The sequence below is a fragment of the Uranotaenia lowii genome, chromosome 2, assembly GCF_029784155.1.
Source record: "Uranotaenia lowii strain MFRU-FL chromosome 2, ASM2978415v1, whole genome shotgun sequence".
NCBI classification, from domain to species: Eukaryota; Metazoa; Arthropoda; class Insecta; order Diptera; family Culicidae; genus Uranotaenia; species Uranotaenia lowii.
The window spans coordinates 270,114,952-270,177,535 of NC_073692.1; the positions used below are offsets into that span (position 1 = coordinate 270,114,952).

A 62,584-nucleotide genomic window follows, 5' to 3' on the forward strand; every position below is an offset into this window, starting at 1 on the left:
TTTTGGTTATAATTTTGTACTTGCGCATTTATTTTTCAACTCGATGAACTCGTTGCGGCCGTTTCTCGGTGGTCGACTCGTTGGGGGACTAATGCAGGAACGACGTAACGGGATCCGGATAAAAACAGGAACAGGGCAGTTTCAGGAACAGGTCGGATTGCACTTCGGGCAATCCGAGCAACTACTCGGCCTGTTGGGCGTAGGCCTGTCGTTCACTACACGGTCCGGGGAGCTAGATAGTTCGTGCACTTCGAAACCACGCGAGTGTCTAACGGCTATCGAGGGGCTTGTAACTGTTCGGTCGGCACTCGAACTCCCAGGGGGAATTCCCACCAGGTCTCACCACAGCACAAAGTGCCCCTTGGGGGTTGTAACGTAGTCGGGGCACTGACAATTGCACGACCTGATGCACTCACGGGTCACCGGTGTTCTTTCCAAAAGGCTGATGGTGATTAGCGACACTGGGGGAAAACTATTGTCCTGGGGTTCCCTTCACTAAACCACCTCGACCGACCAGCTGGGGAAAAACGGCGTGAAGACTTCCAACTGGCCGTTGGAATTCTACAGAGATCACTCCCGGATCTTTAATAACGAGAGAGAGGGGGTCAGGGCCACCCAATTACGGATTTGAACGAATGTCACTTTGGGTGTGTGACCGCGCAGTTGCTGCTCAACCCTGGACCGGAACTTCATCAAAAAGCCTCGCGTCTTGCGAGCTCCTTCTATTTATACATTTTCTGCCTCTCATTTTAGCCCTGTTCCCATTTCCCGTCGGTGATGTTCTCGTCCCCTTCGATGACAGCAACATGACAGGAACAATACAGGAACTGACATATAGAGGGCTGGTGTCTTTTCGAACAAAACATTTTATGGCGTGCATTCCATAACAAAATATATTAATCTAACAAAACTAAACCTAACAAATAACTAACTAAATGAATAATAAATAAATAACGCGAAAATAAATAAATAAATAAATAACGAAGAATTTAATAAATTAATAAATAAATAAATAAACAAAACTAAATCCCTAAATGACACCAGCCGATTGCTATTAAAATTAGAACAAGACACCACACAAACATGAGATATCTTATCCTAATTTTAGACATTTACGAACAATAATTTTTATTTACAATATTTACAAAGTTTTCATCCAAACTGGCCCAAAAATCACAATTTTTATTGTAACCATTAAATGAATGGTTACACATTTAGGGCATTGTTCAAAACGGTGCATGCGGACAGGGAGTCCGTGTAAAGAACAAATTCGGTGTCAGAAGTTCTCAAATTTTCAAGGGCAATTTCGATAGCTGTGATTTCGGCTTCGGTTATGCTGGTTTCATGGGCAAGTTTGAGTGAATATCTTTGCTTGTAGGTATCGGTATCGGTATCTATAATGAGTATATAGATACCGATACCACAAGTTCCATCTATTTTAGATGCATCAGTAAAAACTTTTGGTTTGCCAGCGTGTTTACTGTTCATAGCGTATAAGGTCAGTTGTTTAAGTCTTTGTGTGTTGGTATTCTTTTTTGCGATTGATAACCCTTCTAGTTTATCATAAATTTTTACGTTTAAAGGTTCGTGTTCTGTAAAGGGCATAATGAGGTCGAAAACGGATTTGTATTCAAAAAATGTTGTTTCCATGAAGGAAAGATTTTCATTGTTCTCATCATTGTTGAGAGCCATGAGCTGTACGCCTACTGCAGTCCTATGGGCTAAATTTCTGATAATAACTTTTGAACAGATGTATTCGTGTCTGAAGTCGAGAGGTACTTGTGCTGCGATAGCCATTAGAGTATTCAGTGGCCTTCGGAGACACTGATTGTTAGCAACTTCCAGTAGTTTTTTATTAGTTTTTCGGGCATTGCAAAAAACTGTTGCGTTGTAGTCGATAAGGCTTCTGATCAAGGCTATGTAGATGTTCGTCAAAGTTTGCGGATGTGATCCAACCTTGATGTTGCAAATTATTTTTAGCATATTCATTCTGTCGTTGATCTTTCCTCTTAGCGCTCTAGCTTCAGCTCCGAATCCTAACGTTGCGTCTAGCGTTACTCCTAAGTATTTTTGGGTCCTCACGGTTTCGACTGTTTCCCCTTTAATTTTTAATTGTAGTTGGGTTTGCCCTTTACGAAACACCATGACTTTGGTTTTCGTGGAGTTCACTTTGAACCCAAGATTTTCGGCTCTGTTTACAAAAATGTCAGTGATCTCCTGGCACTTGTTTTTCAAAGTTTCGAAATTTCTAGCTCGAACGATAAGATTGAAGTCATCTACATATTGCGTTATTGAAACGTCATCTGGAAATGAAGCGTGCAAATCAGCAGTATATATGTTAAACAATGTGGGTGACATTACGTCCCCTTGGGGTAGGCCGTTGCTAATAATCCTCGTTACTGGTTTCCCATCTGCAAGTAGCGTGATTTTACGGTTTGTTAGAAATTGCGTAACCCAATTGATTAATTCCTGTGGGAAGTTTTTGTTGATCATTATTTCTTCGAGCTTTTTTGTCCTTATGCAATTGAAAGCATTGGAAAGATCAATAAAGACTACTGCTGTCAATAATCTATCCCTTTTGTTACGTTTTACGGCATTAACTACGTAAGACACTGCTGTGGTTGTGGATAAAGTTTTTCGACATCCAAAAGATGTGTTAGGAATGATGTTGTTGGTGTTGGAAAAGCTGTTTATTTTCTCGAGAACCGCAGTATTAATCAATTTAGTTGCGCATGGCACCAGGGAAATGGGTCTTTTGCCTTCTATAGTAGATTGATTTTTACCTATTTTTGGGATTCTTGAATAGGTTTTTGAGACGAACGGTTCGGCGAGACGTATTATTTTTGGATAAAGGAGAGTTAGACGTTAGAAAAAATCTGGAAATAGCGGGTGAAAAGTGCAATGAATAGCTGTATTGTGAAAAGTGGAAGTGATAAAGTGAAAGTTCAGTAGTGAAAGGAAATTTACCGATTTATATCGGCGAAAGGACGCCTAAGGCGGTTCGAATTTCGACCGCCATTTTAGTGATAAAATTGATAACAAAATGGCGACTAGCCAACCTACACCGTCTACACCGTCTTCACCGATGGTTATAACCAGGGATGCCAGGTGTTAAGGATAAAAAATCTGGGCAATTTTGAAAAAAAGTCTGGGTGTGTCTGTGCATAAGAAAGATCACAAATTTGATACAAATAAAACAAAAAAAAAGGGTGATTCGTGTGAGCTGGAGGGGGGGGGGGGTGCGGGGTGTTGGCTCTGATTTTGTGAGAACTATATAACCAACACTGTTACCTATCACGTACCATGCCGATCTTACTTTTAAAAAATATGTTTAATGAATAATTGGTCAAATACCAATGAATACAACCCAGATTTCAGTCTAATCTGGTACTTACGGATCAAATCCACTACATGAATATTGATTTCATCACTCAAATTTGAAAGTCTGCAAAATCTGGGCACTCTCAGCAAAAATCGGGGCAAAATCTGTGTCTGACCAATATCTGGACGAAGGGTCAAAAGTCTTGGTTTGACAGACAAATCTGGGCACCTGGCAACCCAGGTTATAACCGGATCCAGCATTCACTCACACGATGAAAAGAACCCGAAGGATAAAAGAAAGGATTTCATCAGCTACGAGTACAAAAACACCGACAATGGGCCGTATCGAATTTTTGTTGAATTAAAACAAAACGGAGCAACAAATGTTAGCCTCAACAAATTCTCACTTGGGGCCTATTTGAAGAGTTTTGATGATATAAAAGGACACGTTCAAGAGCTGCAATACACAGGTAAAGACAAAATTATTATTAAAATTAATAATTACGACAAAGCCAATAAATTGGTAAAATTATTAAACGCGGGTAATGGCATTTATCGAGCATATGTACCTAAACATGCAATAAGCATCTCCGGAGTGATTTCAGGCATACCTTTAGACATATCGGATAAAGAAATCCTTGACGATATCGAATGTGAGGTACCGGTTATGAGCGTCAAACGACTGTCACGTAAAGAAAACGAGGGGACGGTTCTTAGTACCAGGGTAAGTGTAACGTTCAGAGCTAGCGTACTTCCTCAATATGTCAGACTTTTTTGTTGTGTCACACGAGTACAACCCTTTTTGCAACAAACAAATTTTTGCCAAAAATGTTTAAGGTTTGGGCACAAAATTGAGAATTGTAGAGGTCGAAAACGTTGTACCAAATGCGGTAACATCCACGATTCCGCCGAAGAATACGATGAATGCAAATCACAAATCAAATGTGTTTTCTGCAAGACTACTGATCACGCGTCTGGGGCTATTAATTGTAAGGAGACTATACGTCAAAAGAACATCAAAATTGCCATGGCTTTGAATAATTTAACGTTTGCTGAAGCAAGAAAAATTATACCAATAACAACAACGAACAGGTTTGAACCATTAAATCAAATTTCCTCTTTTCCCGCTCTTGACGACACTTTCGCCAAAGTGGTGTCAAAAAGCAACCAACTACAACAGCAATGGGCCAAAACCAATGAATTACGACCAAAAATTACACCGACTGTTTCCCCAAAATTTAATAAAAATATCAACGAACCAACCAAAAGCGCTCCAAAGCGTATCCGAAATGAGGATCCATCCGATTTTAATTGTAGTAACCTCAATCTCTCGCTAACCAGAGGCACTGGTTTAAACAATACCCATAGAACAGGTGAAACATATACGAATATAAACATTATGCGACAAGCAGCAGAAACTAAAAAAGAATTTCAAGCAATGCTTATGAATTTTTATTCAGATTTTGTTAGTCAAGAAAATTGTGATTCCGGCTCGATTCAACGATTTAAAGAACTATCTAAAAACATCTAAAGTTAGATACTACGTTCATGCAATAATGTACCATACTTCAAATCAAAACTTTCCCTAAAATTCAAAACATTTTAACTCCATAGTATCACCAACTCACCCTAATCAGACAGCATATCCAACTATTCAACCGTATAATGGATAATACAACCAAAATACTACAGTGCAATATTCAAAGCATATGGAAAAATAAAGACGAGCTACAGAGGGTCCTGGTCGGTGACAATTACCTCGCCGCTCTAATTTCAGAGACATGGACTGAGCCAAATTTGGAAAACACTAAAAAATACAAGTTAAGTAAATACAATGCCATATTTTCTTCTCGATCAGACGGCTACGGAGGTGTAGGAGTCTATCTACGCAATGATTTTGGCTATGAGCAAATAGTACTTCCGTCAACATCCAACTTCATTCAAGCAGTAGGTCTGAGAATTCTCAAACTAAATATTGTACTTATCTCTATTTATGCTAGTCCCTCAGCAAGCAATAAAGAAATGGAAGAAGATCTAATCAAAATATTTACAATATGCAGAAATTACAACAAAGTCATCATTGGGGGCGACTTTAATTCGCACCACCAACAATGGGGTAATCACAAATCTGATTCAAAAGGACACTTACTTCTCGACTGCAGTAACGATTTCAACCTAATACTACTCAACGATGGTTCACCAACTTTCATTCCGATAGAGCTCAATAAAAGACCATCAGCAAGAGACCTAACATTTAGCAATTCAAATTTACACCCTGACTTAAAGTGGAACATTAACAATTTCGGCATTGGTAGTCACCACATGACTATCGATATCATCATAGAATCCTGCTCAACTAGCAATACAAGATACATCTACAAATCCAAAGAAATATTGACAGAAATAGAAAAATTAACCGGAGAAGATATTGATAACCTAGAATCATTGAATCTCAAAATCAAACAAATTTCTAAAAAACACCGCAAGAAGAACAAACATGAACCAAAATTCTGGTGGTCAGACAAAGTCGAAGAAGCTTGGAATTCCAAAAGAGAAGCCAGAATATTGTTCAATGCAGTCTCCTCACTTGAAAATTTGATAAATTTCAAACGAAAGGCGGCAGCCTTTTTAAGACAGAAACGACTAGAAATCAAGCGTAAATTAGAAGAACTTCCAACCATTTTAGATCCTTCCTTGAGCTCTAAGGAGTTGTGGAGCATAGTTAATCGAATCAACGGAAAAAACAAAAAATCTAACCAAAACAACATCGTCCATGATGACATGACAATGGCATCCAACTTCTTAGATTTGCATTTTGGTCCAACTGATGTATGCATGGACCATCACAGTACTTTTAATCCAAATTATAACATCTTAAATCTACAAAATTGGCATCAACTCCTCAGCAAAAAACGGAAAAAAACTGCCCCCAGCATCGATGGCATAACATACGAAATGCTTAAAGCGCTTAGCCCAGAAGCAACCTACAACATAATTCATGATCTGAACAAACAGTGGAGGAATGGATCCCTTGCTGATCACCTTAAGGAAATAAAGGTAGTCACGTCCTGTTTACAAAATTTTTCGAACGAGAAATGGGATCACCATGTTATTTCTTAACAACTAATACCGTATTTGTTTATGCCGAGTGTTGCACTAGTGTTGCACTGGTGCACCACTAGGTGCTGTCAAACTGTTTGTTTATTCGGACGGTGTTGCACTGGTTTTGACCTGTCGGAGTTGAGGCTGGGTCATTCGGCCGAAAGTCATGAGGCCGAAAGCCATTCGGCCGAAGGTCATTCAGCCGATGGACGTTAGGCCGAATGGGCTATCTGGCCGAACAGGCCACTAGGCCGAATGGGTTATTCGGCCGACGGTTATCCAGCCGAATGCTGTTAGGCCGAAAGGACGCAAGGCCGAAAGGATGTTCGGCCGAATGATCACTAGGCCGAAAGGTCATAAAGCCGAATGGTTATTAGGCCGAATGGTCGTAAGGCCGAATGGTTACTAGGCCGAATGGTCAATAGGCCGAATGGTCATTAGGCCGAATGGTCATAAGGCCGAATGGTCGTAAGGCCGAATGGTCGCAAGGCCGAATGGTCGCAAGGCCGAATGGTCGCAAGGCCGAATGGTCGCAAGGCCGAATGGTCGCAAGGCCGAATGGTCGCAAGGCCGAATGGTCGCAAGGCCGAATGGTCGCAAGGCCGAATGGTCGCAAGGCCGAATGGATGCTAGGCCGAAAGGTCGTAAGGCCGAATGGCCATAAGGCTGAATGATCGTCATGAATGGTTGCTAGGTCAATAAGAAACCTTTTACACATGTCGGCATGCTAGGCCGAAAGGTCGCAAGGCCGAATGGCTGTTAGGCCGAATGGTCGTTTGGCCGAATGGCTGTTAGGCCGAATGGTCATAAGGCCATTAGGTCGAATGATCACAAGGCAATCCAATAGGCCTGATGGCCATTCGGCTTGATGACTATTCGGCCTAACGACCATTCGGCCTAACTACTGATCGGCCAAACTACTGAGCGGCGCCACATGCAAGAAAGCGATAATATGTCTTAGAGGCCTAGCATAAATTCGGTCCAACGACCATTCAACCTAACAACCATTCAGCCTAGTGACTATTCGGCCTAACGACCTTCTAGCATCCATTCGGCCCGATGATCGTTCGGCCTAATGACCATTCGGCCTAACGATCTTTCGGCCTAGCATCCATTCGGCCTAACGATCTTTCGGCCTAGTATGCATTCGGCCTAACGACCATTCGGCCTTGTGACCATTCGGCCTTACGACCATTCGGCCTAGTGACCATTCGGCCTAATGACCATTCGGCCTAGTGACCATTCGGCCGAATGACCATTCGGCCGAATGACCATTCGGCCTAATGACCATTCGGCCTAATGACCATTCGGCCAAATGACCATTCGGCTTAGTGACCTTTCGGCCGAATGACCATTCGGCCTAACGACCATTCGGCCTAGTGACTATTCGGCCTAATGACCATTCGGCCTATCGCCCATTCGGCCTGATGACCATTCGGCCAAATAATATTCGGCCAAATAACCTTCGGCCTAATGTCGCATTCGGCCTATTGTCCTATTCGGCCGATCATCCGTCGGCCTTTCAACCCATTCGGCCTAGCGACCTTCGGCCTAACATCTTTCGGCCTATCGGCCTTCGGCCGAATGTCCGGCCCCCGTTGTTGCTTACGGACGGTGGCCCACCGATCATTTTGCCAGTGTTGCGAGAGAGCGTGTGAGTGAGCGAGGTAGCAATACAGCAATTTTCTTTTTTAAATTTCTTTCATCCCAAAACTGAGCTGAGAACTATTGCTAAAAACGTGTGAATGAAAATAAAATGAGGACCCAAATGTTTGCTTTGCTTCCTCAGCGTGTAGAATTGGAAAATAAGGAATCAAAACAGGAATCGCGAAATGTCAAAAACAGTGAGGCCAGGCCGTGCGTGAATCGACCTGAAAGTGTTGTGCTGAAAACACGTGAAACGTTCCACTTTTGGGTCATTCCGGTTTGTGTTTGCCTGAAGGGTTATTTTTCGTTTATCCAGATCGTTGAATTTCAAAACTCTTGAACGATGGTTAAGAAAAAGATAGACAACCGTATCCGGGTTATGATTGAAAACGGTGTAAAACTCGGCCATCGGTCTATGTTCGTGATTGTAGGAGACAAAGGTCGAGATCAGGTGCCGATTTTGTATGACATGCTATCAAAAGCATCCGTAAAAGCACGTCCTACAGTTTTATGGTGTTACAAAAATAAAGACGAAGCTATCAGCAAGTAAGATGAGTTACAATGAGCTTACATATTAGAGATTCAATACCATTTTGTTTATTTTAGCCATGGTAAAAAACGAGCTAAGAAAATTCAAGCCGGTAAAATCGATATTAACGAATCGGACTTGTTCGATACGTTCCGTGTGTCTACAACCATTCATGGAAGATACTACAAGGATACACATACTATTCTCGGCAAGACGTATGGTGTATGTGTGCTTCAGGATTTTGAGGCCCTTACGCCGAATCTCTTGGCCCGAACTATTGAAACAGTAGAAGGTGGTGGATTGATCATACTTCTTTTAAAAACAATTAACTCTTTGAAGCAGTTGTACACTATGACCATGGATGTCCACAAACGTTACAGAACAGAAGCTCACCAGTATGTAACATGCCGGTTCAACGAAAGACTTATCCTTTCTTTGGCCGATTGTTCACGTTGTCTGCTTGTGAATGATGATCTTACCGTTTTGCCTTTGTCATCGAAAACGGCTGATTTAAAACCTGTGGAGGCAGGATCAACTCGCAAAAGTGCTAATGATGAGCTTCTTGAAGAGCTGAAAGAAAATTTAGCTAATACTCCGCCAGCTGGGCCACTGGTAGCACTATGCAAAACACACGATCAGGCCAAAGCGGTGGCCCAATTCATAGATGCTTTAGCAGAAAAACAACTGAAACCACCAACATCGCTAACAGCCGCTCGAGGACGAGGCAAATCGGCTGCCATGGGTCTTGCTATTTCCGCTGCTATCGCATTTGGCTATGTCAATGTTTATGTAACATCTCCCTCACCAGAGAACTTAATTACATTATTTGAGTTTATTATGAAAGGTTTTGATGTTCTGGAATATCAAGAACATACGGATTACTCGATTATTCGGTCGACAAATCCAGACTTCAACAAAGCTATTATTCGCATCAATGTTACACGCAACAATCGACAAACGATCCAATATATTTCACCTACGGATGCACATCTGTTGAATGCTGCCGACTTACTAATAATCGATGAGGCAGCTGCTATTCCATTGCCATTGGTGAAAGCCATGCTTGGACCTTATCTTGTGTTCATGGCATCCACTATCAATGGTTACGAGGGAACGGGACGTTCTTTGAGTTTGAAATTGCTGTCCCAAATACAAAAATCTAGCAATGCTCCGCCACCGGTAAAAAGCGAAATCATTAGGTATATTCAGCAGCCTAAAATCAATCATTTTTTAAATTTTACTTCAGATCAAACTAGAGGAATCCATCCGTTACAGTCCGCATGATTCGATTGAATCTTGGCTAACCTCCCTTCTATGTCTCGATGCAGCTGTGGTGCCAAACCTTCACTCGGGTTGTCCTCCACCGGACGCTTGTGAATTGTACTACATCGATCGCGATGCGCTTTTCTCTTATCATCGTGCTGCAGAAGCCTTCTTACAGAGAGTGGTTTCAATTTGTGTCTCGTCACACTACAAAAACAGTCCAAATGATCTGCAAATGATGAGCGACGCGCCCGCTCATCATTTGTTTTGTCTTTTGGGACCCATCACGAAGAAAGATCAACTTCCCGAGATATTGGTTGTCGTTCAAGTCAGTTTGGAAGGTCAGATATCGTCACAATCAATTCAGAATTCACTGGCTCGAGGCATGAAAAATGCTGGTGACTTGATACCTTGGAATATTGCCGAGCAATTTGGCGACCAGGAATTCCCTAAATTAAGCGGTGCAAGAATTGTGCGAATAGCGACTCACCCAAATTATCAAAGGGTAGGAACGAATATTTATTTATTAAAATTATCTTGAGCTTTATTTATGTTGTGGTTACTTTTTAGATGGGCTACGGGAAAAGAGCTTTGAAGTTACTAAGAAATTATTACGAAGGTAATTTTACTTCTCTGGCCGACGAAGAATTAGATGAAGAGGACAACAATGGTATCCAAGCGATCGATGACGAAGAAGTGGGCCTTTTGAAGGAAGTAATAGAGCCGAGAAAAAAAATTCCAACCCTATTAAAGCGACTTTCAGAGCGTCGCCCAGAGCCTCTGGATTATCTGGGGGCATCTTTTGGTTTAACAAATGATCTTTTAAGATTTTGGAAAAGCCAGAAATTTGTTCCGGTATACTTGAGCCAAAAGGAAAACGAACTAACTGGAGAACATTCTTGTATCATGATTTCCCCCATTTCCCATAACATGGAAAAAGTAGAGACTACAGATTGGTTGAATAACTACTTCATAGATTTCCGAAGACGCATTCTAAAATTGCTAGGGAAAGCGTTTCAAAAATTTAACACGGGAATGGCTTTATCTTTGATCGATAATAAAGCCATAAAAATAAAAGAAGATGGTAAATGTGTTAACTAATCGATTTTTTAGATTTTTTTTTTGTCACGTTCAAACTTTCAATTTCAGAGCTATGTCAGAAAACAATCGACGAGTACTTTTTGCCACACGACATCCAGCGGTTGGAAATGTACACCCGAAATCAGGTGGAATACAAGTTGGTGATGGATCTCACTACGGATCTGGCGACTTTGTTTTTCCAGTCCAGAATGGGTGGTGCACAGATTGATTCTCTGCAAAAAGCTATTTTGATTGGCATAGGATTGCAGCACAAGAGCATTGATAAGTTGACCGAGGAATTCAACATGCCCAGTGGCCAGGTGTTGGCCAAATTTTACGATTGTATCAAAAAGTTAACCAAGTACATCAATTCGGTGGAAGAGCGAACAATAGAAAGCACCATGCAAGATGAGAGGACGCTTAAAACTGGAGATAATTTGGTTGCCTTAGATAAGTCTATCAATGAAGATTTAGCTGAAGACGTAAAGAAGCTAGAGAAGAAGCAGAAAAAAGAGCTGGCATGGCTAAAGAAGGACAATTTGGACCAATTCAAAATAAAAGGAACGGACGAAGAATGGAACAGTGTGCTCACGAAAAACAAATCGACGATTGTTTCTATTAAAAGGTAGGTAGTAATGATACGTTTCGAAAATGATTGCAACTCTGTCCGCGGTTTTCACATCAGCGGTATAAATAGTGTTCGGGGGTAGGCTATTTTAACTGTTTACCATTTGGCAAATGGACCTAAAAGGCGGCATAACTATTGGCGGTTTACCATTTGGCAAATGGCCTTGTTTGGCGATGTTATTTTTTTGCGGTATGAGTGTGCAGCATTTCGCGGTAAGATATTTGCCCAGAAATATAATGAGCAAATGTTGTACCGAAATGTTTTTTTTCGTTCAGAAACGTAAAGCGTAGGACCATACATCATTCTAGTTCGAACTCGCAGCGTGATAAGGCGGCCTCTTAGCTCTGATCTCTGTTTCTAAGACGGTCCCGGTTTTTTTAGGTTTACTGGAAGATCTAGGAAGGCCCCGTGTTTCTAGGTTTACCCAAAGCTAGGGACAATCCCCTAGCCCGGTCCGCAACGCGAAGCGTTAGTACCATACATCATTCTAGTTCGAACGCGCAGCGTGAAGAGGCGTCCTCTTAGCTTTGATCTATGTTTCTGAGACCATTTTTCTAGGTTTACTCAAAGTTAGGGACAATCCTTGTAAGGACATCCTCGTAATTCTGATCCATGTTTCTAGGACAGACTTTTTAACATTTGAAACCGACCGCGAAGTGACTCAGTTGCCAATTATACATACCGCCAAATAGACTCATTCACAAATTGGGAAACCGCGTAGTGTTACAAACCGCTGAAAGGCAAACCGCCAAAAGGGCCAAATGCCAAACTGCCAAATGGTAAACCGCCAAACAGGTTCATACGCGAAAAGTCATACTGCCAAAATGAATACCGCGAAATGGTTTACCGGGAGCTGTGATACAATCTCGAAAATAGTGTTTTTAAGTTTTGTATTTTCTTTCTAATTTCAGTGGCGAAAAACGTTTGGCGCAAGAAACTATACATTCTAGCGAAGAAAATACGCATTCGTCAAAGAAAAAGAAGTTCAAACACAAATTTTCGAAAAAGCAGAAATTCGGCTAGATAAAATATTAATGTTTTGAACTTACTTTACATCAGTAAGTAGATACAAAATTTTAATCTCATTTATAATCTTTTTCAATTGGAAAGAAATGTCCCATGTGTTGATAACAGCACTGATAACAGTGTTGCTAGATTTCGCCCGTCACGCTTGACCTGACTAGTTTTGTTTCATCAATCGACCGGCACTGTACTCAATTGACGAAGCCTCACACTCGCATGACGGATAAAGCACGACAATAGTCAACATTTCTCCGTCATATGCGACTGGCGAAGCTCTACACATGGTAAAATTCATCATGCGAGTGAATGGCAAACAGTGATTGAATTCCTCAACCATGTTCTCATCAGAGGCATTCAAAATACACGCTCTGAGGCCTCGTATAGTAATAGGAGACGATACATATACATTCATTCAAACCTCCCCCCATGAGGAGGATCTGCTCCGAGAGACACTATTTGTTCGCTGCTACACGCTCTTTTTTTTTAACTCAATATTAAGTATGACCGAGGTTCAAAACATAGTTCGATTCTATGAACTTAAAGTTAAGTACCCCTTTTCCTCCTTGCGATGGATCAAAACGGAGTTCGAACTGCGAACTCAAAATTGATCCCTTTTTTTTCCTTCGGCGAGGGATCAAAGCTGAGTTCGACCTTATGAACTAAAAATTGAACTCTCTTTGTTGGACTGAAAACACTCAGCGAGTTCAGTCCGAACCGGAACAGCAACCAACGAACACGTCGCAAAATTTTGTCGCTCCGGAACAATTACCGGAAGACTATGCAGGAACTTCATAATGGAATGCATGTTCACCGTGTCAGCATAAAATTCTTTCCGTCATTGTCATCATATGGTGAGCGGCTTGGAATGTCCGGAAACTTCCGGATGTTGTTTACTTCCCGTGGGAAGTAACATCCGGAAGTTTTCTTTGACCGGAAGTGTCAAAACTTTCCAACGCTCTGTACCGGAACAGCAACATCCGAGTACAACAAATTTTAATCATCCTTTAATTCCCTGAAAATAAGCTACCCTCGAAAAAAAAGGATAAATTCGAGTTCGGCTGCCGAACTTAGTATTGAGTATGCCTAGCAGAACTTAGTTTTGCTATTGCCCAGTTAAACTCAAAGTTGAGGGATGCCATCGAAGTGCTATTTTGAACCAAAACTACTTAATTTTGAGTTTAAAAAAAAGAGCGTGTACGAACGAACTCTCTCAACATTCGGCTTAGTAAAACTACTAAATCCGTGGTTCTCCCGATGCTCTGGAAAGATTTTCAAAGCTATGAAAATTGAAAGCAGCTCAAAATTTGTTTGTTTACTCACGGGTTTGAAAATTAATGATGATTAATTAATATAACCACAAGAATGTTTACCATAATGAAATTATCATACGCACTGATTTTTTTGAGTCAAATAACAGTTGAGTCGCCGCGACGATTACGGCTCCCCTACTTACTAATACAACACAAGTGAAATGAATACTCGTAGAAACAAAACTTTATGAGTGAAATGCCTTAATAAAACTATTTGAAAAAAGAAAAAATGTTTTGTTCTCAATAGTACCATGTGCATAGTATTTTGTTGATATGAATTGGTGACACACTGTCTAAATTACTATGCGGACACTAGTTGTAATAGAAATTATGATGAAATTATCATGACCAGAGTATTTTCGACAACAAACATTGAGAGTTATCGAAAATTACCAGGTTGGTACAAATGTTGAAAATAGTTGTTGGCTTTCGGTGCCACGAAATAAAATTATCGAAACATCAGTTACAATTTTTCTAATGGCCACATTTTATTCACCCACCCGAGCTCCCGACTATGCTAGTCAATTTGTTTTGGAGTGTAGTTTTTTGCATGTTCCACTTACGGTTCTTGTCCGACGGGCACCTTAATGGGAACCATGCATGGTCCCACTGTCTGCCTCGGGCCAGGCCATGCCGCTGGAGTTATTGTTGTTCTGCTGCTGGCGTTGTTGTTGTTCTGCTGCTGGTGCAGAACTTCCCAAGCAGCCGGGGGTGTGGTTGGTGTTGTACCGATGGCGAAGCACCACATGGCAGTGCCGGATGTTGTTGTCGTTCTGCTGCTGGTGTTGTTGTTGTTCTGCTGCTGGTGCAGCCGGTGCAGCACGGAGCTGTCGGAGGTGTGGCTTGCATCGCACCGATGGAGACGCACGACATTGCCGTGCGGATGTTGTTGCTGGAGTTGTTGTTTGCCATGGGCCGATGTCTCACGGCACTGTACTGGCTCCGAAGTCGGCGATGATGGAGTGGCCATCTGTGCCACGATCGCCGCTTCTGATTTCCGTGGGGATGTGGAGCAGAAGCCCCGAACCTTCTCTCGACCCGCAGGCCCAAAAGCCTCCGCACTCGATCCGAGCACCACCTTTCTTTTTCAATTCTTCTCCAAAAACTGACCTCCGGGAATATTCTGACAGTATCTTTTTTTTTCTTTTCTCGTTTTTCGGGAACTATGGGCTGTCGGGTTTTTTCAAAAATAAGTTCGATACAGTGGGCCAAATCTGGTTGGTTTATTTTTGATTAGGATTGGGTTTTTTAGTTGTATTTTTGCTCAAATCACATCATAATAAAAGTTCTAAAAATCAACTGTAACACAAAGTAATTGCAATAATGTTTCATGCGCACTTTTACAAAATTGATGTTATATTTTGCGTGGTTGAAAATATTATAACGCAGAAAATGGTAAAATTATCATGACAACGTCTTTGAAATAGCCACACGATTTTTTTCCGTATGGGAATAAACGATACCCAAAGTGCATTTCTACCGATGTCTGTTGATATACCCCAAGGTAGTAACATAGGACCACTAATGTTCTTACTGCACGTGGACGATCTACCAAAACTTTTGCTCAAATCAAAGGCAAAACACGCTTATTTGCTGACGACACATCGTTAACATAAATTGGATGAGACGAAGGTGATTTTGATCAACCGGATGAAACGTGACATGCACATGTTAACGGATTATTTTGCCAAAAACTTTCATGAACCTGCGTAAACATCCGATTAATGTCAGTTTTGCAATATTTTTGTATTTTGCTCCCATCACCGAGCCAACCGCCGCAACCAACAGCTTACCACTACAAATTAGGATAACACCTATCTTCTTGTTGTGAAATCTTCTTCTTACAGTAATATTTTCTTGTAATGCACACACACGGTTCTATAGACGAGTTCTGTCTTATCAATTCTAGTAAGCAGGGTCCTTTCCTCGCGTTGTTCCACTGCGCCTGGCTGCTATCCTTCCGATAAATCGAATTGGAACCTGGAAAACGACTTTCAGCATGAAAACATTCCAATTCTAGACGTACCTACCGTAGTTGAACCCCTTTGCATCCCTCACAAGATGTGAACCGATTAACGAAAGAATAATCGTTGCTTTTGAAACACGGATTAAAACCATGCAATGGTTAAGTGTTTTGGCTCCGACAATCAGGCCTTGGGAATCCCGATGAGGCCGATCAGAAAATCTAATTGACCATATGCGTCGGTCAATTGTCACTTGACCTTTAGGTATGACAATAGTTTTAGACCAAGAATTTCGGAGTGCATTCTTTCGACAAAGCGTACCAAATTTCGGCAACGATAAACATTTATTGATGAATATAAATAAAATTCTTCTATGGTTTTCTGGTTTACTGTTAGTAAGAACTGTTGTCGGCGCGATTTGTGGTTGCCTTCGCCACTCTGACTATATCTATATAATTCTGTTAAAACTATAATGCATCTGAAGTTTTCTATTTTGCGGATACCGATTAAAATGTCTAGCCTAATGAATCTATATCCAACCTGTTGTAATCCATTTGTGTTGCGTTAATTTTTCATGTCGACACTTTTACTTGTTGACATGCCAGAATCAAAATCTCAAAGGTGACAACAGGTTGGTATAAAGTCATTGTGCTGGCGTTTGAACATCCTTTGTCTATAAATAAGGTATATACATACAAGTAAGTTTGATTGAAATTAGGATACGAACTAGCAACACCCGAACCGTTTGACGATTGAGAACGCGATTAAACAGGTTTCTGTTTTCAACGATATTGAAACTATTATGATCTGAAGCAGTGCGAAACATAAACGTGCTTTCATATTTACTCTTACATAAATATCTGTGAAGGATCGTTAATTGCTAATTGCCGATAGCTTTTGTTAATTACGCTTATAGACTTTAAAAGCAGAAAGAAATCGTTTCCATACCCAACTTAAATTTAACAATACAGCAAAAACAAATTGAAGAATATGTAGTTTTTTTTTCAATTAGCTGAAAACATGGGACAGTAACAATTTCGTAATATCAGAGTGAACCACTTTGTAAAGATTTTTTTCTTATTTTGCATGAAAGAGTTAACTTTTTTATAGAATATTCTTTCATGACTAACTATGCGATTTGCTTACTCGGTTGATTATTAGATTTTAATTTTAATATCTCACTATTTTATTTTTTTTCTTTTTTATGGTTACGTTTCTTACTTTTCTCATCGTTAATATTTTTGGTATAATTTCTAATTTGTTGTATGTAACATGTCTCAACATGGGTATTGTCAGCGGTAAGAATATTTTTCTCTGTTTTCAGCAGATGTCCTATTTTGATGATAACGCCTGATAAGTTTTTTCTTCATATAGAGTGTGGGAGATAGTAGAGAATCACTTAGAAATTTACTTCATTAAATGTCGGTGTTTGAAGATAATTTTGCACGTTAAACAACTTTGGGAATTTCTGAATTGTAATTTTATTCTCGTCAAAGAATTTATCGATTCGGATTCATTCGCAAGGGTCTCGTCAGAATGTTCAAATACCTTTGATGTTGTTTGCAGTAATATTTGACATCGTCCTAATTTACGCGGCAAAATTACATTAAAGTTTATCCAATATTCCTTTTCTAAAATGATTAACAGTGTATAGATTATCGTAACGGTCCTGTATAATGTTAATAGTTTTGTGATCTCTTGCCTTAATTTAAAATTATTTTGTTGTCAGTGACTTAGTCTCGCATTAATACAATGAATGAACAAATGATTCCCGATCAGGCAACTGCCGTACTTTCATCGAACCGTCGGCCCCACAAGAGAACAGACGACCACCTTGGTCGATCTGCAGCTGCGTTACGCCCTGGCCGATGTGCTTGAAGAAACTACTACGAGCGTGTTCACCCATGAAACTATACAGCAACGTGTGGACGGTCAGGCCCCATACCTGTGATTTAAGATAAAGAAAATAATATTATAGGAACATTACAATTTACGCTAAGGTTTTCTTCTTATACCTTAATATCACCATCGGCTGAACCAGTGACAAAATGTTCTTCGTTGGGATCCATTGAAAGACATTTTATTGGAGTTTCGTGAGCCTTAAAAAATACACAAAATTTACATACATGCTCAGCATTTTTTTCCTTATTTCATTGCTCTTACCTGGAACCGATGTCTAAGTACTCGTTGTCGTACATCGAATATGCACACATCGCCCTTCTTACCAGCCGATATCAGCAGCTGATGCTGAGGAGCGTAAACTAGACTAGATGCTCCTTGATCATGGCAAGTAAATGCTAAAAGTTCAATGAAATTGGTATTTAACAAGTATTTTGCAACAATGATATTCGAATCTATGGAGATTGGCTGTGCTGAGTGTGGTATCCTAGAAAGCCTTTGGGTAAGAAAACGGGTATGAGAGACAAGACAAGCTCTTAACATCAGCGATAGCAATCACTAACCTAACTGTTTTGTCGAGTATCTAGAGATTGATACGTTAGTTGTAAATCAATTTGTTAAACTCCCGGAAAAAAAAAAAAAAATGTAAATCAATTTTTGGGCTTATGGGATGAATCATCCAACAGGATGAAAATCCCTGAAAAAAAAAAAAAAAAAAAAAAAAAAAAAAAAAAAAAAAAAAAAAAAATACTACTAAATAGTAAATCAATTTTCGGGATAAATCATTCCTAAGGATGAAAAACCCAAAAAAAAATTGTAAATCAATCTTGGGGATCAATAAACGAACCGGTTTAAAATTAAAAAAAAAAGTAAGGTACACCGGGGTAAGTGGGGACGGTTTTTCGTATAGTTCAACTTTAAAAAATCATTAAAAAATCAGCAGTGGATCAATTTTGATAAAATCGCATTCAATGTGATGCAGAACATGTTGTTTACAAATGCTGAAGAGATGAGCTTGATAGACGAAAAGCGAAAAAAGTTATCACGTGAAGTGTTATGGACTGCTGGTGTCTTCACTTACCCCGCTTTATGGGGTAAGTGGGGACGGTAGATTTTCCCTTTGATTTCTCAGGAAATTTTCAACAAATTTGTGTTTTCTCGGTTGAATACGTTACTTTATTGCTCGAACCGTCAAAAATTTTGAAAAAAAGTTCATGGTAGTGATAATTGTGTGTAATTTATGTTGCAACACACGAGATCCGATTTCATCGAAAATATATGTCTATTCCAGAAAACACAAGTTTTTTCCCAACTTTTCATAGTTCGTATGCTAAATAAATCTAAAATGTATTGAATGAAGGAGAGAAAATTGAAAAAATATCTAAACATCAAGTATGTATGAAGCCGTCCTCACTTACCCCAGGTAGGGTTTGGAGACAATATTTTAGATTTTTGAAAATAAACTCTTTTTTCTTAATTTTTAATCGCCGTCTCTTTTCCTAACTGGTTGTTTCTAATGTAAGGATTGTTTCCATGTACAGTTTTTCGCCAAGAGCCAGCTAGTTTACGAGAAATTCGCGATTGAAAAAGATGCACATCAACTCCACATCGTAGTTAAAAATAGAAAATTTACGAAAAGTCATCGTAAACATCCGTTATTGTCAGAACCGTATTTCTTTTACAGTTATTGGATAGATTACAAGTAATTTTAACATTCGGCATTAAAAAAATTTGAAAAAATAGTTGATAGTATTGTTTTAAAAGCCACCGTCCCCACTTACCCCGCGTCCCCACTTACCCCGGTGTACCTTAAATCAATCTTGGGGATGAATAAACGAACCGGTTTAAAATTAAAAAAAAGTAAATCAATTTCAATATGAATACAAAAAAATATACTAGCCACGGTGGGAGATGGGTTGAATCATTCAATAGGATGAAAAATCCCGAAAAATAGTAAGAGATTTCACACTGTGATACGCCGCAATAACCCCTAAAATACGTCCAACTTTTCGTACGCTAGCATTCATTATGTATTGACTTTACAAACGACTTTTCATAAATACTTCACAATGATTCGAAAAGCAGAACTTTATTATTATTAGGTAACAAGTCAGAACAGAATCTTTTTAGTCATGCAGTGAATCAGAAACCGGTAGAATGTTTATTTTTGCCCCGTGAATCCCAAAATGGTTAAATTTATCTTTTTACTAAGTAAATGAAAAAAATGTAAAATTCACATTTTGATAGATGAATGAAGAAACGGTAAAATTCTACTTTTTGCTAGGTGAATGAAAAAAAAGTTAAATTCACCTTTTTGCTAGGTGAATTATGCAGAAAAGGTAAAATTGCTGGGAAAAATGAGTGGAAAAATATTACCTCTGCTACTCGGTAAATTTTACCTTTATTTTAATTTTCCGTGCACTTGAATTAAGTTGAATTAAGTTTTTTTACGTTTAGGCTACCAACCGAACGAAAACTTTTTTTTCTTGCTCCAAGAATCCTCGCAAGTCTGCACAAAATAAGTGACGACAAGGAAAGCGCGTTTTAAATGTAATGGTTTTTTTTCCCGGTGTTATAAAAGTGTTTTACGGCCAAATTGAGCTTCAGGCCGTTTAAAAGTACAAATGAAATACTTGGAGAAGCAACGCCAGTTCAGGATGTACAGTTGTGAAGCGCAATTTTTAACTCGATACATGGTTTTTCATAAAGTGCTGTGACGTAGTTCTCAGATTGTTCTGTTGGTTGGGATGAATAAACCCATTGGGCTTAAAATCCCGGAAAAAGAAAAAAAAAATTGTTCTGTTGGTATGTGTGAGTGGTAAATTCGAAAAAAGAATTTCACGAATTGGGACCAAGACACGTCGAATTACCGTGTCTCCCCATAACTTATCTGGGTTCATGGAACCAATGGGCTGACTCGTATGGGCCCTCAGACCATTACCCAATCTGGTAACTGCCCTAAGGCAATACTTCAGAAGGGAGGTCATAATCGCGCATAAGCGCAACAAATGCAACACTTGCTAAAAAGTTCATATTTAAATTAAATATCACAGACCGAGGTCATCTTCAAGTCGTGGTCCGATCAACTATGCTGTTAGTCTAGCATAGTTTTTTTGATAGGTTCGGACTCATTCAGCTAAATAAAGAAAAGTTATTCTGAGTTGATCGCAATTCGCGTCAGTCTCCAATTCCTTTGCAGAGCGTGCCAGCTTCCTTTGCAGAGCAGCGCCAAGGAAGCTGGCACGCAAATTCGCGATTTCCTGAGTTCACCAATAAACTGGTGTATGTTCTCCTCGTTATTGCTGCGTCACAAGCATGTGTGAGTACTTTCGTCAGGTTTTCCGCCGACAAGTTAGACAGGTGCGCCTCTGTCTGACTGTGCATTTTTACTCACACGCAGTGGATCGCAAAGTGGTCGCTATGAGTGTTGTCCTCGCTCACCCTCTAATTACTTGTTCATCTGGCAAAAGTGATATATATGATGGATTCACGTCCAGGTATGTGTGTCGGGTTTATCTCCCATGGTATAATTTTAATCAAGGAGTCGCGGGTGTCCCATTTCCGTCGGGAGATATTAGACATGGCCCGCATCGCCCGAAATAGATGTCGATTGTCGTAAAGATCCATGTGCAGATTTCATAAGAAGGCTGTCGGGCTGCTATTCACGTGGAAAATTTGGTCTGGACATTAACCTGTGTTTTATATCTTTCAGAAAGGTATTACAGGATTTTTATAAATATAGAACTTGGTTACATTTGGAGTATATAGTACGTCAAACGCATTATTTCTCACGAAACTGACAACTCGTGCAGTATGTGCGTTAGAAATGCAAATCCTGCTTATTCCACTGCCTTATTTTTGCTGACTGAATGTTTGAGTCAATACCACTCACAGGGTTTAATTAGAAATATTAATAAAATGATTTCCTACTACAAATTATTTTACCTGATACTAGCGCCTTCTTCTGTGGGAGAAGTGTATCCCATATTGCCACATTTTTACTTTCCGAGCTATGGCCAGCTAAAAAACGAAAAAGATTAAATCAACATTGCTCACATTGGTTATTCAGATAGGCCCATTACCTGTGGCAACCAAACTGCATGAACCCAAAAACACGAAATCTGTAATTCCTTTAGTATGGCATTGATAGGTCTGTGGAAAAAAAATCATAAAAAAATGAATAATAACGCTTGCTAATAATGCTCAAAAATACTTACAAAGAACGGTCGATTGCTCTGACTAGCTAATCCTACTTGCCACAGGCTCAGATTTCCATCGCCATCAGCAATACCAAACTTGTTTCCATGCTGGGAAAATCTGCACCGGGTAACCTTGGCAAATGTTCCCGGTGGTCTGGGAGTACAGACGACCTGTTGATGACCCCACTCCCACATTTGAACAGAACCATCCTGTCCACCAGTTAAATACAAGGGCATCAACGGGTGGGCACTCATCCGTTTGATGTTGTCCACTTTGTGTTTGAGCACCTTTAGGAAGATAAAATGGATATAAATTTCATTCTATTAAGTTTCTTCAACAGCATGAAAGGATAGAATCTACAAATTAATATGAAATAAATATATGGTGAAATAATGATGCTCTTGCACACTAAATGACATTTTTAAATCACAAATAAAGCAACGTATTTAGAACACTTCAACGACAATATGTAGAACTAAATAGACCAAAACAAATATTCTTAAATAAAAGAGGACGGAGAATTATGAAACAGAGAAAATGAGAACATGTACCGGTTTTAGCAAGTGCTTTGAACGCTCAATAACCAGTTTGCAGAAGCGTGGACATTGACTCCCCGGAAACGTTGCTCCTTTGATCTGATTGGGCGGTGGTAGCATGAATGTGAATTATGATAAAAAGATGGTACACACAGTTACAATCACTTTCACAGTCGATTTGAGTTATTTACAAAGTAGGTACATATCCAATACATTCATTTTACAACGGTTTAACAAGAGGAACGAAGGTTGATGCGTTGAGAAGGGCCATATGGTTGTCTTATAACTTTTCGTTCCATCGCCTATAGCAGAATTATCAGGAGCATTAGACATAAGCTATGCCTTTTGAATTCGGTTGCCTCAAGGTCGTAGCATGAGGTGAGTAAGTGCATCGTCGGTTTGGATTTTTTTACCTTTTTTATCGGAATTTAGCCCATTACGGTCATTCTTCCTCGGTCGGTGGTCTCGTTTTGACTTCCCCAAAGCAACCTTCGTTTTCAAGTAAAGCGTTGAGCGAGATAAGGTTCATCAACTTATAGTTTTTCAAATACAATCACTGGTTTGCAACCACGTCGAAGCGATCTTTGTGAATCGACTTTACAATAGTTAGTTGAAGTTTAAACGTCACGTGTTGAAGCCCATCTTTGCAGGTTCCTTATGATCACACAAACGGAAGAAACTGAACCAATTTATTGAGCCATCGAGAATTTTTACACCCTGTCTAAGTAATCATTATATACGACATATTTACACCTGTTTGATTTGTAACAATCCATTTTTTCAGATCAAGCCTATATCACAGAAAAAGCACCTATTACTGAAGTTAACTTACTTAGATGTATTTGTTATCTCATTTTCAAAGGTGATGGGAAGTATTAGAGAACCATGAAATATCAAAGAAAGAAAGATCATAAGTCGTAAATATCATCAATTTCTCGAAAAAGATACAACGGCTCACCGACAGGGACTTGAACACGTAATTTCAGCTTCAGTACAACGATGCGTTAGCCAATAACCAGCGAAGCAAATCGAGCAGATCTGATAATGATAACTGGTTTATCACTTGTTTAACATTTAGCGATAAATATGAGAACACGATGACTTCTCATCCCTTTCCAATGCCGATCAAGATAACTCGTCCGAAATTATTTTCTCTCGGTCAGTTCTAGTTCTCCAACAAAACTGGAAGCGATCGAAAGAATAAACGCACAGAGAGTGCTTTTTCTAGCTATTTACGTCCATTCTGACTCTCCGCGCCCTTAACTCCATACAAAATAGCAATTTTCCCTCGTCCGAGAGCGAGAACTTATCCTTAACGTTACAAGAGACGATAAATTTGAATCGGAATGCACAACTCATCGAGAGCAAAATTGAAGTGGATAAGTGCTATTATAGTATTCTTGCGGATGAAAATCTCTCTCACGGGTGTTTTGATCGACAAATTCTATCGGAGGATAACGATTTTTGGATTCCCTGCCAATAACACCACGGTGAACGTGACGAAATAGGCTCATGTTCGTCGGTCGACCCCGGGATCTTCTATCGATACTCCATGTATATCTCGCATGTGTTCTGTGCTCACTATTAATCTCTCTGTTGTTTCTCTACCACCATCCACCGATTCGGGATTTTAGCCGAGCGAGCACATGGTCGATTGCTTCGGGTCATATGAAAAAGCAATCTGCTGCTCAAGGTTCCGAGCAGACCAGTTTTGCAGGGTGTGTATTTGTTACATTTTTAAAACAGAAAACCGTTTTGTGGTTGAATTTTGCAGAGATGTGAGAACTATCAGTTAAGTTAAACTATATTTTGTGCACCTTATCAGTTTCAGTTGATTATATCAGGAATTTGATGTTAAAAAATATATCATTTTTATATTCTATAGTATGCTGGTAACTCCACAACTCATTGATGAAATCACACCACCAACAAAAAGTTTTTCTTACGTGCCATGAACTTTATTCGATTACTTACCACGGATGCTCCACGTCCTGATTGTCCTGCAATTCCAGGTTGTGGACTTGATGGTGCCCCAAAATTTTGTGCAGCGTTTATCATATGCCTAAAATATCGTCAAACAAATGATTATTGAATCAGAGTTATAGTAAGTTACATGACCCTTACTTGTCTGTTGCTGTCTGTATAACTAAGAAGTTACTGTTAGGTAAAGTTTCGATGTCTTTATTCAGATTCATTATATCCATTTCGCACTCGTCCTCCATCCAGTGAGGTGATTCGAGCAGCAAAGAGATGTCCATCTCCTGAACCTCTCTTGGAGTTGCTAGTGCGAGCATGCCAGGATTGACTAAGTTCAGACAAAAAGCAGAAATTTGTTCCTGATCTTTATGAATTATCCGCGCTGGCTCTGGAATGTTTTGAGGGTTTGTATGGCATCCGGCTGTAGCCGTTTCATTGCCAACAGGTGTTCCGGATTCATTTATGGAGCCATTAATCGAAGCCGTGGTTGGTTCATTCGGGTTAGGAGTTGTTTTCTTTTTACCAAATACCGCACGAATAAAAACGTCCTGCACAAGTTCGTTACGCACTAGATAGTTCCAGAGACGCCGAGCTGGCGCAGCGGATGAGAGACAAGGTGTGAACGGGGTGTTGGACTTTTCCAAAAGGGATCGATACTTATGAATGGCTGGGCCTTTTGCTTCGGATTCTACAAAACAGCCTGAAATTGAAAACCATTGTTATTCCTCAGAAAACAGAAATTAGAGCAGGTTTTTCAAACCTGGAATGTAATCAACTGACGCCGGTCCTCGGCTCTCAAGCTCTTCTTTTAATAACTCTTGCCACGATGAAAGACTTCTTAGTATACCATGAATGAGTGGGCTGCATACTGGTAGTTCTGAAAACGAAATATATTACCTTATTTTTCGGCGTTCGATATTGAAACAGTGTTTGATAGAAAAGGAAAGAAAGCAAGCTAACAAAATAATCCTGCATATGTGTCAAATGTAGGTAACTTATACCTGAAAACATATTCTGATTCTTTCCGCTTATCACTGACTCAACAACAAACACAACTTTAATTAACTATGTTCCGCTTCGTAAAGCTTATTTTTAACAATTACCTTGCATTTCAATTCCTGCAACGTTTATGAACGTTTGCAATTGGTTCTGTGCAATCCTCGTAAGCGCAAGCCGTAAAACGCACCACGAGTACGAATTCGGGTTTGAATGCTCAATGTTCTCACGGCGGTGTTTTCTCACTGCTGCCGATACTTGACTAGCTTTGGGATCATTGTTCAATGGATCATTGAAAACGTCTTCATCGTCTTCCTCTTCGTCAAGATCCGATACAGCGGAATCAGCCGAATCATAATCGTCTTCTTCGGGATCACCTTAATCCAATAAAAAAAATCAATGAGTTAACAATTTCTCGAATGGCTGTTTTTATTTTACCCTTTGGTATTGGTTTAATGAGGAAGAAAGACACCATTGACATCTCTGGCGGAACGAACTGCTCGCGGTAAGTAGGTTTATCCTCCTTCATGTTAGCGGGACCCTGCGGTCCACCAAAATGTCCAAGTAGCTTCATATTGAGCTTCACTCGTTGTTTCGTTAGTGAAGTAACCGCACCCCAGACGCTTCCCTCGGCTACAGGGCTATCGAGGTTTTCCTGCTGAACCTGCGCTTGTACCGTTTGCTGGGCGGCCTGTACATGAGACGTGGCTTTACGAAGAAGCTTTTTTACACCTCCGCCGTACAGCGTTGACCATGTGTAATCAGAAAAGTTTTGCCCAGCCAAACGGTACAAAATGTGACAGTCGCAGGTCGTTAGTGCGTATACAAACAAAGCCATGTAGGTGGCTACGAATGATTCACACAAGAGGACGTTTAATCGCGGTGTATCTTCGTCCTTTTCGCGAGCCAGAAGCGCCCGGAGATTGGTTACACCTGGCCATTTTGATGGAGGAGTACTCACAGAGAGTGGTTCGTCAGTCGAGTACTTTCTGCGTCTTTGGTGAGCGGCTGCGTTTGCCATAAGGTGGGTACTTTGGCAGCTAGCGTTCAATTTTGCTATCGTTTCCATTCCAGGACTGTTGCATCCTTCACTCGCATTAGACTGTTTCACACTGAATGTGTCCGAATCGCACAACGACTGGTAGATGCAAGCAGAAAGGGCCACACCTAAATCCCTTAGGACAAATATTCCATTAGGGAAAGCAGCACGCTGTGCATGTGGAGGACTTCTCATGTCCACAATTGTCTGTAACATATCGTGAGTATGTGATTGCAAATAGCGTAGTGGATCGGCTATGACGGTTTTATTACCGGCAACGCAAGCACTTAACAAGGGGAGCGTTGTGGGGAAGGGTAATGGGCTCAGCAATTGCTGTTGTGTCTTTTCTTGTTGGAGTTCTTGAAGGAGTAATATTAATTCCATTCTAACAGACGCCAATCCACCACCACTTGCGCCATGCAAAGAACAGTAGCTAAGCAATGTTCTCAATAAGGTTTCATTAGCTTTCAACCAACGTTTTCGTTTAGCTGCTCTTTGAACCTTTGCTTCAAAATCTTGCTTTTCCTGGATCAAAATTTCATGCAATGTTGGTTTATCCTGGGGGAATTTATTTGCCAGTATTGGAGTGTCACGATCTATTATGTCGACGTTGCTATTGTCTTCAATTGCTGTATTATCGGAATCACCGGTACTATAGTTACATAACTGCTTAAGAGCTTCAACTTCGCGTTCCAACCAGACGTACAGTTGATAACGCAATTGTCCACCATCCACTTCGAATCCAGTTGCCAATGTGGATAGTTCTTCCATTAAAATTTTCAAACATGCAATGAATTTCAACTGCTGTGCCATGATGTCCAAGCTTCCCTTCTCATTCTCATCATTCGAAGAGACATTTTCCATCTCTGGTTCAGGATCACACTTTTTCAATTGGATACCTTCATCGCTATCCTCCTCTTCTTCTTCTTGCTTATCCTCTTCGTCCCATTCTATCTTAAACTCATCAGGGCCATTCGATGTTTGAGATGTTATCGGGGCACCCCAATCAAAACCGGACGTAGCTGATGAACTCCAATCAACAGCAGTCGATGATGCAGGAGCACCCCAATCGATAGAATTGGCTGTTTCCTTGCCAGAATCTGCTTGACTAGTTTTACTCCAGTCTAGAATTCCCGTTGCAATTGAATTACATTGTGTTTTTGCATCGTTGGGACTTTGTATCTGACTGCTGGCATCTTGGTCAATTACTTTGGTAGGTAATTTGCTAAGAACCTCTAGGGCAAGAGCCGGACATCCAGCTTTGAAATGTGCATGTGCTGTTGTAAAATACAACTGCCGCTCTAGTGGTGTTATAGTATCTTCAAGTTGAATTTGCTTATCCGTAGCAAGTGCAGGTTTAGCAGAACTCGTTTCGCTGCCATAGCTAAATCCGGCCAAAACCACTTGGGCGCGCTTTTTATCCTGAACAGAAGAAGCGATATGCTGCCGGATGAGCAACGGATGCGTGCGTAAGTAAACGTAAAAATTGAAGACGTTCGGGTTCGTTGAATGTGACGTATCAGATTGGGATGTATAATTTTCGTCATCGAACAGAGGATGCATGCTTCCTACATTGCTATTCAGTAGTGTACTCAAACTTCCAGAATAGTCCTTCAGTATCCATAAAGCCATTGAACGTAGAAACGGATCAGGGTGTGCGCGAGAAAGATCTTGATTTTCGCCATTTTTATCGCACCCTAGGACCTCTTCATATAACAGACGTTTGAAGCTTGGAGGCGTGGCATCATGTTCTCCTTCATACAAACGAGTAATAACTAGTGCTAATTGTAGATCTTGTAGTTTAGTTAGACAAACCTCTAGTGCGTCGTTGAGAGAGTTTGCCAAAAGGAAAAAGGCAACTGCGTGTTCGAATCTCTGTTTGCCTAGCAAAGCAAATGCATTTTTCAAAGCAGCCTTTCTCCATCGATCTTCGTTGAAATTGTTAGCAAAAAATGCTGTCATCTTAGCATCCTTCTGGGATCTGAACAGTCCCCATACAACGGATTTTTTCTTCATTGCCATGTAATACAATGCAGCATCCAGTGGCTCTTGATGTGCTTGGAATGACGCTTTAGCCAAACGTTCAATGCATTGTCTCAACAGGTTATTATTTCTCAGCCACCATCCTACACCCAATTCCTTCAGGACATGCCATTTTGGTTGTCCCTTGGCATATGACGGAATTAGGTTTAGCAATTCTTCTTCACTCTCTGAATGGAACGCCCATACAATATTAGCCGTACCGACACCCTGCTTCTGGAAGGACTGCCTTTGAGCTATCGGCAAACAGCGGAGCAAATAGTTGTAGTGTTTCATCGCTAGCAAAAACCGTAAACCACAATCATCCAATGAATCGGTGGAAACATTCTCGTTGTTAGGAACACCTGTTAGATTTTCTTTCGCAATAGCTGTTTTGGCTGCATCGATGGCGAATCGTTCCGCAAAGTCCGTATTGCACGTTGATACCGTATCTGCCAGTGCCAGCAGGTGCATTTGATCCAGAGAGGACAATCCCGGCAGATGGGTGTGCGTTAGTAAACGGGATAACAGTTGACCTTGTCTAGGGCCAAAATGAGATAAATAATGCTTCTCCGGTAGAGACGAACGTCTATCGGCATGACGATTGATGTCAGGCTCGTCATCTAGTAGATCATCCAATGACTCGTCAACAACGTTGCTTTCGAATAGTTCGTTGTAGTCCTGGAAGCAATGAATGTGAAAGTGAATGTTAAAATGAGTACAGTAGTTCTACAAAGTCAATTACCTTAACTTCTTCGCTTTGCTGGGCCGTAATACCCACAGTTTCTTTATCGGCTGTCAGCAGTGTCCATAAGGGCAACGGAGGGATTGATGTTATTTCAGCATAGTCAAGTGTAAGTTCTTCTGGAATCTAGGGTTAAAAAAAATATTTTGAATTTTATTTCCGCCTTATATTGATTTTTTTTTCAATCGATTTTTCAATTTGTTATATTGTTTCCATCAATTTATAAATAACCGAATTACTACCATTTACAATTACTATACAATTTGCAACAATTCGCACAATTTCTTTCTATCTGATTACAGGTTTCTCTCGTGTTAACTCAAATTCACTCATTTTTCCGCACAATTAGACGCAATTTATCACAATTCCAATAATTGGATGGAAAACTTGTGTGATTATTGGCGTATCTCCTCTCTACATTTCAGTTCCCCAGTCTCAAATCTTCCAAACAGAATGAGACGATTGCTTAAATTTCTGGCTGCAACTAGTTAGAGCGAAAGGGATGCCTAATGCATGTCTTATCTTATGTTAAATGTCCTTATAGGTAGGATATTTTACCATCGCCTTATTAGCTCAGTAAAACCCACAAAATGTAAAAAGCTATCCATGAACCATTATGTAGCTATTTAAGATATTAGTTTTATCGATATTACAGTTTTATCAAAGCTTTTTATGTGTACTTTTGTTATTCCGAAACTTTGGTAAGCTTTTTAGAAGAAGTTTGATGGATGAATTATTTGATTTAGTAATTAAAAACAAATATTTAGTCTGGTACTTCATTATCATGGGAACTTACAATTATAACAAATTGAAAAATCAGTATAGCGGATCTAAAAAATGCTGCCTACTTTATTCACTTTTCTTCAACCAAACGTAATTATGCTTATATTCAATGTAAAGTGAAAATTTTTTTTCGAGAAAGTATTCATGCTCTAGAATATGAAATTGTATACTATGGATTTTGTCTAATGTTTCTAAAGTATCTACTCAATCTAATAACCGTTTCTAAGTACTGAAAAGATCGAAAATATTTTTATCATGAATGAATTTTCTATTCTATGAAATTTACTATTCTGTAAAGAAACTCAATGACTATTTATTGCCTATTGATTGTAGAAAGACCATACAATGATTTATTTTCTTCTTTTTGATTTCCATCAGTAACATTCTAGCATAGTTGAATTAGTTTCACTGTTAGTGCATGTTAAGTTCACACTGCAATGTATTTGCTGATTAGAGAGTATGATGTGTGCACGACATACTAGTTAACCAATATTTATTGATCAAGCTGAAACGCGGTTTGAGGAAGCGTAAATATCGGCAGTTAAAAAGCAAAAGCTTAAAAAAGAATCATAGATAAAGAGAATAAAGAAAGCAGTGTAATTACCAATAGAATATTATTAGAAAGATTTTGAAAAGGAAATTTATAGCAAAACAAAATCAAACTCAATTCGCACCTGTGTCGTCGATCCTCTCGGTTCAAGAGGACTAACAGTGCCTGCCGGACAGCTAACAGAAAGTGTGCGAGATCTAGACCAACCACGCTGCGAAACACACGTAACGAAATATAAAATAGAGAGAAAATATGAAGAGATGTATTGCGATGACAAATGAAATAAGATGACAATATGTAGATTCACCTGATTATAAAAAAAGAAGAAAAAAATATTTTTGAGAAAGTTACGATAAAGACTGAATAGTCTGTTTTGTATTCCGAAGCTCAACGTGAATTTGGTAATTTTTCGTGAAAGTTGGCTGTTTGCCAGATCATTCCAAACATTTATTAAACTTGCAAAGAAATAGATTTAGAAACTTTTAATATTTATTTTTCTCAAAAACAACTTTATAAATAATGCTTTTCTATAGAATGGAATGGTTTGAATTGTTTAGGAATAAATGATTTTTTTAAGTTGGTACCGTTAAGTTTTGGAAAGCTTATGAAAAATCAGACTATAGGAACAGAAACGTGATTTATTGACAGCATTGATGATGCTAATTATATTTTCCAATTCCAAGAAAATACATAAAACATTCTTTGATAATGAAATAATTACAATAACCCAACGTATGAACAAGTGATATGCTAAATATGTAGGTAGGTATAAAGTTGTAAGCAAATGTCACATAAGTCATAAGTGCATAGGTATTTGTTAAAAACGTGATGTGATGGTTTTAATACCAAATGTTGATTACTAAAACTGCATTCAATGCTTGATATAATGAGGCTATTTGGAATACAAATGAAATAGAATATGCCGGTAAATACCTGTCTGTTGAGACTTTCTTCATCTCCACCGCCACCCCGTACACTATACGAACCACTGATGCAACGTACCAGATGGGCCAAGATTGCTTTAACCCAGCGGATCTTACCAGAGTTCAGCAGTTCCATTAATTGTTTCGGATGATATTGAGGCAGGACGGGACACGCGATACGAGAAGCCTCGAACAAACCATAATCGGTCATATAATCGTGTAAGGGTTGCTGTTGTTCAACAGCCCCGGAGATCTGACCGGTGCTGGCTGTTCCTGGTTTTTTCTTCTTTCCATCGTTGGACATCATTTGTAAGTTGATTGAACTGATTCTAGATAACACGGGCATAGAAGATACATTCGGCATGCGTCGTTGGGTATTCTCTTGAGCCAGAGATCGCAGATCTTCGTCCTTCAAGTAACGATTGTCGTACAAATCTTCGCTCTCTATGTGATTGAAGTTATTCAACTGAGCTTTCCACTGCGAGTAGACATGCATTTCTGAGTCCATTCCCGCGACAAATATTCCATCGCGCACCCAGGAAATCTGCATTGGCAATGGAGGCAGACCATCTGCCGTGCAAAGTTCTATTTGACGGAGTTTCATCCATCTTATTTCATCGTTGAAATGGGGTTGTGCTAGGGAGCTCGCTTTTCTCAGTAGGGGTCGGTTAGTCGATTGTGATTCTTTCATAGCTTTCATATTGGATTGTGCCAGATCACTGGAAACTGGTGTAAAAAGCATAATTTTACTACCAACGGCCACTGTTAAAATGTGCGACCCGTCTTCTTTAGATACCCAATCGAGTTGGACAAGATGCTTTTGAGTCAGTGGACAAGTATTTCCATGTTCAGTGATGCTTTTACGCAACGATTGTAATGTACTAAAACTAGGAACCGCTAACAAACCAGAACCAGGCTTAGTGAGCGCTTCTGGTGTAACATCTCCATTTCTGGTAGAACGAGTATCTTCATGAGACAATGTTTGCAACATTTGATTCAATCTTTGTTTCTTTTGCAAAGTTTTGTTATCGTACAAGTAGCTTAGATCTAAATGTGGGTCTACCTGTATTCTAGGAAGGTGTATATTTTTTAGATGTATAGTATCTTCTAGCACCCATTCACTTCCACCAGTGCTTTCACATTCATAAATTGCCACACACAAGTTCACATAACGAGACTCGGGATCATTGCTTTTGGTAGGCCTAGTAAACGATTTTCCGTATTTATAAGCGCACGCTATTCTTCCGGAATAAGCTGCACTAATGTGTAACAACTGACCGTTGACGTCGATAGTAGATTCCTGATCTCTGCGAATCATATCCCATTCGCGCCAATCATATTTGAAATTGAGCTTGTCTTTGGTGTCCTTTGTTACATTGCACTTCCAGAATCGTACAATAGAATCAGAACAAGCTGTAACAACAATATATGGGGCGAAACATGCTGGATAAATGGACGAGGAGCTCAGATGACCAGCTGCCGGTGCCGCATGTATAACATCAACTCCATCAGGTAATGGCAACTCCTGTGTGCAAACTTTAGTGGTTGATATATTCACATGTGGGCTATGATCGACGTGCGCTTTTTCTTCATCTTGTGCCTGTACTCCAGCCATTGATGCCCGATGAATGAATTCTGGGTCCTCTAGATCCTGGACAAGATTGCTATCTGGAACGTACATCATGCTACTACTCATTTCATCTGGACCTGCTGGTTGAGAAGCAATTACAATGCGCCACATGTGAACTGTTGTTCCGTTATGAGTTCGTTCTAGTACTACCAAATAAAATGGCTCTTCGAACTGTGAATTGCGTTGAAGATCAACCATGGCCCCAAGTTGGCCGTCTAGCAATCCAAAATGCTTTCCATCATTCCCAAAAATAGCAGGCTCCTCCGAACGTTCTCCTGTAATCAACTGTTCTTGGAATACATGTAGAAATTGGGTATTTTGCCAATCGTGAATAGCGTCATTAATGGCATCCAGTTGTATAATACATCCTGGTCGAGCGGTAGACTGCTGAGAAACAATTTTTATTTTATCATGTAATGCGTGCTGAGCACCTTCTGCGTGGTCTAAGGAAGATTCTGTGGACAGCGAAACCATGGAATCCATTCGGCGGAAACGTCTTTCAGAGCTAGAGATTTCCGCTAGCAATGTCCTGGCATCAATCACAGCTTGGTATACACGCAAGCTTTCTCCGTCACTTGCAACGAAACAAGCAGATGGTGAATTGCTAATGTTACCCAAAGTTGTGCTTGGTAAAAGCGTTGGAATCCATGCTACATTGCTGAAAGCGGATATTTCCGGGGAATTAATTCGCGCCAACTCGCTCACACCTCCAGATTTTGACAATGGACCAACTGCATCAACACGCCAAAGAATAAGCTCCGAACAAAATCCTGAAGGGGCACAGATATCCTTGGGACGATGAATCTTTTGATTACCATCTATTGAACGATAGATAAAAGACATGTCAGGGTCAACGAGCAAAGGGTACGAAACATTTGAAGGGATGATTCGGTTGAAATGGTTATTTTACGATTTTCTTATTAATAAAGTGCGAATAAATTGAAAGCGTTTGGTATATCTACATTTTTTAATAAAACGATGAAAGATTCATTACCTTGGCAACCCGAGTTGGTGGTATTTGGAATGTCCGGTATATTGTGATGGGAGGTTGTCAGTAACAGGGGTAGCACTGGATGACAAGTTATATCGTTGACACGGAAACGGTGACCAGAAGCACGTGATGCATGGCCAATGCTGAGTACTTGGGAAAACTTCGTTTTGTCGGCAAACGTAAGCTGCCAAAGATTCAGGGTACCATTTGAGTGCTTTGTAACCATCGAAATAGTGGGAGATGGAGGTGCTGTCAAAATATCTGAATGTTCACCACCATTGTCATTGCCATTGTTCTCAGATTGATTCTTTGGCGCCTTCGAGGCTACGCCCTCTTCGTCAGCATTCTCATTTTCTTCTTCGTTTACTTCATTTTCCTCCATAACACTGGGCAGAGATGTTATTATATCGCTGTTTATATCCGTCTGATTGCTGTAATTTCCATTCGTTGATTTAGGACCACGAACAATCATATCGCGGAAGCTTAGATTTCCACCCGTGTTATAGAGGGCTACTGTGGTAGACATAGACATTGCATCGCCTAAAGGAAATGCGGAAGGAATACGTGTGGAAAATGATACTTGCGCTTGGCGGAATGAGCCTGGATGGTATTCGTCAAGCCATTCGACCACCCAAATGAGGTAACTACCATCGATAGGATGAATAGAAAACAACAAGTCCGGGCTGTGATGCCAGTCTCTGAGAAGACACTCGATTTTCATATCAAGCGAATCTGTTACATGAATATTTCCATCGTTTATCAGAGAGTTGATTGAAGTTGTGTTCGAGAGGGAATGATGACTAGGAAGTCCTGCGTGAGAGGCAGCACCGACCGAATGCGACCTGTGTGATGGGTAAGGGGGGTGTTCGTCACTGTTACTTTCTTCTTGGGAAAATGTTGGTTTCATTTTCGGTCGCCTTTTTCCATCCTCTGTATTCATCTCTTCTTCATGAACGACCTCAGATTGACCCTCACTGTTTGGCCCAGATAATAAATCTTCTTTCTCGATAACTTTTCTAGTCATTTCCTGCAAAATCGACTCCGCTTGCAGTGAGAAATGCATTTCTTTGTTGTTGAGCCAATGAAGAATGAAATTTGGTTGCACCGATGGATCATTCGTGTGCATAGATGGAACCAAAGGAATATCTGTTTCTGCATTGATTGATGCAGCTAAATGAAAATGCAACCCGGGAGTCATTCCTGTTCCGTGATAACCATAGGAATGGAAATCATGTACACTGTACGTTGAAGGGAGTGTCGGAATTGGGGCATTACCAAATCCGGTGCCAGCTCCAGGTCCACCAAATCCAGCCCCCATGCCATTGAATCCATTAGTACCGTTATGTTTGGCATGTCGTCTTATATGGAAGCAGGTTTTCATATGCTTAAGTCGCTGCATGAAACGATGCTTATGTCTGTGAGTACGGAATTTCGGATTCTGGGATGCTAGAGGGTCGAACTGGTTCATATTGACAAGCCCATCATCAGGAAGGACTGTTTCTACCCAAATACGGCAAATATTGTCTAGGCATGAGGTGACAAGCATATTTGATACAGATCCTTTGGGCATATATTTACTTGTTTTGCGCCATGAGAGATGGGTCACCGCGCGAGGATGAGCCACATACACGAATCCATAACTAACTTCAGGCAATCCGCAAAAGCTTTGCGATTGTGATTGCTCGAAACTCTTCGTCGGAAATAGAACTGAAAATTTCCAAGTGTTAGTATGTCGACCCCGTTATTTACGTTTCGTATAATACTTACTATGTTTATTTTCATACCACACTTTCACAAGACGGTCACTTTTACCAGAGGTTGCAAATAGTGTTCCTTCCGGGCTGAACGCCATATGGTGAACTGGTGTGGCTGTATGGCATTTCCATAAACAGTCCCAACCAGAATCATTTTCTTCTTCATTTGTCGGTGAACGTGGATCGCGATCGCCACCTCCAATTTCAAATTTAACGGCTTCAATAAAAAAAATATTTTTTTTTTTCAAAACGTTTATATAATTAAAAACAAATTAAACTTACGTGTTGGTTCGTCGTCATCATTTTTTGATAATCTTTCATGCCATAATTGTAAAACAGTTCCTCCGGTCAGCAATCGTGTACCCTCTAGATTCCAAGACAAAGAACTGATGTGTGAAGTAGCTTGTAAACTACCGGTCTGTACCCATCTGCAATATTTCAATAATTAAAAAAAAAACCACACCATTCATACTTGTTACTAAACATACTTATATTCTAGCCCGTGCGGAGATAGTCGCTCGCTATGGATCAGAGGCGTCGGCTCGAAAATGCAGACTTTGTCCTCATATGCAGCTGCTATCTTGCCCGTATCCGTGCTGCAATCCAAAGCCGAAATACGAATGTAGTTGTGCACAGCTCCGGGGATAATCTGGACACGTTCGAAGTTGCTTGCTAGCACAACAATGTTACATCCAGCCGCGTAAGCCTATGGTATCAGATTATTTGTTACTTATATTGAAATTTCGTCAAGTTAAAATATTTGAATGTGTCATGAAGCCTAAAAAATCAGGTAGTAACACTTGTATTTCCGGTGGTTGCGGCAGTCCATTAAAACGGTCCTACGCCGTTTGGCCTAAAGTCATTTGGCATAAAGCCGTTTGGCATAACGCCGTTTGGCATAAATACATTTGGCATAATGGTCATTTGGCATAATGGCCGTTTGGCATAATGGCCGTTTGGCATAAAAATATGAAAACTCATAAGGTTACATGAAATGTTGCTAAAAATTAAAATACATTAGTTTTTATTTTCAATTTACCGAGATTCTAAACAAACGACTTTTATGCCAAACGGCGTTATGCCAAACGGCTTTATGCCAAATGACTTTATGCCAATCGGTATACAATCCATTAAAACACATAAGTCACACCTTACACTGTCTTACAATATAAGTACATAGGTGTATTGCTTAATTTGTTCGAATCAAGTTCTTTCGTATTATTGAAAAGAGAAATTGACAAAACCTTTCCAAAGCAGAAATGTATAGTATGTCCATAGATTTCGTTGTTGTTATCCCCCCAGGATTTGGGTTCCAAAAGGTAAGCGAGAACGAACTGATATTTTGGTGACAGCATGGATGATTTTCCCTAAATACCAAGCCTCGCAGAGAGAAAATTTATAGAACTCACTTGTCGAATCCTGTAACAATCGGATTATACTTGGTCTATTTTCGGATTATATGAACCAATTCGGATAAGTCATGTTCAACATAATAATAATAAACAGTCAAATCACAAGAAAACTCACTATAGTGATATATGCATTATGCTCTGTGCATCAATCGAGATAAACCATTTAAAGCGGACCATAGACTGCACAAATTGCGTATGCAAATTCGATGATTCCACGACGATTGTTTGATCTATGCTCGCCCACACACGATACAAACAAATTTCGCGCAAACACAAACGATGGCTGGCGGAAACAGTAACAGCAACAACAAAAAAACACCTCCACCCCGGCTGGGGCTGATTAAATGGCCTGAATTTTGTAAATACAGCACTGTACACCATGCCACAGAGGGTGGTTTGTACAACATATTTTGATCCGGACCGATTTTACTTAAACCGTTTGGGCGCTCATTTAAGCAGTTCCATACACGATGCAAATCGTGTATACAGCGACAGAATGTCATCGAATTTCATCACATTTGTACAAATGTGGTGAAGTCTATGGCCCGCTTTAAGCCACACTACATTTGCACAAATGACTTGTGCAAATTCGATGATTCCACGATTGTTTGATTCTACACTCGCCCACACACGATACAAACATGTTTCACGCGAGCACAAACGATTGATGGCGGAAACAGCAACAATTTCTCGCAGGCTCTCGTTTAATAACAAGTTTGGTGCCGGAAGATCCGAGAAAGGAAACGGAAGCAGCATTTCCGGACGTGCAACTCAACAATCAACAACGCGGAGAAGCGTTAGCGTAGATCCGGACGGTCGGTCGGATTTACTACAAATCAACCACTTTGGGAAAGCATCATTCGTACCACTTCCTGTCGAAAATTGAAGCAGATCATCGAGCGAACACTTGCTGTCAAACCTTTGGTAGAGGCTCTGGACAACGAAGAATTCGGTGCAAACCAGGGAGGTGGCAATCTAGTTCTTCTTTCGAACAAGAATCTTTTTCTTTTTTTCTATCCATAAGGAGAGACGTTTATGGTGTTGTCCTCTCAAAGCAGTACGTAGTCTCAAAAGTCCAAATTTCAACCAATGAGGAATCAGAATGATTGATGAGTTAGTGTGCTATCAACCATACTTCTCTAGCATTTGACATTTAGTTCGGGCCCTTGACAGCGAAATGTCAGTTTTGTTATGGGCCCACAAAATCGTGGGCCCGTAATTTTGATGGTTGTCAAATTCAATGACAAAGGATAGGGATGCCGTCTCCCTGGTGCAAACGTATCCGAATACGCAGAAGTAAGGTTGGATTCGCTACAATCGGATTTCGGCAGGTTGTCCATTCGATTCGGTGACGTAAAGCATGGATCACTACAAATCTGGACGCACTATTTATTTTAAAATAGTGCTCCTAGTTGTCGGATCTGGAATGTTTTGGCAGCACTTTGTAGAGGAATGTTTCTTCTACCAGTGCTGAAAATTTCATTACGATTCGTTTTGTTTCAAAAAAGTTACACGTGATGGAAGCCGCGAGATGAAAATAAATTTTGAACACCCACGTCAAAAACCCGACGTGGTCGGGTTCAAAAATCGCGAAATCGTTAAAAATTGTCAAATCAACCGTGTGTAGCGTTCTCAAACGTTTCCGTGAGATGCGTACTATAGATCGGCAGGTTCATATACCAAGCGTTATAGTGGACCTAAGAATCAGAAACTGCATTTGAAGGTGTTGAGAACGATCATGGAAAACACAGGGTAGTCGGACTATGACATTGCCAAGAAATTCAACGCCGACCGGTGCACCGTCAGCAGAATTCGTCTACGCGAAGGAATACGATCCTATCGGACCATTAAGCAACCAAACCGGACATTGAAGCAGAATTTAGTAGCCAAAGGACGTGCCCGCAAGTTATACAAGAAGATTCCAACGAAGTTCGACGGATGCATCCTCATGGATGACGAAACGTACGTGAAGATGGATTTTGGGCAGCTTTCTGGCCAAAAATTATGTAAAGCCACTGCAGTGGTGCACTGCACTGGTCATGGCGATGTCCCCGGCAACTTCAAATTCGTTTTTGCTGATAAGTGTGCAAGAAAGTGTTTGATCTGGCAAGGTATTTGCAGCTGCGGACGAAAAATTTCGGTTTTTGTGAAAAACAAGACCATGGACTCCGAAATTTACAAGGAGGAATGCCTGAAAAAGTTTTTTTTTCGTACATTAGATCTCACAAAGGACTAGTTAAGTTTTCGCCAGATTTGGCAAGCTGCCACTACAGCTAGGAGGTTCTACAGTGGTATTGGGCCAACGGGTGGATTTTGTCGAAAAGGACATCAACCCACCCAACTGCCCTCAATTCCGCCCTATCGAAAAATTTTGGGCAATTTTCAAGCAGAAGATGAAGAAGAATGGTAGGACGACTCGGGATGCAACAGAGATGAAGAGATTGTGGAACAAAATGGCCGCTGAGGTCAGCGAATAGGGTGTTCAAACTATAATGAGTGATACTCAACCAAAGTTCGAAAATTCATCAAAACAACATCGGAATAATTTTTTTATTATTTTTCCTTCAAAGTGCAATAAAAACCCTACATTTCAAGTACAAAACATTTTTATTTTGTTTACATAGCTCCGAGATAGACCCGTTTTAATGCGTCCAGATTTGTAGCGATCCATGCTTTACGGGTCGATCGGACTCGCGTCGTGCACGATCCTACTTGGGCGAGTCAGCCGCAGCGGGAGGACTCTTAATTGCCTGTCCGGTGGTGGCAACGTCGCCTATTAGCGACATCCAAAATCGGAATAAGACCGATAAGACACTGGCGAGACGAGGAAAGGGAGAGGCTCGTGGTGACAGTATTGGCTGGCCTGATTCGATCCCAAAGACCACAAAACCAAATCGGTGCCACGACAGGGTCACCTGTAACAGAGCACACTACCATCCAGCTTCGGACCAGATGCGCTGGAAGCGCACATTCCATGTGGCGTTGCCTGCGATCGCTGCGTCGAGGGACGGAAAACGAGTTTGCGATGAGTGAATAACAAATTATCGATTGTAAAATGCACACAATAAACGAAACCCTGGTAGAATAATGACGGTGTAAAATTCAAAAATTAGCAATTTTTCTAATAAAATGTGTTTTTTCTTCTCAATTATTGAGTGTCTGCTATAAAAATGTACCCGTTTTAAATTTGCTATCACACCGGTGGGGAACGTGTGTTTTAGCCGATTCCAAAATTTAAAATTGTGCTAAAACTGGTATATTTAAAACCAATATTTACGCCTGTACCGTTGCAGGCGCTCTTATTTGAGAAAAACAACGAGTTGCATAAACTGCCCTCTCGCCGTCGAGTTTACCAATCTTCCAAAATTAATGGAAAATCACCCAATGTAATGTCAATCGCCCGAGACTTCGACAGATCTTATAATTCCGTAATCAGCTACCAGCCGATAAGACCGCACAAGATGCGCATTGTTGTCGGTAGCTTAAAGGAAGCAAATGCCATTGATTGTGATTCGAAGTTTACGATCGAATACCGCGTTTACGTTCCCGCTCGTGACGAAGAGATTGACGGAGTGGTAACCGAAAAGTGTTTGACCGTGCGTCGATGATCTGCTGAAGTCAGGGGTTGGCTGACTCAAAGACCCTGGTCTGCCCACGGCCAAGGTATCGGACTAAGACTTCTCTGAAAACTCGCTCTAAAAAATCATATAGAGACATGCTGATGCCAAGCGTCTCAGAGAACCAGTTTGGCCTTCTATTAGGCGAATATGAATCTGAAGGGGAGGATCCATGTGAAGGATCATCTCCTGGGCCATCTTTTAAAAAAAAATGTTTCACAGACTTCAAAAAGGAAACGCACAACTAGAACACAACCCCGATTAGCTGCCGGAAAAAATAAAAATAATAAAAATCCTCAAAGTGGAAATAGTAATTCTACCCCTCCTATTCAGAGATCTCCGGGTTTTAATCCGTTCCAGAAGAACTTCCTTCCACTTTCAAGGAAGTCAAAACCCCAGGCTTTCCTTCAGTATTCAGAAGCATTTGTAGTTAAATAACAGGAATGCAACAATTCCCAGAGAAACTGCATCTGACGATGGATCAGTTTGCCCAGCTTTTCGGCTGATGGTAAGATGAAATTTTCGGAAATTGTTGCGTTCATCCTGGACTTTTTCAGCGAACCAGCAAGACGGAGGACTATGATTAATATGTTTGTACCTTTTTTTTGACTATGACCCTCATCGCAGAAACAATTTCTTTTGATGGCTATCTCATCCTATATGAGGGAAGAGAAATTGTTTCTATATTGCAATGGAGCTGCAGAAGTATTTTACCGAAATTAGACTCATATCAATATTTCACTTCTCCCAGAACCCCGGCTGGTACTGGGAGATTTTAACTCCCATGGTGTGGGCTGGGGTAGCTCACATGATGATGACCGTGCTAATATTATCTATGAGCTATCCGACGACTTCAACATGACTGTCTTAAACAATGGGGAAGTGAATCGATTTAGCGGATCCCAATCACAGCATACACACTATTAATTTTTTGGTGTAAATTTATGTCAAAAACGATGCACAAAAAAGAAGCATCTCTTTTGACATAAAATTACATTGTAAAATACAGAAACGCTTGAAGACATAAAATTTCCGGCTATAATTGAATAGCACATTCGACATAATATTACATCATTAATGATGTAAATTTACGTCAAGAAGAACGCACAAAAGCGTAGCATCGTTTTTGACATAAATTTAGATCATTGATGATATAATTCGTACATTCTAATATGTGAATAATTCTACTGAATCAAAGCAATCGAAAAATTCCTTTTAATTTAACCACAGTATAAGAAAAGTTCAGATATCGGCATTTCGATAGCAACTTACTATCTTCTACAGTGAGCGTTTTCGATTGAAAACGCTCACTGATAAAAATAGTAAGTTTCCACAAGTTGCTATCGAAATACCGGTATCTGAACTTAGCTTATAACGTTGTTGAATTAAAAAAAAATCTTTCGATTGCTTTGATTCAGCGTCGTTTATATTTTTAGTCATAGGAGCTTTCGGAGACACAATTTTAGAGCCACACATTTCATTTTATTATTCATATTTTTATATTGTTTATGCAGCTTACACAGCAGAAATTATTTTCTGTAAAATTACAGTAAATATCCTGTAACAAAAAGGAGCAGGACTTTCACCGGAATTTTACAGGCCGAAAAATAATCACATGACCTTGATTTTTCAGTGATCAAATTATTTGACAGGCTGCTTGAAAATTACAGGACTGTAAAATTTCAATGCACTGAATCGTTCGGGATCGAATAATGTTTGTCCCTTCAAAATATGAAATCTAGATTATTTTTTTCGGTAAAAATAAAAGTTATAATGTATGTTTTTTTAGTTTATTCGACAACATGAAACTTTGATACTAGACCTCAATTAATCTTGATTTCACAATTTCTAAATGCATTTCTTGCTATTTTGATTTTTTTTTCATTTGGACACAAATCGTAAAACCTTACTCACTGTTGAAGATGGTACGCATCATACGGAAACTTTCGAAGACTGTTCGTTAAACTAAATTATCTATCACGTTACTCGAAACCCACAAAACGGTTGCTACGACCACGATGTGGCTCAAATTGGGGGGCCACCCCGAACGATACACGAATGTTCTTGGCCAGCACCGGGACATCAATGCTTCGACGACCAACGAGGAATACTCATCTTTATAAATCATCGAGATGAAATTTTTTGATTCCACCGTCCAGCGCCAGCATTAATTGAAGCACACCGTGAGCAGCTAGGTGCTGCGGCCCGGAGTTCGGTTTTATACTTCGAACGGTCTCACGACAGGGGAAGCTTGCTGTTCTTTGGAGGTATTTTCCACTTAAATGTTACATAATTAAAAAGAAAAATTAAAATTTCATTTTGATAACGAATATCACAAACATAATTCGGTGGTGTAATAAATTAACCACCTAGATACTTACAACATCCGGTACCAAAGCCGCATAATTAAACTGATGAATGCGCTTCGAAGTTTACACAGTCGGAGGATCGTTTTTGAAGCTGTGCGATGTAAAACTACAACCGTTGCATTGTCTGGAGCTCTCGTTGCCAAACACCGGAAGGTGCAACTATGCGACACCAACATCTCCGGTAATCTGGAAATCGAGGAGTCCAAATTGCTCACCTGCGGCGAAAACTACACGACGTTCAACATCGGAGAGACACCTACACCGGACAGATGTACTGGAATCCCAACGTCATCCTAGGTGCTCATGGTTCTCGCTGATGGCTGATCCCCGGGACTAGGGGCTGCAGATGGGAACCGAATACCAGGTGAATATCATTGCCCATCTGAAACATATCGTTACCAGAAGTCCGCAATCAAATTCCGGTTCTGCAACAGACACGGTCCGACCTGTATGAAATGAACGTAGTGAACGAAAAGTTTTGCTGCCTGTTATTCGTTACTTTATAAGGTCATATTTTGTTTTGAGAAAGAATGAAAACGTACCTTTTCACAACCTTTCACAGGCGTTGCTGCGACCCGGAGGAAGGACAACATTGCTATGCCCAGAATCCAAGTGCCGGTGCTGCTAATTCGATCCATCTTCGCTGCTCACTTGGTCGGTGAAGTGAAGCCACCCACGATTACGTTAGCCGTCGGATTTTCTTCACCGGAGCCTCTGCGAAATGGATGCTTCAGCACAAACAAAAACGGAACTGAATCTACTGAAACGAATCGACCGAGAAACAAAACAACACAGCAACAAAACAAAACGCGTCCGTTTGACGTTTTCCTTTTCGTTACCAAACTGTGATGCCAGATGGCATTTTCCATAACGAACAATTGAAAATTGTCGGACTACACGTATTTCAACGACACGTAATTTTTTTCGACCTGTAAAATAACACTTTCTGCCTAAAATTTCCCGTGACAATACGCACCAAAATAGAATGCACTTGCTTTTATTTGTTTTGTTTCTGTTTCTTCTCAAGGTTGCGAAATTTTAACCTCGCACATAATTTTACATCTTCTTAAATTTATATTTAGGTCCCTTTTATAAGTTTATATTCAATATGATTGAAAATTACATCTTTAATGAATTAGATCATGATACAGTTAAGTCTTTCGAAAGTTATGGCCTGTAAGCTTGGGTGTTTGTTAAGTTTTGATTGAAAAAGATGTGAAATTAAATCAATTCCTAATTAGGGCGAAACATAATTAGGTCTTCAAGCGTTTCTGTCTCGAGTAATTTTATAAATTTTTTGGTGTGTAGTATTTTAGAACTTTTTCTAGCTTCTTCCCCTCTGACCTTGGATTGTATACCTTCCACATACGAGATCCTCATGGAGCGATCTAGTTTGCTCATCAACATTTCTATCTATCACCAATGGTCGTAGCCCACCAGAAGAGATCAATATTTCTATGTCCTCAGAAAGAATCTAGATTGGAAAAAGTACGCATCGGATGTCGTTGAAGCTATCGACTCCACGGACGAACTGTCTCCGGAAGCAGAGTACAGTTTTATTTCCGGGACAATTGTGGACTGTGCAATCGGGGCACAGGTCAGACGGAATGAGAATTGACGTTACAGAAACGGCCTCCCTAAACACATTCACACACTGTCCGTAGACCACTATTTCATCTATTCGAATAGTCCCGGTCCGTTGAGGCGATTCGATCGATGAAACTGATGAAGCGCTCTTCCTATTTCTTGCTGGAAATTTCAGAGATATTGGGCGCTCTGATCGAAAATTCGTATAGGATTACCTTAGCTTGGATCCCGTTCCATTGTCTTATTCAAGGCATTAAAATGCGGACTTATTGGCTAAGGTGGGCGCGTTACAAGGTGAAATCTTTGAGAGGATAATAACTTACAATGAATATTTTTCAATACCTCGCACTTTAGCGATTCATGCTTGGCAGTTTAGCAGGGATAATGGCACACTGGGACGTTAGCTCCATACGATTATCCCTAAGGCTCCGACGAAGGCATGGTTTAAGCATTTTAACATTTCATTCGCGTGGTTTCTCGGCTCATGCCAAATCACTACCGGCTTGACGCGCATTTGTTTCGTATACAACTACCTAGTTACAAGCAATGTTTGTGTTTGTGGGGATGGCTACCATGACATTGATCATGTTGTGTGGACGTGTGAACGGTTTGATCGATCGAGAGCTTGGCTACTGGATACCCTTAGGGCCTGAAGTAAATTACCTGGTGTTCCAATTCGAGACATCTTGGCAAACTTTGATTTAGAATATTTGTACCCCATCTACAAATATCTCAAACTGTCTGACTTGGTCGTTCAGTCCTCTTTCCCTCTGTCTGTGCTCTATCTAATGCTCGTTTCGTCTATTTATTAGAACAAACTTTCAACACCAGAAAGAAGGCTGACCAGGAAGTCGAAAACCCTGAGGTAGCTATCGAAACCACAGCTACAGGAAGCCATCACCGGACCCTGACGGAAACTGTTCTTGGAAATGACCCCAGTTAATCCCCTTTCCTTTTCTATAATAAGATTTGAATTAACAGTTGAGTAGCCGCGACGATTGCGGTCCCCCTCTTACTAACCCAAAGTTAGGAAAAATACTTCCGGCACATAAAAAGTTTATAAGTAAAATGCCTGAACAAAACCATTCTGGTGTGGTGGGATGGAGATCGACCGCGCGCGCGAGGAGAAAAGTGCAAGACGATTATGAAGTTTTGCAGAACCGGATTGCCTGAGAAGTTCCAACGTTGCTTGGCCTTGGAAAGCAAGTTCAAGAACTTGATCAGGGGCAAGAAACGTGGGTACTGGCGCGGATTTTGATTCGGTGTACATAGAAGTGTCTAGGAATCTTAACCCTTCGGACTTTCACCAATATAGAAAAATTTTCTATGTAACCTATTGTCTGAAAAAAACCATGCATTTTAGTCATGGAGAAACCAACGTCGAACGAATTAGTAACATGGGTCTACCTCAAGGCTCATGTTTAAGCCCCCTGCTATACAACTTTTATGTCCGAGAAATCGATGATTGTTTGGCACAAAATTGAACGCTTAGCAGCTTCCGTATGACTGTGTTGTTCATACCACAGCCCGATCAGGAGAGCATATCAAAATAATAACTCAAATATATCTCACCAAGATATTTACATCTGATTCAGTTATAATTAAGTACTCAAACATTTCGATTTTAAGTTTCTCCTATCTGAATTATATCTTATTCTGATTGACAGACTTGAAAGGGGTTAGGCTCATTTTCAATGATAAAGATTTTTTTCGGATTGTCCTAAAATATAATGATTATATCTCATTTTGATATACGTACAACTTTTTATGAAACACGGATATCGAAGTCAACGGCCCAAACCGTACATTATTGAGTTTCGCTCAACAGATCTATAAAATTGAATCCAATTTTTGGGAAACCAAAAATGGAAAATGGTTTTAGCAAATATTGTGGTTTATTGACATCCCACTAGAAATTTTCCTCGAAGCACTCATATCTTGATAAGTTATAATTTTGATAGGTTTTGTTCTGCCTAATATCAAACTATGCTATCTGAACGAGATATAATCTTGAAAGGAGCATATAGAAAATTGATAAAATTTAGCTATGATCGTATAGATTTTTTTATATAATTTGAGATATTTTAACATCCTACGAGTACTGAATAATAACTTATTTAGATAGGAAAATCTTAGTATCAAAATATCTCATTTTGATATGATTTAGTGTTTCCCTCCTGATCTGGAGGTAAAACAGACACTCAAATAAAACTCCGTTACAAGAAATTCTAAATAATTTATCACATTGTCGGGACGGTCGAACATATTGACGCCTTATTAACAGAGTTGAAAAAGTTAGCCCATTTTTTAAGCCTAATAACTTCTTTATCTTAGCTCTAATCGAAACCCGATCAGGAGAGCATATCAAAATAATAACTCAAACATATCTCACCAAGATATTTACATCTGATTCAGTTATAATTAAGTGCTCCATACTTTCGATTTTAAGTTTCTCCAATCCGAATTATATCTTATTCTGATTGACAGACTTGAATGGGGTTGAGCTCATTTTCAATTATGAAGATTTTTTTTCGGATTGTCCTAAAATAAAATGATTATATCTCATTTTGATATACGTACAACTTTTTCTGAAACACGGACATCGAAGTCAACGGCCCAAACCGTACATTAATGAGTTTCGCTCAACAGATCCATAAAATTGAATCCAATTTTAGGGAATCCAAAAAATGGGGCATGGTTTTAGCAAATAATGTGGTTTATTGACATCCCACTAGAACATTTTCTCGTAGCACTCATATCTTGATAAGTTATAATTTTGATAGGTTTTGTTCTACCCAATATCAAATTATGCTATCTGAACGAGATATAATCTTGAAAGGAGCATATCTAAAATTGATATAATTTACCTATGACCGTATAGATTTTTTTATATAATTTGAGATATTTTAACATCCTACGAGTACTGAAAAATAACTCATTTAGATAGGAAAAAATTAGTATCAAAATATCTCATCTTGATGTAATTTAGTTTTTCTCTTCTGATCGGGAATGCAGTCTTCGGATGAAATGTTTGTTATAATTTGACCTTTAAGAAAAAAAACTGTATTCAAAAGAAATCGAACGAAGGTAACTAAAGTTATTGAAAAAAAACTGGTTTTTCATGTTTCTCCAGGAAAAAAGGTCCCAAAATCCCATATAAATTTCAGGCTCGTTGAGTGACCCCTTACCGTGATCCGATCTGTCCCAAATTTGGCATGAGATCTTGTACTAGGCGTAGGATCAATTTTAGACTGCAGCGAACAACTTTTTTAAAAGTCGGGTCATTTGGGGCACTCTAATAAGGTACACCGGGGCAAGTGCAAACGGATTTCACCATAGTTCAACTTTTACATGTCCTAGAAAAATATGTATGTCTTCAAAAAGGATCAATTATCGTTCGTTGCATCACTAAAATAGTTCTCAACAAATTCCCGTTGAAAAGGAAAAATAAAAAAAAAAATGTTGGTAAAAAGCAACGGTACTTTTGTGAAAATTTTTCTAAGTTTGCACGTGCCCCGTTAATGGGGGCAAGTGCAAACGCAATACTTTTTCCAAACTAATTCACAGATGCGTCAGTGTATCGCTCCTAAAATGAATTAAATACATGTTTTGGTATGTTTGATCAACTTTTATTGATATATTTTCAGTTTTCCTGCTATTATAATTATTTTTTGGGACTCCATTTTTTTTGACTGATGTTTTAAGCGAAGGATCTTCATTTACCAAGGCAAAACAAAAAAATTAATTTCCGTTTCAGACACAACACTTTGGATACCCCTTCTGACCAAACACTCACCTTTCAACGTAAATTTGGATTTGAATGTCCTTTTTTGTAGCCAAAATATGCAAAATAAAAATACACTGTTCATGTATAGTACGTACTTCAATAAAACAGTGCAATGTTTTTAGTGTATAATTCAAAGAAAGTTTAGTTTATCTATGTCAGATTGTTTGTTTGGGCATAAACAAAAATATCTAGAAAAAATATTTTTTAAATTTTTTTGTAACAGAGAAAAGTTGAACGTTTGCACTTGCCCCTAGTTTGCACTTGGCCCGGTGTGCCTTATACTTTCAAAAGAAAGTTCCAATAACAGATTGGATAATTTACATGTTGAAAATACAAGATTAAAAAATGCTTACACGAACTTTAATAACCAGATTTTTTGAATTATTAATGCAAAGTGAAATCCGATTTTATAAGAATACAGATTTATAACACCATTAAGAAACATACATCTGCATCTGGATTTTTAAAACACATGTTTAGTTTAGGTGTTACGCCGCAAAGTAGTATGCGCTTATTGATAGGTGTTGACAACGAGCATCCCCTCGCTGCTAGGCGATGACATCTTCAAAAGGGAACCGTCGATAATTGTCATCGAAACAGGAGTACGAAAACAGATGCTAAAGTATTCGAGAACGTGTCTTGTGCCATCACGAGGTGTAGAATTTATAATTTCTTAAAAAGAAGATTATTTAGTTAAAACAGTAAGTGCCAGGGATACTATTTCGCGAATGACATAACGTTCAGGCAAGTCTAATATTAAATTTAATTACCAAGAACTCAGTACCATTTTCGAACTTATGAGTTCAATGCTCTAATATAACCCTACTATTTTAGCTTGTATCACTGGCTTACAACAGGATTCAGTAACTTTATAATTACTACTTTATATTGAGCAGAACCGTGAGTATTATATACAATCCTATCAGAACAATTAAAATTAACAATTACTAAACCACAGGTAATTCAGTTAGATCAAAGGCATCCTAGACCTACTTTCGGGATTCGCTTTTACATGTTGGAAATTTGAAGAAGGTTAGGAGAGCACTAAAATGTAAGCACTAAATGAACTTACTATCCAACTACAATTTGCTAATTTTTATAATAAATTTTAGCTTTGAAGCTGACCAAAATCAGTCTATCTAGAAGTGTTTCATTCCTCGTAATACTTCAAAGATTTTAATTCTGATTACTAAGAATCAACTGAATATGGATGCAAATTCAATAGACACGATCTCGGTGGCAACGACCACAAATAATAGAAACTGCGGAAAATGTACCAAAACAGATTCCATTGCAAATATGGTCGGATGTGACATGTGCGACGTGTGGATGCACTTCCCTTGCGCCGGAGTAGACAGTTCCATCGGTAACCCGGACCGTAGTTGGAGATGCGATAATTGTAAAAAGGATGACATAACCGAGCTCAAGAGCCAGATTTCGAAGGGTTCAAACAGAAGCAAAAAATCTCTTATCATTCTGGAAAAAATGCAATTGTTGGAAGAAAAACGTCAGTTCCAATTGAGACGTGTCGCCGAAGAAGAAGAATACTTTAGTAAGAAGTCCGAACTTTTAAAGCAGCTTGAGGAGGAGGAAAACGCTAGCCAAAAAAGTGTTAGCAGCAAGGCTAAGCAGATAAGAGTACAAAACTGGCTACTCGGAAATGGACGTCCCAGCGGTGAAAGGGACCAGCAACCGGCGGACAATGATACGTTCGGAATACCCCCTCATCACAGCAGCCCGAATGATAAAGAAGGCTCGCAGCAACGTTATTTTCGAGGAACGACAGACAACTTACTACCAGCGATAGTCGAAGATCCGGCTCCCATAAGAAATATCAAGGTCAATCAAGGAAGGGATAATCTAATCGCTCAAGGTCCAGCTTTGCAACCAACTCCCGGACCGACTAATATAAATACGATCGAAGTTCCAACAAATAATAAGGAAATTACAGCTTCTGCGCTCGCTATCCCATCAACTTCCGGGAATGCAGGGGGCAGAATGAAAAGTTCTGTCAGATGCCTAACAGCAGAACAGTTGGCAGCTCGTCAGGCAATGTCGCGGGATCTTCCACCTTTCTCGGGTGATCCCCATGATTGGCCTGCCTTTTATAGCACATTTAAAAATACAACTCAGGCCTGTGGATTAAACAACACGGAAAATTTAGAAAGACTGCAACGCTGTCTTTCCGGCTCCGCCTTGGAAACAGTACGTAGCAAGTTGCTCCTACCGGATCTGGTGCCGCAAGTAATTCTTACACTTAAAAAAATATTCGGTAGGCCTGAGGTCTTGATTCACTCGATGATATCAAAGGTACGAGCTACCCCTGCCCCAAAACAAAACGATCTGAAATCATTAATAGCATTCGGATTATCAATCCAGAATTTAGTGGACCATATGATCTTTGCTGAACAAGAAGACCATTTAAACAACCCTATGTTGATACATGAACTAGTTGCGCGCCTGCCAACCGACTTGCAAATGAGTTGGGCGGGTTTCAAAATGAGCTTTGCTAAAACGGATCTAACTATTTTCAACGAATTCATGTCCTCGCTTGTAGATAAGGCGACAGAAGTGACCCTTCCAGGTGTTCAATTCCAGAATACAAAAACTGAAAAAAATAAAGTAAAGGAAAGGCTTTTTGTGCATTCAAAAAATGAGTCAGATGATAATCGAAAAACTATCGTAAAACGGAAACTTTGTTTGTTATGCAAAGAGGATGAACATCATATCACTAGCTGTTCCGAGTTTCTTAACCTCGATCTGGATGGACGTTGGAAGGTTGTTCGACGTAAGAATTTGTGTCGAATTTGTCTTAATGCGCACGGAAATTGGCCATGTCGATCAAAGAAGAGTTGCGAAGTGGAGTCGTGTAGATCACGGCATAACACACTGTTACATTCAGAAGGTGAACAACAAGGAGAACACACTGTTTTACAAAATCATCATTCAAGCACATCTAGTCTGCTTTTTAGATACATACCCGTAACTTTGTACGGACCAAATAAAAATATCGACACATTCGCGTTTCTCGATGATGGTTCATCCTCCACACTTGTGGAAGCAGCTGTAGTAACCGAATTAGGGATTTCCGGCGTTCCTGAGTCCCTATGGCTCGGATGGACAAGCAAAATAAGCAGAGAAGAGAAAGAGTCCGAGAAAGTTAAGCTGATCATATCAGGAAAATCTGTCTCACAGAAGTATACCCTTGAGAATGTTCGTACGGTTAAGGAACTAGGACTATCGCCCCAAACGCTAGACTATAGAGCCCTGGAAATCAAATTTCCACATCTTCGAGGATTGCCCATTGAAAGCTACCACAATGTAGTTCCACAGATGATAATTGGAATCCATCATCTCAACATGTTGACCAGCTTAAAGTTACGAGAAGGAAATAGCAAAGATCCAGTCGCTACCAAGACCAGACTGGGGTGGTCCGTTTATGGTCGTCAGGGGCACGTCGAGCAGGAAATAATCCAACTGAATATTCATACGGTTGGGAAAACGGAGGATGATATGTACGGTCTTATGAAAAAATTCTTTGCTACAGAAGAACCGCTATGCGAAACACCCTTACAAGCAGAAACCGACAAACGGGCCATGGATATCTTAAATAGAACCGTAAAACGTGTGCCTGATGGATATGAGTGTGGTTTATTGTGGAGGATAGATAACCCCGAGATGCCGAATAGCTATCCTATGGCAGAAAGAAGGTTCAAGTACCTGGAGCGAAAACTCAGTCGTGATCTTCAGCTTAAAAGTAAAGTCAATAGCATCATCGAGGACTATGAGGCCAAGGGATACGCCCACCAGGCAAAAAATCACGAATTAATGAAAGTGAACTCCAACAACGCGTGGTATTTACCCTTGGGGATAGTAACCAATCCTAAGAAACCAGAAAAGGTCAGGCTAGTCTGGGACGCGGCTGCGAAGATAGGCAGTATCTCCTTTAACGATCTTCTACTCAAGGGACCAGACTTGACTACCTCACTTCCGACAATTTTAATACGATTTCGGCAAAGGCGTATCGCTATTACCGGAGACATACACGAAATGTTTCATCGTATCAAGATCAGGGAACCAGAAAATCAAAAGCAACGATTTCTATTTAGAAAAAATCCAGCGGAACCGATACGAACGTACATAATGGATGTAGCAATTTTTGGAGCAACGTGCTCACCTTGTATTGCCCAACACATCAAAAATGTTAATGCTAGAGAATTCATCGATTCACACCCTCGCGCCGTCGAAGCCATTATTGACGGTCATTACATTGACGACTGGTTGGACAGTGTGGATGAGGAAAGAGAAGCAGTGAGATTAATCCAGGATGTGCAGATGATTCATCGCGTGGCTGGGTTCGAAATGCATCATATGTTGTCGAATTCTTTAAAGGTGCTAAAGGAGATCGGTGAAGGAGCTCCAGAACATTCAACGACAGTTACCATCGATCAACAGAAACCCGAAAGAGTATTAGGAATGATCTGGAAGCCCCAGGAAGACGTATTTAGTTTTGACGGTTTGTCAAACCCTGTTATCAACGATTTAATCGTATCCAGAAGAGTTCCAACGAAACGTGAGTTACTGAAAGTAGTTATGTCGCTTTTTGATCCGTTGGGCTTGTTAGCTCACTACATCATCCATGGAAAAGTTCTTATGCAAGAAGTTTGGAGGACCGGTGCTGAGTGGGACGAGTTCGTGACTGAAGATATTTACAAAAAATGGATTCAATGGAGCGAGCTGTTGGGAGCTTTGCCACAAGTGAAAATACCACGATACTTTTTTTTAAACTGCAGGTCCAGTGTATCAGAGGTCCAGATACATGGTTTCGTGGATGCCAGCGAGATAGCTTATTGCTGCGCGATCTATATTCGAGCCGTTGTCGATGATAATATATACTGTAGTTTGGTTGCGGCAAAAACAAAAGTGGCGCCACTTAAGACCCTTTCAATTCCTCGGCTAGAATTGCAAGCGGCAGTACTTGGTTCTCGCCAATTAAATAGTATTTGCAAATCTATAAACATCCCTATTACTCAGCGGTTTATATGGTCGGATTCGTCAACTGTCCTTGCGTGGATCAATAGTTAACAATAAAACATAAAACTATTTTCATGTAGTAAATAATAATTTCTCAATCAACTTTTTTGGCTTAAGTCTTTTTGGCTTAGTTTTATATTGATTGGCGCAAAAACTAGCTGTTGACGATTTAGCTGTTTTTATTTCTCTTTCTTTATCCATTACGAGCAATCAAAAACGTGTGTAAATTTATAATTTCAATAAATCTTTGAAAAATTTAAATGATACTGTCGGACCAACACTGCTCATGTGAGCTTTATTTCTATTAGTAAACATCTAGCAGTAGATATGTTGATTATCGATATGTATTTATTTCGATGTAGATAGGAGAATGAAGCACTATCAAATAGAATAAAACAGCTTCATTGATTTCGCCTCTACGCCAACAACAGATTTCATACACACTCTCTGGTTTGTGTGTATTTTTTTTCCTTTTTATTTTCGTATTCAATGAAGGGCGAAAAAATTTTATCAGTCAAGTGACTAGCCTAGCCGTATTTTTTGCCAATAAGCTGACGAATTTCTATTTTCTCCATCTTATTGATAATGACATGCAACGTGACGGACGAGAAACCAATTTTTTTTTCAAATAGCAGCATCATCTTTGGTCAATAAAGATGACAAGTATAACATTTGAATCCATTTGCTGTAAAGTAGCACATAAAAAAATACGGGGCCTTATGTCCAAACTACTTTTAATTGCGATTTTCAATATTTGATTGCATTGGGTTGACAACAAAATCTATTAATTAACCTTCCTATGCATTAATCAGAAGCAATTAGGATACTTTTATAGGCAGAAAACAACATAAATTTTTTATCATCCAATAAAATTCAACCTACAGTAAATGGAACTCCTTCGACGGATCCTACTGCGAAACAACGATCGCCAGCATTGCACGCTCCGCTCAGTATCTGGTGGCAATCCATTTTCGTTAACTGTTCCACGGATTAGCACAACTTATTGCCCCACTAATTTTGCAACAATCGTCATTTTTCCGACGCAGAAAAGTACTTTTCTTAAGAATTTTCACTTGCGACTTTTTCTTCGTCGACACCAGATAATTTTTCTTCTAAACTTTTTTCACTCCTTTTTCACGAACCAAAGAATGACTTTTGACAAGAATTTTGACAAAAAGAGAGTGACATGACATACACTCATACACACTCGTAGCTGTTATCACAAAATTTGGAGTACGATTGGTCCAATCACTTTACGAAAGGGACTACGCGGATTCGAATTGAAACATAACGTTAGGGCAACCGCACATGTGATATTTATGAGAATTTTTTTTAAGTTTTAAATTCCATTGTCGTTTTTGGTGGTGCATAGTGTGTAACATTATTTAAACATGTACATTTTGAAATAAAAAAGTGAACGCATGCACCCTGAGTTTTTGGCCCGTGAATTTTGAGAAAAAACTGCGCACTCAACAAATCCATGCGTTAATTTTTTTTTCAACATATTAATTTGGGTAGCGAAAAGCTTTGAAAATTTTTCAATTTTAAATTAAAAATATGAAACGTTGTTTTGTCGATTAATTTTCTTCATGATTAGAGAGATTTTCAGTACAGTGTAGTGAGTAACCGCGTGAGTTCCTTCTGTTTTATTTTGGCCATGTAACCGTTCGTATCCCTTTGTAACGGTTTTGGCGGTGTGAAAGTGTACCTTTTGATTCAGAAATTTGTATTCAAACATTTTAACACGTAAAAATAGTAAAAAAGCATTTTTAACATCAACTTTCTATGGTTTCCAAATGTTGTTTTTGTTAAATATTATTATAATGTTTGAAATCATTGAAAACATCTTACCCTAGAGGACCTTCAAGGATTCACTAACGGTAAATCTCCATTTTAACTCCATAACTGAACGTGAAAAAATGCTGTTTCGCGAATAACTGAAAACATTACAATATTTTATTTTTTTTTTCTATTTCAATGCTATCGATACCATTGTTTTCATTGCGGTAAAATTAATACATACATCATCTTGGAAATAAATAGTAAGATTTCCTCACGTTCTTTTTCATCTAAAAGTTTCTGCGCTAATAAAAATTTATATCCTAATCCTGATAAATATCACCTTTCTGATCTTTCCAGCCCATTGCTGTCGCCCATACTATAATACGAGGTAAATTAATCTGTGCCATTTTAAGACATATACTTAAATAAACTATGAATTAAGTTAATTTCAAATTTGATTTAGATTTTTTTAAGCTCGAAATTATCTGACTTTCTTTAATCATTATGACCGCAGATGTCGATTAAGTAGTTTTACGTATTGTAGTCTACATAGTTTGACTTAAATAAATAAATAAATAAATATACTAAATGTCCATAATATAATATGTATATCAATATTTCATTGACAACTTGGACTGGCGTTAAATCAATAAATAACAATTTTAATCCAAAAACCGTTCGCCTGTACCTAGTCTAAAAAATTTGTTCATCCTATTAACATAAAATTTTGTTTTATTTCTTGAATCTAGAATTAACATGTCAATAAGATAAGAATTCTTATCTTAAATATTAGAAGTTAGAACTTGCCTTTTCTATCGATTTTTGGAATTGAAGTTTCCTAGTATATTTTGTAGGACCCTCGGTAAGAATGACTTTTGAATGAAACAGAAACACCGAACCGAGAAAAACGCTTCTGAAATTTGAAGAGTATTTTCCAAATCCTATTTTTATACCTTCGCCGATAACCTTTAAAAAAAGGCAATTTTCATCGAAACTAATTGTGTCAGATATTACACAAAATGAATTTTTTTTTTTGCAATTTTAAGAGCTATTTTTTTTAATCATATACGAAACATACGACAGTTTCAAACATAAATTGTTCATACTTCCAAAATCCTTCGTCGCTTGAAGGCGAAATTCGTTTCAGATGTCTGTTTTCTTTCGTCCTTTGATTCTTTCAACTTGCACTTATATACGCCCGTATGTTTCTGAGACAAATACTGGGCGTAGTGAATGTTTAATATGGTTAGTTATCGAGTGTAGCGGTAAATTTTTGAGTAAATGCTTAATGAAAAGTGAGAATCAAGTGATGCCGATCAGCCTGCTGCTGTTCGAATTGCTGCAACTGCTGCTGGTCAGTTACTTTTCTTTGTGGAATTATTTTACGGCTTTCGAAAGCCTCGATTTAAGATCGCTTAAAAACAGAAATCTGAAATAATATTCATTGTCAGGTTGATATTTTCATTACCTCGTCCACCTGTATACACTTGTTTGCTCATCCATAGTGAATGTGCTCGGTTTTTCTTCCTCTGCACATTGGAAGAAGGGACGTAAACAACATTCATTCGTCATTTTGAAAGTCAGTATATTGAAAAGCTTTAAATTGATTGTTTTGTCAATCATGTAGGTAGATAATGTCAAGTATTAGCCTATAATAAAGCAAGTCTCAGTTTTTCAGATTTTGTGTCATTGAACTAGACGTAACGAAAGCTCATGCGAGATTTTATATTTATCCTTTATTATCAAATTACTCTATGTTAATCTTTGTTAAAAAATCATTATATTACTGTTTGTAAAATTTTTGTATTCACTCTTGGGAATATTTCGAAGTTGAAGACATACATCCTTCGCATCTAATAAAATCCCTTATGCATTACTCCATAGAATCTGCAACTTCTATATCATCTGTTTTTGGTGATGAGTAATTATGGAAATAACTGTCACGTGAAACGATTGAGATGGCGGCCGCAGGTCTCTTGATAGCTGGAATTTCCTCAGCTAGCAGTCCCATGTCGAGTTTAAATAAAATGTCGTTTATGTGTCTCTGGGCCAAACAGACCTCGGCTCTGGGTCTACTACAATTCCGCATTTTGTTTGTTACATACTCCCCGAAAACCGAAATCTCATCTCTGCTAGGACCTGGTACTTCTGACAAAGAGTGCATATATTTAACAGGTTTTTGTGCAGGGTACTCCTCATAATCAGGATCATGCTAGAATGAAAGTCGATGTGTTATTCGGGAAAAAAATGCTATTTTTTATGATTACTTACTTCAATCATGTCGTCTTCATCCGGGACAACAGGGAATTCCACTTTAAGCCCGTCCTTTGATTCGTATGATGGTTGTAGAAAATATAAATAATTATAAGCAAACCATGGTGATTCCCGAGATTTCTCCAAACATTTTTTCCGTTCCCGGTTGAATGATGTTTTCAAATTGTGTATTTTCTTTTCTATTTGATCGACTGTGACATTGTGTTTAGCGGCCAATGCTATTCGGGCTTCCCTTCTATTTCTTTTGACTTTATATTCAGGACTCGAAACATCCCACAAGCAAGGAGTATCTCGATAATCTTTTATTAATCTTAAAATTTTTTCTCTAGTCCACATTCTGATTTTGTAAATAATGTAACATGAAAACAATACACTCTGAAAAAAAAAAAAAAATAAACATGAACTTTGAGTTCGTTTACACATCCATCATACACGCTCATTTTTTATAACAATTTATTTTGATAAAAGTTATAAACATAAATTAATTTCAATTGGAATTTGGAATAAGTTTTTGAAAAAAATTCAATTTTTTTGCAAATTATTCCTTCTAGCTGTGGTTACACGGATAAAAAAGTATACAAGTTGTTAAAAATCCGTATGGTTGCCCTCTTCCATGCCAGTGATTTTCAATTCAACGTACCGTTTTACTGGTTTTACTTGATCAACATCGATATCTACGAACAAATGAGCGTTGCTGTAAAGTTGTTTTGGCTATCGAGGATTTCTCATCTGCTCATCGCTAATATGGCTAACATATGGCGGATTTGGCTATTTTATTCAGGTCAACTTAAAGATTCTAAATGTTAGTTTTTGATGTCACAAAAACAGAAGATCGTGGAAGTTATTTTTTGAAGGACACACATCAGTGTCGTGTCAGTAATCGATACCCTACGGCACACGAACAGATAAATAGCAACAAGGAGAAGATGATTAAAAATAAAGGAGATGATCAGTTCGGATCAGACAGTCAAGCGAATAAGATTGGTGTTTTAATTAAAGTGGAACCTACGAAGAAATATCCGGCTATAATAATCAGAAAGCGAAAATGTAAGTTCAATTTGTTGTGTGAGTTGATTTTTTCTACTAACAGTTGTTTTCAGTTTCAGATTTATCCGCTGGGACATATATGCGCGCATACTTTGATCCCGGTAGGCCTATAGACACTATAATTTCATATAGTCTGGCAAAGAGAATGACGGGAGCCAATCGAACTGTCATTCACGCGGAGCCAATCGAGCATTCTATGAAAATGTTCAAGCTCTTCATAGCTCTCTCTAGTTGCAAAATAAAAAATAGTTTCTCAGATTCTTAAATTACCTGCTATGTTTGTCAGTTGAACGCGAAATCCCTTTTAAAAATATATTATGATGTATAAGTGAAAAAAGTAGTGAAAATTCTGCTAAAAAACTTTTGTTAATGTCACTAAAAAGCCAAGAAAGCTTAGTGAACTACAATACTTCAACCATGATTTTCCTATATTTAGAAAGTTTGCTCGATTGGCTCCCGCGAATAACAGTTCGATTGGCTCCCGTCATTCTCTTTGCCAGACTATATGGAATTATAGTGTCTATAGGTAGGCCGAAGCAAAGGAAAAAAAAAACAAAATCCCCCAAAACGTTTCCAAATCAATTTTACCACGTAAGTAATTTGATATTTTTTTCAATATGTATTTACACTGTAAATTTTTGACTCGATTTCCAGCAAAAAAAATTGCTGGAAACGTTCAGCAATCCAAATTTTTGCTGGAAACCAGCAATCGGTTTTCGGATTGCTGGATTTTTCAGCATTCGGTTATGTGCTTGTCATTTTTGCTGAAAAATCAGCAATCGGTTTTCAAATTGCTGGACTTTCCAGCAATTGATCCAGTTTGCTGGAAAATCAGCAATCGAGTTGTCAATTTGGAGTTTGTTTTTGTTTCGTACGCTGAAGTAAGGTGAGATTCTATTTTACGAATTAAGGTTAAATTAATATAATTATTTTATTTTCCTCTATATTCTAGCAACCAGGCATCAAGTCAAGGGTAAGTTTTTATTGTACAGGTAGATATTCCATAGAAGATACTAATCAAAACTATTTTTACAGGTGGCGGATGATCAACATTTTGGCACAAAGCGGCCACGCCAGAGCCGGTGTTAAAAAGTTGTGAAAAAAAAGAGTTTTGTTTTGGAAAATAAATTAATCCCTTATTGAAAATGGGAGAAAATAATTGTTTTTATTGCTTATTATATGCACAGCCAATATTAAACTTTAATTTTGAATTGAAATATAAATTTCATACTAAATACTGCCAGTTGTGTTGAAAGAAATAGCTGGTTTCCAGCAATCTGGATTGCTGATTTGCTGGAAACCAGCATTAACGTTTGCTGTTTTTTCCAGCAATTGAAATTGCTGGAAATTTTGCTGGAAAGTCAGCGGGACAAAAACCAGCAAAATTTTGCTGGTTTCCAGCAAAAAAAAATTTGCTGTGTATAATGTTCTCTCGGTTGAAAAAAAAAAAAACGATTTAGAATTTTACGATTTTTCCAAATTTTGTTCCAGGGCTAGGGTGGCGTGTTCCGCGCAAATCTCAAAAATATCCTTCTGGAAACGGCGGAGCAGCAGCATCAATTACATTAAAAAATATGCCACAAATGTGATATATGATTAAATTAAAAAAAAACATATCAGCACCAGCATGTGAAAAGGAATAGCTTAGCTTAGCTTAGCTTGATTTACTACTCACATCCACCTTGAATCATTGAACCCGAAATGCACCTTAAGATGTCTTGATAAAGAATTTAAAAATATTCTAATATACTCTGTGATTGATTTCTAAATTTGGTTTAAATACGAGTCAATGCATTTCGGATTCCAAGATCGCAGGCGTGGCTCAGTAGAACGAGTTCCACATCACCAATGGTTGCTCCTCCGTGATTGACCGAGGCCATCAATTTTGTTCAGAGGTCAAATGAACGGAACCTGGGATTGGCTACACATTCACAATGCACAAAACTGATGCTCTCTCTTTGAACATCAATAACGGCGCCGGCCACGTCCTAGTAGTCAATGGATAGGTAAGAAAAAATTAGAAAGGGATGAAAGAACAACTTTGTGCTTAAGGACCGAGGTCACCTCTGCATCCTTGCGAAAAATTTGGTTGGGAATGTAGGGGAAAGGAAATAATTAGGAAACACTTCTGACTAGTGTTCAGCAGTGGCTATCAGCAATTTTTTTCTCCTGAAATATATTTTTTATTTATTAAAACATTTGAGCGAAAAAGAAACATCAGTTTTGAATGGAGATTATGACTAAAACATTCGAAGTTAAACGTTTAAACTTGATTTCCATCTTTATCTGTATCTATAATAAGTTGCTGCTCACATACAGTTGCGTTCAAAAAAGAATGAAATCGCGTGAAGCTGCGCACCCACTTCCAACTTTGACAAGCTGCCATTTCACTCTTGGTTTATATTTTTTCATGAAAATTTCACACAATCTAGTTAAACTATGCAGCTAACACTCTACAAAATTTGAAGTCTTTACAATGACGGAAAACAAAGATATAGCTATTCCCGTAAAAAAGGGAAATTTGGAACTGCTTCACTAAATTTGCTGTATCTTTAACAATTTTCATTGAAAAATCTTGAAATTTGGTCCAAAGATGTAAAAATGTTTGATCTAATACCAGGCCAAGTTTCGTCAAAATCGATTGACGTGATCAAAAATGGTGACGGATTGAAAATGAGGTTCATTGTCGCCAAGCAGGCGATTTCATTCTTTTTTGGACGGATGTTTGTTTGGAAAACATTGTAATCTACTATGTATTCTTGGTTTTTCTTTCACAAATCCAACATTTATTACAAAGAATGTTGTAAATTGATCGGAACTTCATTCTTGATTTGTTTACAAATAGAAATTATTCCAACAGAGCTGATATTTAAACAAAAGAGCGAATAGAATATTCGCTTTAATTGTGGATCAAATTTGTTTATCGGTGTAATTAGCAGGTCATTACTGAAACTTTGTTCTTTTTATTTTGAACCCTGTAGGAACATTTTCTCTTTCGAAACAAAGTACAAATGATGTTTTTAGCTATTTCCAACATTCTTTGTGATAAATTTTTGTTTTGTGAAAGAAAAACCAAGATTACATGGATTACGATGTTTTCCATACAAACATCCGTCAAAAAAATAATGAAATCGTCTGCTGGGCGATAATGAACCTCATTTTCAACCTGGCACCATTTTTGATCACGTTCATCGATTTTGACGAGAAACTTGGCCTGGTATTAGATCAAACATTTTTACATCTTTGGACCAAATTTCAAGATTTTTCAATGAAAATTGTTAAAGATACAGCAAATTTAGTGGAGCAGTTCCAAATTTCCTTTTTTTACGGGTATAGCTGTATCTTTGTTTCCCGTCATTATAATGACTACAAATTTTGTGGAGTGTTAGTTGGATAGTTGAACTAGTTTGTGTGAAATTTTCATGAAAAAATTTAAACCGAGAGTAAAATGGCAGCTTGTCGAAGTTGGAAGTGGGTGCGCAGCTTCAAGCGATTTCATTCTTTTTTGAACGCAACTGTAATTTGAAGTTCGAAATGATATTCGATCTGATGTTCTAAATCATATTTATATAGGAACTAGCAGACCCGGTAAACTTCGTCTTACCATGTTTAACTTGGCGTCCATTTTCAATTTTTCCTAGTTTTTTTTTTTTACATTTCCCTTCTTTCCCTTTACTCGAATCGTCCCGCTTAATTCTATCAAAATTAAACCATAGAATTTTAACTCAACGGGTCTTTTAAAATCCAATTTTTGTTACTTGTTCCA

The 62,584-nt window shown here is 39.0% G+C and overlaps 3 protein-coding genes across 5 annotated transcripts; 1 reads left to right on the top strand and 2 right to left on the bottom strand.

Moving 5' to 3' along the window:
* The first annotated feature begins 8,151 nt into the window (after nt 1-8,151).
* LOC129745376 (RNA cytidine acetyltransferase) lies at nt 8,152-12,655 on the top strand. The gene is made up of 6 exons (XM_055738431.1): nt 8,152-8,616; nt 8,677-9,778; nt 9,846-10,367; nt 10,433-10,946; nt 11,012-11,567; nt 12,482-12,655. Exons 1-6 carry the CDS (start codon nt 8,414-8,416, stop codon nt 12,591-12,593), a joined length of 3,009 nt encoding a protein of 1,002 aa, XP_055594406.1. The 5' UTR covers nt 8,152-8,413; the 3' UTR covers nt 12,594-12,655.
* A 3,537-nt stretch (nt 12,656-16,192) lies between these two features.
* LOC129749686 (dmX-like protein 2) lies at nt 16,193-54,867 on the bottom strand. 3 transcript variants are annotated; one of them, XM_055744733.1, is made up of 20 exons: nt 54,598-54,867; nt 36,398-36,615; nt 36,192-36,337; nt 35,923-36,126; nt 34,159-35,862; nt 31,545-33,982; nt 30,736-30,822; nt 29,279-29,404; nt 25,914-29,214; nt 25,583-25,852; nt 25,240-25,356; nt 24,627-25,179; nt 24,477-24,564; nt 22,518-22,601; nt 21,984-22,253; nt 21,849-21,918; nt 21,712-21,786; nt 18,031-18,164; nt 17,883-17,966; nt 16,193-17,812 (listed from the first exon to the last, which is right to left on the bottom strand). In XM_055744733.1, exons 1-20 carry the CDS (start codon nt 54,682-54,684, stop codon nt 17,612-17,614), a joined length of 10,257 nt encoding a protein of 3,418 aa, XP_055600708.1. In that variant the 5' UTR covers nt 54,685-54,867; the 3' UTR covers nt 16,193-17,611. The 3 variants fall into 3 exon arrangements, with proteins under 3 accessions (XP_055600708.1, XP_055600710.1, XP_055600709.1); XM_055744735.1 differs by lacking the exon at nt 30,736-30,822; XM_055744734.1 differs by lacking the exon at nt 22,518-22,601.
* A 2,350-nt stretch (nt 54,868-57,217) lies between these two features.
* On the bottom strand, nt 57,218-58,146 carry LOC129744318 (uncharacterized). Its single transcript, XM_055736796.1, has 2 exons — nt 57,769-58,146; nt 57,218-57,709 (listed from the first exon to the last, which is right to left on the bottom strand). Exons 1-2 carry the CDS (start codon nt 58,105-58,107, stop codon nt 57,371-57,373), a joined length of 678 nt encoding a protein of 225 aa, XP_055592771.1. The 5' UTR covers nt 58,108-58,146; the 3' UTR covers nt 57,218-57,370.
* Between the last annotated feature and the right edge of the window lie 4,438 nt (nt 58,147-62,584).

Coding starts and splice junctions, on each gene's coding strand:
- LOC129745376 (XM_055738431.1), top strand. CDS start 8,414: ATGGTTAAGAAAAAGATAGACAACCGTATCCGGGTTATGATTGAAAAC. Junction 9,779..9,845: donor CTAGCAATGCTCCGCCACCG/GTAAAAAGCGAA, acceptor ATTTTACTTCAG/ATCAAACTAGAGGAATCCAT. Junction 10,368..10,432: donor CTCACCCAAATTATCAAAGG/GTAGGAACGAAT, acceptor GTTACTTTTTAG/ATGGGCTACGGGAAAAGAGC.
- LOC129749686 (XM_055744733.1), bottom strand. CDS start 54,684: ATGGATTGCCACCAGATACTGAGCGGAGCGTGCAATGCTGGCGATCGT. Junction 29,405..30,735: donor CGAGAGGATCGACGACACAG/GTGCGAATTGAG, acceptor TTTTAACCCTAG/ATTCCAGAAGAACTTACACT. Junction 17,813..17,882: donor CAGCCGATGGTGATATTAAG/GTATAAGAAGAA, acceptor CTTAAATCACAG/GTATGGGGCCTGACCGTCCA.
- LOC129744318 (XM_055736796.1), bottom strand. CDS start 58,107: ATGTGGACTAGAGAAAAAATTTTAAGATTAATAAAAGATTATCGAGAT. Junction 57,710..57,768: donor ATGAAGACGACATGATTGAA/GTAAGTAATCAT, acceptor CTTTCATTCTAG/CATGATCCTGATTATGAGGA.